This window comes from Belonocnema kinseyi, chromosome 1, assembly GCF_010883055.1.
Source record: "Belonocnema kinseyi isolate 2016_QV_RU_SX_M_011 chromosome 1, B_treatae_v1, whole genome shotgun sequence".
NCBI lineage: Eukaryota > Metazoa > Arthropoda > Insecta > Hymenoptera > Cynipidae > Belonocnema > Belonocnema kinseyi.
In genome coordinates this window covers 165813636-165871343 of record NC_046657.1, presented here as the reverse complement: position 1 = coordinate 165871343, position 57708 = coordinate 165813636, and the positions used below count along the sequence as shown (strand labels likewise).

At 31.9% G+C, this 57708-nt stretch overlaps 4 protein-coding genes across 11 annotated transcripts in view; 1 reads left to right on the top strand and 3 right to left on the bottom strand.

Annotated features, from left to right (window-relative positions):
- Positions 1 to 7190: 7190 nt before the first annotated feature.
- On the bottom strand, positions 7191 to 7787 carry LOC117180974 (zinc finger BED domain-containing protein 5-like). The gene has a single exon (XM_033373577.1). The coding sequence runs from the start codon at positions 7785 to 7787 to the stop codon at positions 7191 to 7193; it is 597 nt and encodes a 198-aa protein (XP_033229468.1).
- A 520-nt stretch (positions 7788 to 8307) lies between these two features.
- LOC117180957 (zinc finger MYM-type protein 6-like) lies at positions 8308 to 8877 on the bottom strand. Its single transcript, XM_033373576.1, has one exon. The coding sequence runs from the start codon at positions 8875 to 8877 to the stop codon at positions 8308 to 8310; it is 570 nt and encodes a 189-aa protein (XP_033229467.1).
- A 1903-nt stretch (positions 8878 to 10780) lies between these two features.
- On the top strand, positions 10781 to 25427 carry LOC117172479. Its single transcript, XM_033360461.1, has 2 exons — positions 10781 to 10999; positions 24954 to 25427. Exons 1-2 carry the CDS (start codon positions 10903 to 10905, stop codon positions 25307 to 25309), a joined length of 453 nt encoding a protein of 150 aa, XP_033216352.1. The 5' UTR covers positions 10781 to 10902; the 3' UTR covers positions 25310 to 25427.
- A 26379-nt stretch (positions 25428 to 51806) lies between these two features.
- LOC117172443 overlaps positions 51807 to 57708 on the bottom strand; it is a 157996-nt gene continuing 152094 nt past the window's right edge. For all 8 annotated transcript variants that reach the window (XM_033360423.1, XM_033360406.1, XM_033360388.1 and 5 more), the window contains 3 exons: positions 55426 to 55635; positions 52212 to 52328; positions 51807 to 51945 (listed from right to left, as the gene is read on the bottom strand). In XM_033360423.1, coding sequence (XP_033216314.1) covers positions 51830 to 51945; positions 52212 to 52328; positions 55426 to 55630 — 438 coding nt within the window. In that variant the 5' untranslated portion in view covers positions 55631 to 55635 and the 3' untranslated portion in view covers positions 51807 to 51829. The remainder of the gene's footprint in view (positions 51946 to 52211; positions 52329 to 55425; positions 55636 to 57708) is intronic.

The window sequence follows — 57708 nt, the reverse complement described above, 5'->3', positions numbered from 1 at the left end:
TTCAAATTCAGAAGAGGAGAAATGGGTTACGCGCGCAACTCAGTCATTTACAGCGTCTCCTACTATATTCACACGGACATAGCCCTGTCATAGTATTGGACCACGTCTCGTTTCAGATCTGGGATCACTGGATCCACAGGCCGCAAGTCATGGAGTGTTGCTGCCTACCTCCTTTTTTCAGTAGCGTGTACGGGGAGCAATACGAGGATTGGCTTATTGCTACAAGAAACCTATGAAATCTATTAAATAAATCAAACAATTTTTGGTTGTGCGAATTCTATATTCAAACGAAATGTCTCACCCTTTATAATCATTGACAACAATGTTTTGACTCCTGGTGGAAAAGTAAGGAAGTTTTTGGAATTTAGCCTTATAATTGCTTTCCAGTAAGTAAACAAATTTTCTAAAGACTGTTTAAAATGGTTCAATGTGACTATATATTGGAATATAAATAAGAATAAGAAGATATGGTTATATAAATATGAATCAAATAATATTAAAGTAACAATCATATAATAAAAACAATCATGAATGTTAAAATAGAGAGGTTACTGTACAAAGAAATAACACAGAAAAGAAAATAATAGAATGTTATTTTAAATTTTGTTAGGTTGCATTTCATGTGAATAAAATAATGAGTAAAATGTAATAAAAGTTGTTTCGTTAAGAAAAATCTTTTATAATATGGGAGAAGGTGTTACGGAATATAATTTTTCTTAAATATTATAGAATCGACGGCTGTGAAATTTTATAACAAATATGCTGAAATGGTAGGGAACAATATTATCAGAGAACTCTTGGAGAATTTTAAAAATCTTTCTAATTTCAATTTTAAAGACTGATACTTGTAGAGAATTTCAAGGCGCATCTTCTTTTTTTCCTCTTGCAAAAGTTTATAGGTTTTGTAGTTTTTGAGATAATTGGTAACAAGTGGATTTTTTGAAAACGAAAAATTCCAATCTTTTTTCACTTCAACTCGCGCTAATTTAGCCAATTTTCATAATTTCTCGATTTTACCAATACAAAGTACGTGTTTAAGTCTTCTGAAACTATCTAAGAAAGAAAAACGAGAATATTGTAATAAACAAAAAAGTTATTAATTTTTTTTTGAGGCAATGCAAAAATCATGAATTTTAACATTCAAGGGCCTCGATTTGCGAACGAATTTTAAGCTACGGAAAGCTTTCAGTGAGAAAGTTGTTCATTAAGGTTCAAAGAAGTTTTCTGGAAAGTTTTAGATCAGTTGGATTAATAGTTCAAAAATTATGAATTTTTAAAATCCAAGCGGTAATCTTGACGCTGCCCAAAAACGTGCCTGGCCGGCTACGTACGCGCTGCAGCGAACGACGTGAAGGTCAAGTCAATCTTACCAAAACAAATGCACAACAGTAACTCCAGATATTATCAATAAAATTATTTATTTATTGAACATTTAACATATAATATTATGCATATTATTGAACAAGAATAAATTAATCAAACAATATTTTATTAGAAACTACTTTTAGTCACTTTCGTCACTCTCTTCAGTTTTTTCGGCATCTGGATTCTGAGTTTGTACTTTTAAAAAATATGATTCGAAAAATTCTTTTCCTTTAGCGCTTAAATACTGGAAGAGACTTTTTACATCCTTTATTTTGACAGCTTTTAATCCAATTTGGGGCGGAGGACTTTTCGAAAGATTTTCTAGTTTAAGCGTAGGTTTAAAGAAAACAATGGTTGGATTTTGCAACTCATAGTTGTCAAAAACATCCAATTTTCCATCAGGAAAAACATGCAAAACGAACGCTTTGCTGATTTGGAAATTTTTTGGCTTTCGCATTTTGCCTTTGAAACATTTTTCAAAATCCTGCAGAAGATCTTCACACTTTTCGGCCATTGTGAATGAAGGTGAACGAGCATTGCGAATCATTTCTACATATTCAGCTTCAGTTTCAATTCGTTCTAATTTTTTCAGCTTTTGCGAATATGTGCCAAAATTCCTATCGCACCCTTCTTTATAATACCCCTCAAGAATAGGAAACATGTAACTCTGGTTCGTAGTATGTAAATGTACGTTAAATAGAAAAAGCCATGCTAAACGTAGGTAAAACTGCGCGGACACGGGTATTTTTGTTAGCGGCAAATTCTTTGCAAAATCAAATTCACAGCATAGACTATTATTTTCAGAGAGTATTTGCTTTTTTAACTTCAAATAAATTTCAGCATTGTTTTTGTGATTAATTACTTCTTCGTTTACCTCTCCATTTATCTCGTTTTTGCAGCAAGTATTGCACACGTCAGTTCTAGGTAATTTAAAACTGAAGCCAAAATTTTGGTTAAAATACTTAAAATAAACGGTTTGACTTATTGTTAATTTAGCCCCCGTTTTTCCTTTGTAATATTTTCAGAATAATTTGTAAAGTTCTACAAGATTTAATGAAGGATTATCAAAATATTTTAGATTGGTAGAATTTCGTTTGTAATGTGAACTGTAATGTGGAATTGATTCGCAATGCTCTTCAATCATTTTTTAAAATTTTCTGTTAATTTAAGACAACTTTCGCGTACTCCACCTGCCAAATTTTTTAAAGGCTGCTTATTTAAAATCTTTTTTTGAAAATTTTCAACTCTTCTTTTGCCCAAACATAGAAAAACACAAAAAAATTCCTTATAAATCGGAACATTTTCTTCGTCAGTAGGAAATAAATATATCCAATGAATTAACCGTCCTAGTTTTTCACCTGCATTCATTTGGATAGGAACCTTGCATTTTAACAACCCTCTGAGAAACAGATTTTGTTCATTATAGTTCCCGAGATTCCAAAAATTTGTATGTACTTTTTCTTTTTGCACATTTAAAAACTTTTGGTAATATTTTTCTCCACAGCAGGATTCAATAGGTTTGAATGATCTCTCTGGGATTAGAATATCTTTAGCAATACCGTCTTTTTTAGTTTTAGACTTTGTAATGTATTCTTTTCCCTAAAGAAATAACAAATAATGCTATTAACTTCGCCATTAAAAATTTTAAATAATTACTTTAGACTATCTACATATTATATATAGTTCAGTAAAAGAATTATTTAAAAAATCAAGAATAAAAGAAGTCATAAAATGTCAAATTTATGATTAAAATTTATTTAAAAATTGTATTGAGGGTTTCCAATCGTAACTGATTTCTGGAACATTTTTTCTTATTTTTAATCCACGAATCTTCATTTCTAGTTCTTTTTCTACCTTGTTTTATTTTAATATCTTTTTCTTTTTAATTAATATTCTGAAAAATATCTCAAAAATCTCAATAATCTCAAAAAAAAAAGCTTTTCCAACTATTATAAGAAACAATCACTTCGCTGATTCTATGCTTTATTTGTGGAATTTCATAGAAGATGACAAAAAAAGTTACTGTTGTGCATTTGTTTTGGTAAGATTGACTTGACCTTCACGTCGTTCGCTGCAGCGCGTACGTAGCCGGCCAGGCACGTTTTTGGGCAGCGTCAAGATTACCGCTTGGATTTTAAAAATTCATAATTTTTGAACTATTAATCCAATTGATCTAAAACTTTCCATAAAACTTTTTTGAACCTTAATGAACAACTTTCTCACTAAAAGCTTTTCGTAGCTTAAAATTCGTTCGCTAAACGAGGCGCTTGAAGGTTAAAATTAATGATTTTTGCATTGCCTCAAAAAAAAATTAATAACTTTTTTGTTTATTACAATATTCTCGTTTTTCTTTCTTAGATGTTTTCAGAAGACTTAAACGCGTACTTTATATTGGGAAAATCGAAAAATGGTGAAAATTGGCTAAATTAGCACGAATTGAAAAATTAGAAAGATTTTTAAAATTAACACTCAGGACAATACTTCTCAGGCTGAATCCGGCCGTGTCCCCTTTTGGTCGCCAGCGGTTCAATTTACTAGAATCTTTAAATTACAATGGATCAATGTCTTTAAAATAAATTATTTTTTAATCAAAATTTAAATATATTGATAAAATTTTTGTTCTTATAAATTAATTTTCAAACTGACAATTTAACTATTCCATTTTTGGTTGAAAAATTATATTTTTCAGTAAAACTTAAACGGTTGGCTTAAAAATGTATCTTTTTCAGCTGTAAATTAAGCGGTTTGATTGAAATTTTCGGAATTATGATGAAAATTTGTCTTTTTTTGTAGAATATTAACCTTCATCGTGACTAATATACCTTTTTGGTTCAAAATTTATTTCTTTGATTAAAAATTTAATTATTAGGTTGAAATTTCTTTTAAAAGTTCTAAATTTGGTAGAAAATTCACGTACTTCATTAAATATTTATCTTTTTTGACCAAAAATCAATTTAAATTTTTTATTGACTTTAAACCGCTGGGTCGAAAATTCATATTTTTGTATAAAAAGTTAACTTTCTTATAAAAATTCATCAATATCATTTTAATGTTTTTTCTTTTGGTAGAAAATTCTTCTTTTTTTTTACTGAAAACTCAACTCTTTTGTTAAAATTATTTTTTTTTACGATTCATTATGTTAATTAAAAATCAATTTCTTCGATTACTAATATAACTTTTTTGGCCAAAAGTAGATTAGAATCTTTTTTGGATAAAAATTTAACTATTAAAATTTTTTTAATTCATGTATTTTAGAAGAAGTGTCATCTATCTTAAATTAAAATGCAACTGTTCGTTCAAAAATTCAACTTCTTTTTTGAAAAGTTGTCTATTAAATTTTTTTAATCATCTGCTTTAGCAAAAATTATATCTTTCTTGCATAAAAATGGAACTATTAAATTGAAAATTCAACAATTTTGTTTAAGAGTCATCCTCTTTGATTAAAGTTCGTCTTTTTGGATTAAAAATTCAATTTTTTTGTAAAAGCTTATTTCTTTCTTATAAATTCAGATTTTGATCGTGATAAGTCAACTGAAATCTTTTTAACAAAAAATTCAACGATTTCTTCAAAATTGATGATGCTGAAAAATTCAGTCATTTTTGTACGAACATCTTTTTTTTGTTAATTAAAATGCAATTTTCTGCCAAAAAATTATTCATCTTTAAATGAGTTTGATTTATATATTCAGTTGAAAATTCACCTTTTTGATTGAAAGTTGAACAATTTTAATTATTAATTAAACTACAGTGAAACCCTTCAATAGCCCTCCCTTCTATAGCTCTTCCGAGAATTGACACCACGCCGCGGATAGTAGTAAAATGTACTGCGGTGGTCGTGCAGTGTAAATACGTCGCGACGTTCCGACCGTTCACTCGAAGCGGAAGACACACGCGAATTAGAACAAGAACTCAAGCAGATCAGCAATGGAGCTCTGATGCCATCCGATGCCTACTGAAACCGATGGGACTGATCAAATTATTTCGTGCCATTGTGAAATAAGCTTGTCATAAGGACACTCTAGGACAGCGATTCCCAAACTAGTGCCGCCGGCCGATGAGGCTGCCGCCGGCAGGGAGATGCCACCGCGGGCCGGGCAGCCAGGCAGGCTCGAAGGCAGGCGTCCTGCTGCGAACACTCGACTAGTTTTGTTTACCTATCATAAATGTCCCTTTCATTGTTCTGAGATGGAGACCTGTTACAATAACTGAAGTTACAAAGGTATGACACAATTAAATTTAAATTAGTTGAATGAATTTCGTGATATTTTTTGAAAGAAATTAAAGTTCATAAAAATCGGTTAATATCTTTAATGATAAAGCAAACATTCACAAATTGTGGAAACATATAATTATTAAATCTCTAAAATTGTGTAGGAAAATAAAATTCAAGAAGGTTAAACATTATTTTTCGAAAGCCAAATGACACGTTTATTATAAATGCGAGAATAATACACCTATTAATCAGTAATTCGTTATATTGTACATTTTTCTGTAAATGGGCGATTCTTAACCAAAGCTAATCCAGAATTACAGGAAATGTTCAAAAGTTTCTCGTTTTTCGAAATCCTGATAAAAAATGATCATGAATTCGTGCATTCATTCGTACGTATATAAGTATAATACACCTATTAATAAGTCACTCACTACATTGTACATTTTTCTGTACAAAGACGATTCTTGAAATAAGCGATAAACGCAGAAAAATCTATGAAAAACGTAGATTCACAAAAGAAGCACATTCGACATAAAAATATTCTTATCGCTATCAATGAAGACATCAAAATAAACGCAAATTGTATGGAAATGATAATGATCATCTGATATAAGCGCTTAAATTATTTATACATTTGTCATCATGGTTTTAAATACAGAAATATTGTCTAGAATTCAATATTCAAAATTTTATAACTTCAGGGGTGGCAGTTGAGAACTCAATAACCATGTTTTGTTGCCAAGAACTTATTCATTGAATAAAAACTGCTTAAGAAACCATATATATATATATATATATATATATATATATATTTCCAACCAATCTATTTTGGAGGTACTTTGTAATTCTAATTTTCAATTTTGAAAATTAATAAGAAAGTAGATTTCAATTGCAGCTACGTAGAAAAGAAATTTTCAATAAACAAATTAATTTTTCAGCCAAAACGACTCATTTCTAATAAAGATTAGAAATTATTAAGAAACAGTTCCATGCGCCACGAAAGTGGGACGCCCAACAGAAGTAGTAATATCATATAATGTAAATTAAAGTAGTTTTTCTTTGAACCATGTCATCATAAAATATTTATGAGAGGGAAAAGGGGAAAAGAAGAAAATAGTAAAGAAAAAAGAGAGAAAAAGGGAAAGGCTAACAGAAAAAGGAAATAGAGAAGAAGAAAAGGGCAGAAGAAAACGAGCAACCGGAAAGGGTGACAAAGGAAAGACAAAGGGGGAAATGAGAAAAGAGAAAAATAAAAAGGGAAAGGAAAGAGTAGGAAAAAGAATAAGGGCAAAGGGAACGGGGAAATGGAGATAGGCAAATAGATACGGGGGAAAAGGGAAAGGCTAAACAGTAAAGGGGAATGCGGAAAAGGGAAGAGGCGAATAACAATGGAGAAACGGTGAAAATGGAAAGAGGAAAAGATAAAGGGGGAAACGGGAAAAAGAGAAGAAGGTTGCAGGGAACGAAGGAAGAATGGAAAAGGAAAGGTTCAAAGAGGAAGGGAAAAGAGGAAAGCTAAACAGTAAAAGAAGGACCTAGGAAAAATAAAAAATAAAAGGGTAAACGCAAGTCACAGAGAAATCGCATATTCAACCTAATGTGCTGGATGAGCTTATTTCTCGTTAACAAGTCGTTCGATGTTGGGTTGAATATTCGAGTTGATTGCAAGCATGAGGTCACTTTCAATATTTTGCAATCTATTTCGGTATTCATTTTTCAAAAATTTTACGGTTGAAAATCCTAATTCACAGAGATAGGAAGTCGGAAAGGGCATTAAACTTCGCATAGCTTGAGATGAAAGTTGTGGATATTTATCTTTCAGAGATACCCAAAACTGAGAAACCGTACGAGTTGAGTATTCAGCTTTCATTCGCAGGTTTACACTCAAACCAAACAACTGATGTTGCAAATTTGTTTCCATTTGAGCGTTGTGAACAACAACTGCGTTGAAAGGGCTGATGACCCACTCATTTTCGTATTCCCGAAGAGGGGGGAAATATTCTCGGATTAACACTTTCATCTCACTCAAATGCGTGGTAAACAAATCCAGACTATATGCATCTGGTGGATAGCTGGCAAAATGAGCTTTTAGTAGAGGAAATGCATCAAATTGGTGCATTCTTAGCTGATGAACCCAATAATCAATTTTTAACAAGAAGCCTTCCATTTCGTACTGGAAAGTGATCATGTCACTATTACGGCCTTGCATTTGCGTATTTGGAAAGTGATCATGTCACTATTACGGCCTTGCATTTGCGTATTGAGTTCATTAACCAGAGCAAAAATGTCAGCCAAATAGCTCATTTTGCATACCCAAGTTTGGTCATCAAACTCATGCGCCAGAGGGCTGTTCTCGTTACATAAAAACAAATAAACTTCATCTTTTAATAACATTAATCTATTCAGAACTTTGCCCCGGGACAGCCACCTTACTTATGTATGGTACAATTAGTGTACGAAATCTGCTCCCAATTCGGAGCATAGTTCTTCGAATAAACGAGTCTTTAAAGATGAAGTTTTTATGTAATTAACGATACTGACACATACCTCCATCATAGAATTAAATCCATGGGTAGAGGTTTCACAGACAGTGCATATCTGTGAATCATGCAATGCGTCCATTTCGCATTTGACGCTATTTCTAAAATGCGTTTTACGAACCCTACATTTTTCCCAGTCATCGCAGCAGCTCCGTCTGTGCAAATGGCAACACATTTGTTCCAATCGAATTAAAAAAATTGAACTTTGTCCATCATCGCCTGGAAAAGACACTCTCCTGTGGTTCTTCCCGATAGCGCCAAACAGAACAGCATTCTCTCCTTGATTTCTTCCTCTCCCACGTACTTGACATAGCAGAGCAGCTGAGCAGCACCGGAGACATCAACTGATTCATCAAATTGCAGAGCGAAAAATGGACTTTCACCAACAGACAATTTCAATTGCTTCTTCACATCAGTTGACATCTCCTGAATTCTTCGGTGAACTGTATTGTTTGAATGAGGCATTTTTGATATCTTTAGAGCGGCATCTTCTCCCAAGATTTCGCGAACAGCGTCGATCATTATGGGCATGACTGTTGATTCCATGATCGTGTGTGGCTTGGAATTTCGGGCAATTGTTAATGCCGAATAAAATGAGGCAGTTAACAATTTAGTATTGTCGGAAGAATCGGTGTTATTCATGGGATCGTTCAATAATCCTTTGCCCTCCTCAAAGAGCAAAGCTTCCAATTTGTCTTGGAAATAGTGCACCGGCTTCCCTGCTCTTGCGGATGTAAGCTGTCCAAATGTCTTTTTCATTTTAAAGGTGCCTTTGAGACTGGAGAAAATTTCGCGAGACATAAAAAGCACTGAGGCTGGTTTTCCTCCAAACGGAAACCGTATGTCAGATAATCACTCATCTTTTATTTAAAATAGCACAGCACTCACAACACGTCTAATAATATGTTCGAAATTGTCACGTTTAATTTCGTAATTACTATCACTTATGTAATGTTTAGCACCGAATCTTATGTAGTTATTCCTCAGAAAACTTAAAGCAGAGAGGTAGATCCGTCTTCTTTAAATCTCAGAGGGAAACTGACAAATTTCCAGCCAAGTCAAATTAAACTTTTCATTTTTGCAAGGAATACCGGAAGATATAATTTATAATGCAGTGTTTTGTCAGGAAATTTGAATGCACTGGCAGCATAAATCTCACTTCGACGGGTCGTCAGATCATAAATTCTTCATGCTTCTTGAGGCCTGAAGCATCTTTCGAGTAACCCTGAGAAATTTGCATTTTGCCAACCTATGCACAGTGGTTTAAATGTGAAAGCAGCCATATTTGACAAGAAACTAAATTCGTATCGAATCAGGCGAATTTTACTCTTAAAGTTACAGAATCTGCCTGGAACAAAATACGCTGTTCTTAAGAATTACGAGGAGAGTAGAATAATTTTTTTGTTAACCTAATTTGCCCGCAAAAAAGAATGTTGTGCGAAGTTATGCTTATTTTCATTTTGGGATTTTTTTTCAACAAAAAAAAAAAAATTTTTTTTAAGCCTATAACTTTCGACCTATTTCCAATAATGATCTTTTTCTTTCAATAGCGTTGATTTTGTTATATCAAAAACCAGTAAAGTATATTAAAAAATGTTTTAAAATCGATAAATTGACTCCGTTTTTCATAAAAATCTGGAAAGTCTATTTTCTCGAAAACACTTTAATGTAATCCTTTCAATGTTTTTGTTCAATTAGTACTTTTAGAAGAAATTTCATAATAATTTTTTAAAAGATTATTAAAGAAGACGATGAACGCCATGAGAAACAAAAAGAAGTTTTTGATCTTTTAACAGAACCAGGCATTTTGTGTTAAATTTTATGTTATAAAACAATTCGAAATAATAGGATTTCACATGTATTATTTTTTTTATCTTTTTGTAAGCCAGTATATTAAACATAAAACAATAGAAATTGATGCACAGATACAAATATTTTAAAAATAAATTATTTAAGCAAAACTGTTACTGTTATAAACAAATTTTATAAGCAAAAATACATTTATGAAACTTTCGTAGGATTAAATATTTTCTCCTCATAAAAAATCAGCTTTAAAACCACTAAAATGTTCTTTCACATTAAAAATGTTGTAAAGAATAAGTATTAGATATTGTTATTGACAAATTATATAAACAATTGAATAATATTCGTTTGTTTCTACAGAAAAAATGATTTTTTCACGAAGAATAGTTGCTGGAAAAATAATTTCTTTCTCCAAAAACGTACCCATATAATGCAGTTGTTTATCTAACTTGTTAAGAACAGTGAGTCACACTATTGCCTAACAACATTTTTAATGTGAAACAAAATTGTGTTGTATTTAAAGATGATTTGTCTTGAAAAAAGATATTTGATCATATGAAAGTTCTATAAATGTATTTTTATTTATAAAATTTGTTTATAACAGTGACTTTCTTGTTGCAATAATTTATTATTACGATATTTGTGTCTTTGCATTAATTTCTACTGATTTCTGTTGTTCTTCTTTGGTTTAGATAAAGATAAATAATAATACATTGGAAAATCCTATTTTCTTAAATTGTTTAATAACATAACAATTAACACAAAATGCAAATGGAAATTCGGCCTAGAGGGATTGTTGTGGAATTTTATTCAGAGTATTTAATATCTATAAACGGAAGTTATTTTCTGTTGAATAACTTATTTCTACGACTGCTTGTGAAACTGCGCAATAGGCAAAAGTCTGTGCTTCTCCACTTGAAGTGTTGACGTGCAGTGTTTTGTTGAAAAGAGTCATTTGTTTTTGGTTATTGCTGTCTTCGAATGTTTCAATCAAGTGAGCGACCTGGTATCTTGACTGATTATTCAAGACAAAGCTCTCCTTCTAAACGAGATGCTCAACGGACCACAAACGTTTACAGTACGTAAGCAGGTGAAACATTTATTTAAAGCGTATCCATAACGTTTCTTCCTCATTTCCGTTAAATATTCAGTTGGTCCTTGTCTCCGTACCAAAAAAAAATATTTTTTACCGTGCAGTAAAATCTACCGGAAACGGTTTACACGTCCCTGAATGTTTACATCCGTAACTTTTCAATTCTTTTGAGATTGATCTTTTTTAGTGTAAAATGCTCCTTGTTTAGTAAAGTAATAATTTTCTTAGTTTAAAATTTCATTTTCGTTGATCAAAAATACATCAGTTTTGTGAAAAATTAATTTTTGCTGAAAAGTCATATTTCTTGTTCGTGAATTAAATTTTTGTAGGAAAAATTTTCTTTTGGCTTGAAGGTGCAACAATTTAGATAAACTTTTATTTATTTTTTAAGTGAAAAATCTTTATTTGTTGAAGTCGTCTGCTTGGTTTAGAAATTCTTCTTTGGTTTAAATTTAATCTTTTTTGAATAAAATATAAGCCATGACACTTTTTTGTTAAAAAGCCATCCTTCATAGCAGAGAAGACCTTTGTTTGTTTAAAATAAATGTTTAAAATTGAAAATTTTCAACTCGTGTCTGAAATACTGTTTTACTATGCTTATAAAAGATTCTATGTTAAATATATTAGAAGATTAAAATTTTATTTTCTGATCGATCCTATTCTACCTGCTACGTTTTTCTAGAAAAAAATTTATTTAGGAAGTTGCGAAGTTATTCTTAAATATTAATTTCCTAAATTATAATTTAATTTAATTCAAATTTCCTCAATAATATTAAATAAAAACGTGGCGAATCAAATATCAAGAAATAATTAAAGAATAAAATAACACGAAGCGTGAATCAAGCAAGGTAAATAGATTCAGTGTGACATGTCGTGATTTGAATGTCATCAATTTGAGTAAGAATAACTGGAAGAAAAAAGCCTTGCTGGAGGTTACGTTTTTTTTACAAGTATCGCAATTAGTAAATAATTGTTTGAATAAAACAGAAAATCTTACACCATTGCATTCTTTTTATTAAACTTTTCACTATTTACATTTTTGTACAAATTTTTGTATTTTGTTATTCTTGTATACACACACACACACGCATATATATAATATATATATATATACCTTTCGAAAATGCATTTATATATTTAAACATCTTTAAAATACTGTGAAATTGTTAAATAAAAAAATGTAATTTATGGACTTTCCAAAATTTTGTATCGTCTCAAAATTTGAATTTTTGTAAAAAGTGGTCACAAAAATATTCAAAATGCGCTCAATTTTTGAATTTTTATCGAAAATGGCTGGCTAACGAACTGGAACTTCAGTTTAGCACACTAAAAGAGTGTACCAGAGGCCAATCTAATAGCTTTTTTTAACTTTTCGTGCTCACAGACAGACTGTCATACAGACCGACAGACATACGTACAGACAGACACATTCGTAAAAATCTGTTTTTCGGATTCAAGTGGTCTTAAAACGTGGACATTTGACAAAAACTGTTGAGAAGGGGGGGGGGGGGGATTTTACACAAATCTAATACCTTCTCTGAGAAGAATGTAAAAATGATTTATTTTTCATGAATAATTTTTTGATAGTTCTGTTTTTGGTTTTAATTTAAAAAAAAACATTAAAAAAATGAAATTCGTTGAAATACCACACACGAAACTATCACAAAGTGATTAATAACAAATTTGTAGATCTTTTCCAAATGCCTAATTTTTGGCGTCTAATCTTTTATCTATTTTGCATAGTTTGGCTGAAAAATGTAATTCTTGGATTTTTAATTATTTTGTATGAAGTCAAAATTTAGATTTTTGATTTTTGAAGAAAATTCAAAAAGTTGTTATAACATTCTTGTATGGCATTCAAAAGGCAACATTTTTATTTTTTTTTTTTACTTTTTTCATATCGTGCGTTCTTTGGCTTTAAATAGTCATTTTCGTGTGTTTTTTTTTGTAAATGCTATAACGGTGGTAATTTTTGGTTTTATGAAACAACTCATAAGTACAAATTGTTCGACTTTTTGAATACTATAAATAACCGCGCAGAGAATTTTCGAATTTTGCAAAAAGTGTTCTCGAAAATATTTAAAATGTGCCCATTTTTTGCATTTTTAACTAAAATAACTATATAACGAATTTGACCTTTAGTTTAGGATAATAAATGAGTGTACCAAAGTCCAATCTAATAGATTTTTTTTAAAGTGATTGTGGAAACAGGCAGATATACAGAACAGACATTAATTTTAAAGAAAAAAATATTTAACATTTACTAAAAAAAGCGCTCGAGTTTGCCGAACTGTTAAAAGCTACATTTTCGTGGATATTAAAGATTGCTTCATTTCTAAAACTGATTAAATTTGCATTCAATCGACAAATATCACTAAGATCAGATTGCAAATCATGCCTGGTTTCAATTTTCGTCTAATTAAACAAGTTCATTAAATATATTTAAAAATATATTTAATATCCATTGAAAATTCTACAAGATATTAGGTTTATTAATATGTTAATATAATTAACTCGATAATTGGAAATTAGTTTAAGTTAAGCTCGCAATTTAAAAGCGTAAAATTTAAATGTTTAATTTAGAAAAACGTTTAGCTTTTCTCCTATAACCAATTATTGTTAAATAAATTTTAAGTAGCTGCGTTTTAAGACCTTTATTATAAAATTCGTTCATTTTCAAAGATTTAAAATTGAAAATTAATAAATTGGAAATTGTTCAATTTTAAATGATCAAATTATGAAAATGCTAATTTTTTATTATTAGATTTGAAGCATTTTTAAATTACATGTTTCGTTTGTACACATGTCTAATACAAACATTTTCAAAACTATATAAAAATATCCCGGTTATTTTTTGTACCTGTGTCTCTTCACATTTATCAAAATAAATTTTATTTTGATTTTATCACGTAAATTGAATTCAATTTTTAAGACTTTCGCTATTCGTAAACACGGTCTGAAAAACTTCTTTGGCTCAAAACTCAACTACTTGATTGAAGATGAATTTACTTTGTTGAAATTCATCTTTCTGGTTGACAATTCTTCACTATAGTTAAAAAACATTTTTTAACCTAAATTTGAACTATTTCATGTTGGGTTGAACATTTATCTTCTTCAGTTGGAAATTGAACTATTTGCTTGAAATTATTTGATTCAAAATTAATTTCTCCGGTTGATGATTTACAACTTTTGATATACATTTTTTCGTTAGATTACACAGCCACACAAAAAAAGTGTGCGGATCTGGTAACAAGACACACGTATTCCAATGGATTTTGGGGCGCTGAATTCAAATTCCCCAAAATCCATAGGAATACTTGTGTCTTGTTACCAGATCCGCAAACTTTTTTTTTGTGTGGCTTTGTTATTGATCTTTTTTAGTTGAATATTCACTTATTTTATCGATAACTCGTTTTTTTTGGGTTTCAAAATCTTTCTTGGTTGAAAATTTAACTCTTTTTTTTAAATTTTTCTTTTGGATTTGAAAGTTATCCTGTTTTGGTCGAGTATTCAACTAATTTGTTCAAAAGCTACAATTATCAACATTTTTAATTGTTAATACATGCTGTTGCTTAATTTTGTTGTTTAATTTTTTTTTCAAAGAATGAGAAGACAATGTTTTTATATTAGAGACATGCTACATCATGTTAACAATTTCATAGTATGACTTACTTATTCTTACAACAGTATTGATAATGCTACAAGATTGCGCTCTTTCATTAAACATTTCTATTTTTCAAATTACGGATTCTCTAAAACTTTTTGATGACATGGTGTCATACTTATTTAGAAGAATGTATTTAAGGCAAATAATGTTAAAAAATTTTTCTAGAAAATTGAAATTTTCTATGGTTAATGAGGAAATTATACAGCAGCAGCAAATTTTAAAAATTATGAAGCACTCCATATTGATCCCATACTGCTCCATTATATTTTTAAGATTGTAAAAAATTCTTATTTTTCTGAACCTTGCTCAAACAGCAGGGAAGACAGTGTTTTCAAATTGGGGACAGACTGTCAAGTTCGGAATTTCAGATTATCGCTTCCTTATTGTTTAAATAAACCTAAAAATGTGACACCATCCCATCGTTTTATTAAAATTTTCAAGTTTTCACGATTTCAATGTTTATTACTTTGTAAAATTATTATATGAGTTCTAAATATTTTTCTTTGCAATAAAAAATTATTTTTTTTTGACTATAGAATTATAAAATATCTCGAAAAATCGAATAAGTAATTTTCTACCAACCCTTAATTATTTTTGTATCAGAAAAATCTCGAAAGTGTTGTTTTCACTTTTTCTCAATGCTGATTGAGTAATTTGAAACACTCGCGGGAAAGAATTTGGTCAAATTTACACACATAATTAAGAATTTCACATTTATGGGTATAATAGAACTGGCAAAAATGTATGGTCTATTAAAATGAAACTTCATTATTACATTTTTAATTGAAATAAGGAATTTTTCAACAAAAAAAGTAATTTTTAACAAAAAAGTTAAATTTTCACCCAAGCTCATGAATCTTTAAAAAAAAAATATATATTCTCGACAAAAAGTATAATAGAATGAAATGTATAAATAAAACCGATAATATGCATTTTACACCCAAATAATTGAAATTTGGATTTAAAAAATCCCGAGTTTTAAACAAAATAAGTGAATTTTTCACCTAAAAAGATCCGTTTTCTTACTGAATAGTTAAATTTTCATGCCAGAAGATGAATTTTCTGCCAAAGAGACAAATTTTTAAAAACTTCTCAATTTTATTTTCTATCTATATTTTCCTATTCAGATAAATAAGTTTTCTCCCAAAAATCTACAAATTTCATAAAATTATTATTATAGAATTTTTTAATAAATTAAAATTGTAATAATCAGTAAGAAATTTTTTGATTGAAAATTCATTTTTTTTTTTTGTGAAAATGTATCTTCCATTTTTTGTTCAAAATTGATTTTTTATAGTTTAAAATCTTAACTATTGTTGGTTACAAATTCAAATAAAAAATTAGAGTTCAATCTAAGATTTTTTCGTTCTACAATGATTTCATAAGCATTCATATTTATCTTTTTTTCTTTCTTTAATAAACCTTATTTTTAATTATTTTTCCCGATATTCTTCACAGAAAAAAAATATCGCAAAATGCATCAATCTATTTGTACTTACATCAAAAATATTTTTGTATGTAAAAAGGTACAGTAGATGGCAATATAAAAATATCCTTATTTTTAACGTATATATTAACTTAAAAAGTTACGAAAGCGAACAATCCGTATTTTATTAAAAGAGTTTTTACACTTCTAATAACAGCCTTTTTCAAGGAACAAGTACCAAACTTCTGCAAAAAAAACCCTTATTCTCCAAATCAAAAGAATACAAAAAAATTCCAAAAAAGGCTACTCTTATTAGTCATGATGTAAGTCGAAGACAATATTTCTTAATCTGTTAAACGCCGCACGTTCTTTATCCGTAAAATCTTCGACTTCTCTGCTATATTCAAGAATGACTTGAGAGGTTTGTCGCACCACAATGTTCGATAAACTCGTTCCCTCTTATTCTTTGGGCTCCTCAGCTTTATTCTTGGACTCGTCTTTGCTTTCAGGATTCGTTATATTCAATCAGCGTTTGATATAGGGATTTTTTCCGCTGCTGGAACATTATAAAGCACATCCAAAATCGTGTCAAGACCGGTCGCATGTTGGACGAGTCTCTGATTGCTTGAATTCTTCTCAACTGGATTATGAAAAAAAATTATTCCAGGCATTTCTTAAAGTGCTTGAAGTAAGCGATTAACAAGCATGAGTGAAAATTTGCATCGTTCGAAGCACATCCCATTTTTTGACGAAATTTTCCACTTCGTTCTTGTCCTTGCACTCGAAGACCAACAATTCTTGAAGAAACATTGTCCTGTAACGCCTTTTCGTGACAGAAATAACTCCCATGTCCATCGTCTGGATGAGAATCGTACAGTTAGGTGGGAAAAACACGACAAAACATTCTTCGGCGATCTTATTTAGTTCCTCAGCAGAAAGATGAGTTCTCGAGTTGTCCAGAAACAGAAGGAACCTGTAATAGTGCAGATAATATTATAGAATTGAGAAAAATGGTTTTGATGGAAAGCCGTTAATTTAGTCTTAATTGCAAAATTGTTGTTATACCTCTCATTGGGCTTCCAGGCTTTAACCGCTTTCAAAACGATTTTTTGGTGACAGTTCAAAAAAACTTCCCTCGTCATCTAGGATTTTTTGGTTCCTCTGTATTCGGAAAGAAATTTGGTGTCAGCTTTAAAACATCAGGTCTTTTGAGCGGTACCAACATAAAATGGAGGCACGCAAAATGAGCCGGACGCGTTTGCACACAACATCACTGTTTTGCGTTCCTTCTTCTGTTTATGGCCAGGGACTTCAGTTTCGTTTCAAATAGAATGGCGTTTCTTGAATCTATCAAGCCAGCCTTGTCTAGCGTTGAACTTGACTTCCTTCAGGATTGAGCCACCATTTTGCAGAATTTCAAACATCATCAAAGCTTTTTTAGCTTATAATTTTCCTGACACGTGTTGACCAGCCATTCGTTTTTCGCACAGCCAAGCATAAACAGTGCGTTCTAAGAGGTCCAGATCATTGGTCTTCAATCGCTTTTGCTCCAGCGATCCTTCATTTAGCTCTATTTTCGAAGCTTTTCCCTTGATTTCGTTCATTCTTGTGCAAATCGAGGACATCATTAATGGCTTAACGTCATATTTTTGACACTAATTACAATTTGTTATGCCCATTTCGAGTGGATAACTTTCGCCCTCCATTGTATTTCAAATTTCTGCATGGTTTCTGTCCTGACATTTACGGCCCCATATAAGGACAAATTTAAGGGCGTTTAGTCAAGATTCGCTTTCTAGATGGTGTTGTACAGCGCAACATTTCGTGTGCTGTTAAAATAGTCTTGCATGCCTTGTGACTCACACGGTTTTTGTGACATCTATAACGCCCCTACCCTTGACATGTCGTGGTTAAACTGCCATGTCAATCGCTGAATTTTTGTGATGCAACTCGAACGTGTACGCCATCCACTTCTGCTCCTACTATCCCAGGAGGTAAGCAAGAGTGCAGTATCCAGCCGCGGATGGCCTTACACGGAAGACGGAACAGTTAGGGGTGAAAGTGTCACCTCTGGATACCTTTTTAGAGTTACAAACCTTTTTACAATATTAGGAAGAACAGTGTTTTCGGATCAGATGCAGTGATCCAATAAGAACAGTCTTTTGCATGTGACTTGCGATCGTCTAAGCCTGATGCTGGCAAGCCGGGGTTTTTTTTAATTAGCTAGGAACTGAACCTTTCATACCTCCAAGGTAGCCATATATGAGAAGCACAAGATGGACTTTTTAGTTTTGGTACAGCCTGCTTAGCTCAAAAAGAAGAGCCTGATATTTCGCCCGTTTCTCTTTCTCCTTTGCCGTGATATTATCAGCGGCTCGCGCCGAGAATTCCATCACCTATATGATCTTGGTCTTCAGATCTTGGAGGACAATATGAGGCTTTGTAGCACTGATACTTTGAGTGATGGAAAATGAGAAATTCCAGTAGATCTTACACTGATCATTCTCTACCACGGACTTCAGTGCCCCCTGGGCGTAAGGCAAAATAAGTATTATAACAACACGATAGAAATGTCGAAGATGGTAATATAATACTTTTAGTGCCGCTACAGGTACAGTCATTATGCGCTCACGGTGAACTAAGGTGTCTATAACGCTGGTCAGCATATTCATTTAGTTGAAGCGAATGTTCTATTTCCTGTTCACGACTTTTAAGCAACAAAGGTGTTAATGATACTCGGTCATGTGTAGTGCCGCCTGAATCGACGTTCTAATTTACTCCACCAAACATGTAAAGCAGTATAGGAACGGCCAAAATATTGGTTTTCTCGATCATATTCTTTTCAGATAATTCGAAAGCCCAAATTTTGCTGAGAATTTTGCGATTCGTTTTTTTAAGAGCTGTTTTTAACAGGCACACATCTTCGGTATCTGCTTGCGGTATTCCAAGATATGCATATATTTCGCTATTACGAAGATATTGCACGGTATTTCCACCAATGAGTTGAATATCATGATCATCAAGGGTTGATGTATTTTCTAGTCTTCTTTGGTGTAGATGGACGCAGGCACACTTGTCTAGTCCGAAGCTCATGTTAATAGCTTTAAAGTACCTATTTACATTACAGTAAAGTGGATTCCAACACGAACTCTATCTGTGAGTGATCTCAAAGAGTGGGTTTATCTGAGACTCTCCACTTCTTGATGTTATCTCTAAAACTAAGGGTACAGATAGTGATGTCAATGAGTTCCTCCCTGATCGGGTGTTCGTCGACTTAAGAATATCGAAATCAGTAGTGATTAGGTATTCCAGTAGATCATTACCTCTTGAGCTGATGCCCGCCCAGTCCCACAAAGTATGGTGGGAGTTAGCATCGCACCCCAGCAGAAGAGGAAGACCCCTTACCATGCAGTATTCCACCAGTGTACGTACCTCCACTGGTGAATCGGTATCGCTGTCATATGGAACGTAAGGTGATCCCATGACTAGCCTTCCTGGTTCTTTCAGATCCGTGACTCAACTTCAGGTCTCTAGAACATAGATCAAGCAGCGAGACGACGTTGACTGCCTTCGCCAATTTAGAAGCCCTTGGATTGGCCGCCTTGGGGTCCCTTTAACAAAAACAAAGCACCCTTAAATCCCTAATTGTATCTCGAATTAACGAGTATTCTTGGATTAGTGAGTTACCTGTATGCCTCGCAGCCATGCCCCTCTGCAAAATTTAAGAGGCGCCTTTGTTGTGTTGCAAGTTAATTTGGGTAATGATTAGACCGGGAGCAGTAATGTAGTTCTGATCACGATCTTCTTGTCTACCGACAGGCTCCTCCTGCCCCAGGCTGGCAACCTTAAAGTTGACCTGTCCAAAGTGGTAGAAGGACTTGTTTTTGAAACCCTCCCACCGACGAAGGACCACAGACGGGTCTTCCAGTTTACCTGGAAACCACGCCGTAGCCTTAAACATCTTTTGGAACAACTAAACTCCATCCACCTTAAGAGATGCGCCATTGATATGGGGACACTCTTTCGAGCGCCCTCCAGGTAGCCTTTCTGTTCGTCCCTATTCGCCGGATGCCGCCTTATGCCTCTTCACAGACTTAGCCCTCTTCTTCCCTTTAGGGTGCCCTTTCAGCCGCTTCCTTTCTTTTGTGTTTCAGTGCCAATTATCGGCGTTATAGTCGCCGACTTTCCAGCTACTGTTTGAGTTTGGCTTTCCGGAGAGGCAGATTGGGAGGAAAGGGTTATCTTAGATCCACTTGAATCTAACTTCTTTCACCTTCCGCCACCTCCCTGTCTCCTTCTTTTATCGAAATTTAAATTTACATGATCCATTTTGGTTCCCACAAGTAGCTAGGAAAATAAAAGGTTCGACTCTGCAGAATCCTGCATACAAGGGTAAGACTAATTACTCGGGGAGATTGTCCGGTGTTTCCGAGAGGCCGTTAGGACACCTTCGTAACCCCTAGGTGTCAAATTGCCACGGATACGATCACTCTACACTCATGTCTTAGGGGTTTGTCGCGGTAAACGAAAAACTCAACTAATACCCGTTTACAGGCCACCATACCAACGGGGGGCTGTTTCTTGGTCGCTGTGCCAACCTCAGATCATTTCTGTGCCGATTATAAAAACTAGAGATCGGTCCGGGAGAGATCTCGACTCAGGGATCCAGATGGCCCGTGTTAGCTAGTCCCTTTTCCCTTCTATCATACTACAATCGTGCTTACCAGGAGAGCCTGTTTATAGGGATCCTTTTAAAATCACCCAAGAGAGCCCGTTTATATGGGTCCTGTCATCTATATCCATACACTGTGTACACACATACTTCAGTGTATATGGTGCACTTGGATGCGAGCGACAACAGCGTCAATTAATGAGTGCACGCAAGATACCAAATCGGAGTAGCAGCTACTCTTTTTGCCTTTCGAAAAGAGCGACAGACACGCAGCTATAGGTTATACCGACTAACTAGCGTGCCGTCTACACTGTGCCGGTGTGTCTTTCGCTCTAATCGGAGTAGCTGCTACTCCAGTCAAAACTGTCGCGCTCGCTACCGTGATTCAGAGCTCACCCTATACTTGGAGTGTAGAAGCTACACCGAAGTTCTCTCAGTGTACGCATGCAGGCCGAGGTCCGTTTGACCCCTAGGCCCCACACGCTTAAGCCTCTCAACCAATTACAAGGTCTTACAGCCCCTACGGGAGGTTTTATTTAATTACTAGAATTAAATTATTCAAAACAAATAAACATTTATTCCAACGAAGTAATTATTTTTTTAAATCAAACATTTATTAATTTTGCGTAGTTTTTTTCTACGAAATACTTCTTTAGATTAAAAAAATATGTTGTTAAATTCAGTATCCATGTTTTCGATTTGAGGAAATATTTCTTTGGCTTTTATGATGAGGGTTAAATACGGTTTTCTGCCTTAAAATTTTCATGTTGCGACAGTGTCGTGGTTATCGCTGTGGACTTTACACTTGATGAAAACAAGTTCGATTTCTGCTAGAGGTCGATTTTTCAGAGAATTTTTCTGTTTCAGGTTCATACAGATTTTAAATTATCTGATTTGTTTAAATTACATATGCATATATGATAAAACCAATGTTAATTATAATTTAACCTGAAACAATGCAGTTGTGTATTGAAGCAACTATGTGCTGCAATTGATGTAGAAACTACTTAATTGAACTCGCGCATTGTTTAGGCCACAGAATTTTTTTTTAATCAGTGGGATATTTTTTGGCTTTACACAGTTGAAAATGGTATGCGGGGAAGTATATTTTTTTACTCATAAAATATTTGCATGGCTGTAAATTATATTTCTTTCCATGAATTCACATTTACTTATTTTAAAGAAATATTAATTCCCATTCATGGAACATTCATTTGGAACAATCAGTCATTCATTTGGGTTACAAAATCTTTTTCTTCTATGAATATTTCTTTCATTCAAAGACACTTGTGTGCAAAAGAAAATTGGAATTGAAAAATTCCAGCAAAAGTCATCGCATCGTCAAAGAACAGAGAGACAAGCCGACCAACAGACAGACATTTTGTCAAAACTATTTTTTCTGACTGAGTGGGTTTCAAAACGTCGAGAAATGACAAAAACTGGATAGGTGCAAAATCACACAAATTTATGTCATTCCATTTAAATGTAGAGAATGAAAAAATTCAGAATTTTCTGCTAGACTATGGGCGCTATGGAAAAATTGTCAAGACCAATTTTGTAGGTTTATTCGAGACAAGTAATTTTTCTGTTGACCATTTAACGTTTCTTTGCGGATTGTGACTGTAAATTTGAATTTTCGACTTTCCTATTGCATTTTCTACGTTTAAAACAAAAATGGTTATCGCTATTAAAAGATAGTTTAGAGCAATTTTGTAGAACTTTTGAAAGTAAATAATTTTAGTCTTTTGTATTTTTTTTCATCTTGCGCAGTTTTTTTGAAAACGTTGAATTATTACGTTTTTCTGTTCATTTTCTATTGCTAAACCCATAAATATTGGTGGTAGAAGGTTGATTCGCGAATTTGACCTGTATTTTTAGAGCATAGACTAGTGTAAAAAAAGGAAATTTGAATTGGAAAATTTATTCGCAAGTTGCCGCGTTGTCAGACGACAGACAAACAGACAGACCGACATACATTTTGTAAAAACTATTTTTTCTTTATCAGGGGGTCTCAAAACGTCGAGAAATGATGAAAACTGGACAAGTCCAAAATCACAAAAATCTAAGACATGTCATCTAAATGATGAAAATGTGAAAATTGCGTGGATTCAAGCGATATGATACGGAAAAGCTTCATTTTTGTCAACTAATAATTCATACAAGAGGTGTAATATAAAATCATTTGTGGTCTTTCCAGATCAAGAAGTGTGATGAAAAATAGAGATTTTAGTTGAAAAGAGTTTTATTTATGTGTATTTAATTTTCAGAATTCTTTCTAGAAAAATTCATTTTTTTAAGATTAATTATTTTAAGTTGAAAATTCAAGCATTTTTCTGAAAGTTAATTTTTTTAAAACTAACTTTCTCAGAAATTTGTATTGTAAACTGAAAAATTATCTTTTCTGGTTGCAAACGAATGTATCTAATTCAAAATTTGTTCTTTTTGGTAGAAAATGATTCTTCTTGTTTCCAAATTCATTCATTGATGATATTTTCGATTAACTAGATGACACAGCAATTATTGTCTATATCCGAGTTTCTTAACTCTGCAATATCTGAAACAAATACAGTTCATTATTTGCAAAACTCTACTTTCCTTATGCCTTCAAATGAGAAAAAGCAGATTAACGAAATACAAATATCTAAGAAAAATAACCTCCCCTACGAACCACGGTACCAATAGTCAAATAATTGTACACGTTTGTCCTACTTTTATAATTTCCTCATGACAAAAAAAAACAGATTAATGATGACTCTTATATAAACTGAAATATCTGGAAGAATATTTATTTCGAGTTTACACTTTCATAGTTAGAAAAAATGAGGTTCATCGTGACTTTTATCTTCGCTTTGGCATTTCTCGTTATTCCCATTGGTGAGTCTATGATATTATATATTAGTAAGAAGTTGTTCCTTTTTGGTTAAAAATTGAACTCTTAGGTTAAAATTGATCTATTTTAATCGAAAATTGAACTATTTTTTTAAAAGCTCATTTTTTGTCTGAATTCAGCTGTTTTTTAATCTAAAATAAAAAAATTTCATCCTTTAAATCAACTGTTATATTTTATATTTAGAATTACTCCAGCTTAATTGGAAATTTAACTGCTTTGTTAATTAATTACAATTTAATTTAACTGCCTTCTGTGTTATACTTTCAACAATTTGGTTGGAAATGCCCCTTTTTTCCTTCAAGTTCAATATTTTCTGTTTAAAAATTCAACTAGTTGGTTAAAAATTCCTCTTTGTATGTTGAACATTAAACAATTTGGTTAAAAATACATTTATATTGTTAAAAATTCTTAATTTTTGCCTAAAGGTTTAAATATTTGATTTTAAATTATAATTAATCTTTTCCTTGATGGAAATTCATATTTTTTGGAGAAAAAGTTCTTTATTGAAAATTTGATGAAAAACGAAAAAAATAAAAAATTCATCTGGTTTTTTAAGGATTCGACTATTCAACTAAAAAATGAAACTGTTTTGACTGATTGAAATTTAACATATTATTTCATAAAAATTCAATAAATTTTTACTTGAAATTTTAGGAGTTTTATGTCTAATTGAATATGACACCTATGCATTTAAATTATTTAAAAGCATTGATTCCCCTAACTTTTTTGAAAAATTCTTCTATTTTTCCTGTTATGATAGCTATCATTTTGGACAGTTTCCGGACTTACATGGCTGTATAAAAATAAAAAAATATAAAACGAAAATTCCTTTTCCAAAAAGCTGTGGAAATTAGATTTTTTAAGTTATACAATATTTAATCTGGACCAAGCAGGATAGCGGTATAAAAAGTCGGGCGCCCGAGAGCTTGAGTCCAATGTAGTGTAGTGACCACTGTTCTCCATTTGCTAACCTCACCACGGCGCTCTCCTTAATAAGTCTCCATTTGACTCCCACTTGCGTACGCAGGTATGTTTAAACCGCGCTCCTAATTGGTGCAGCCTAAATATTTTATAACTCAAAAACTAAAACCTCAACTTATTTTTGGGAAAGGAATTTTGGATTTCTTTTTCTTATTTATATACAGCTATATATGTCCGGACATTTGAGTCTAAGACACCCTGGATTGCACTTGATTCACCCGGAAGCACAGCCATAGTTACGGATTTGTGTTGAATCACTACCAGATTAATTTACATTAAAAACTTTCTCTCTATTTTTTTCAGTTTGGGGGAGGAAATTTTTGGAAGGAGAATGGACAATGGAAATTGTTGCAAAAGAAAGTGATGATATATGGTACAAGGATACAAGCCTACCAGTGGGCAGGCAAATGAAAAGAATTCTAACCCGAATAATACTTTTACATCGTAATTTGGACACCGTTGGATACGCACATGCTGTAAATCATCCTATTTTGGCAATGCGTGATTGTCGTAACAAACCTTTTATAATCCACAGTGATGCACAAGGTGTTAGTAAACGTTATGGCATAAGTGAGACACAGCTGGCGGCTTATGGTATACATGGAACAATGCCTGAGGTGGAGTCAGAAAAAGATAATTCGTCCTCTTCCTCTAAATGAGTAAGCAATAATGTTCCTGTACGGAGGAGAGGAACGAGGAACCTCCTTGAAGTTACTTTCCTAACCTCTGCTCATCAAATATTCAAACACTCGTTTGAAGATATAAGCAATGGAAATTAGAAAATAAAGTGAATCTATTATGTTTTTCAATGTAATAGTAATGTTTATAATGTTCAATTGCCTGATTTGAAGTTTTTGATTCAGCTTCAGATAAAAAATTATGGTTTTTAATAAGTAAAATATGTAATTAAATAAAATAAATATACAAAAAGCATTTTCTTTTGTTTCTTACTCTACATTGATTCTACTAGAGTTTTATTGGCGCATGCACTCCAAATTTGAATCATTCAGAAGTGACTGGTTCGAAGTAAAATTTTACTTATTATAATAATTGATAGCCGCTTTTTAAAATATTCGGCGCAAAAAATTTGAAGCTTGTAGTACGTAAACCCGTGGGTAGATGTCGCTACACGATAAGATCTAATAGAGCGCTGCAGCGAAAATCTGCATTACCGGCTACCTTACAGGTGATACGGTCGCGTGCTTCTTTGCCGACTGAGCAGATTTCAGAAAGCGTTAGGTGTTTGTTATCAGTTAAAAGCAGTTCTATCAGAAGCAATAGATTGAGCGCACTACCATTGTTTACGAATGGAGGCCTCCAAGCTTCCACAGAAACAGAGAATATTAGAGGGAGTGATCGTACACTGGACACTACCTTGCCGCTTTGGGAAGGAACCTTCGGTATTTTAACGGAAATTTTATTTTCCAAAATGCGTCTTCTCCAACAGTTAAAAATGTTATGTGTACAAGCTTTATCGTAATGGTTTTTGATAAAAATGCAAACTCACTGTAGTATTAGTCGTTGCAGCAACAGTATAATAAAAATAAACGATGTTCATTTTTTTCGACTTCCAGCGAACACCCCAGTGGGCACAAAATTTGGTGACGTCTTTACGACATCGTTACGACATCTTTACGACAACATTACGACATCCTATGTCCATGTCGTTAAGGTGTCTTTACGATATCGTAAATAATTCGGATGATCTGACTATGTCTTTACGATATCGCAAAGACACCGAAACGACATGGACATAGGATGTCGTAAAGATGTTGCAAAGATGTCGTAACGATGTCGTAAAGACGTCGCCAAATTTTGCGCCCACTGGGACGACAACGTAATTACAATAATAACTGGATTAATCATTTATGAACGTCGGAAATTATTTAATAAAAAGTACGAGTTTTATAAGAAAAAGTTTTAATAAATTAATGTCAACTACATTTTAAAATTACAGGTACTATTGAAGGTAAACGCACTCACAGCGAAAAGGACGAAAAGTTTCAAAGTGGTGAGAGTAAAATTTTAAAGGCTTAAGCGGGCGTTATAAATGTTTTATTATTTTAAATGTGTAACTTTATGCAATTTAGGGGATTAGTTCTTGACTTTGAATATCCAGCATGAGCCTAATTTACATAATTTTTCGACGAAAAATAAAAACATTATTTGATAATAAGCACACATAGAAAATTGACACTTGAAAATTATATTTCTTGTATTTGTATTAGTGTATTGTTGTTGTATTTGTATTGGATACCATTGATAAATCAAATATTTGTATACGCCCATTTTTTTTAAATCACCTCGTTTCCGCCTCACATTCGGCTTGGAAATACAAGTAACAGTGCTAGGAAAAAAATTCTGGGTGCCCTGAACTTAATACAAATTTTTTATAAATCAAGTATATTATTATACATTTTCAAGGCCAACCATTTATAAGAAAAAAGAGCTATAAATAAAATAATTCCTCATTTTTTGCGAACACAAGTCGTCTTTGAAATCCTTGAAATCTTTATGAAATCTTTGAAACCTTTTGAAATCTTTGTGAATTCGTTGAGGTCTCTTAAAGTACTTAAAATCTTTGTGAAATCTTGAAATTTCTGTGAATTCTTTTGGAGTCTATCTCAATTTTTGTAAAATGTTTGAAATCTCTACAATCTTTAAAGTACCCGAAACCTTTGTAAAATTTTTATGACGTATTTGTCAATGCTTCGTTTAAAATTCGTTTGTAAAACCTTTTGTGTTAGTTTGAAATAATTGAAAACTTTAAAATCTTCACAAATTTGTTAAAAGCTGATTGATTGTTTAACGTCTTTGAAATATTCATGAAATATTTGAAATTCTTTGAAAGCTTTACAATTTTTGGAAATGTTCTAAATCTTTGTGAAAATTTTGAAATCTGGTGTAAACGCCATTTTCAAATCTTCGAAATCCTTGCAATCTTTATGAAATGTTCAAAATCTTTGTGAAATTTTTTGAAATATTTGTGAATTTTTTTATTCGTTGAACTCATCGAAGTCTTTAAAATCTCTGTGAAATATTTTCAAATCTTCCAAATGTTTAACAATCTTTGAAATATGGTGTACTGTGCCCTTTTTAAACTGTTTAAAATCCTTTAAATCTTAAGAAATATTTAATAGCCTTGTAAAATTGTTGTGAAATATTTTTAAACTAGTGATGTACACTAGGGAGGTCCAAACAACCGACTTTCGAATAGAGGACATGCCCCCTCCCCCATTTACTGAGGTTGTCGGAAAAAAAATTCCCTCCAAGTTTCAGCCAAATCGGTTAATATTAAGACGTGCTGCAAAGGCCCTAAAATCCCACAAGATTAACATGGGGAAATTTTGGTTTCGGAGAAATGGGTTTCAGGTTTCTGGATTTAAACTTAGCTTGCGGGAGATATTAAGAATTTGTTGGGGAGTCTCTGATCAATCATTTCCATGAAATTACTTTAAATTTTGATGCCCCCCCCCCCTTGTGGAGCCCCAAAAATGCCCCAAAAAAGCCCCAAAAAACTGAAATTGACATTTTTGCCAAAAATTTACACATAATTGCTCCGTTTTTCCCTTTTTTGCCATAAATTATTTTTGTTTGTCAAGTGGAATGTATATAAGTATTTTTGAACTAATTAACAATTGCTTAAACAATTTATTTTTGTTTCAATAGCTTTTTTTACTTATTGAAAAGTAGATTTTTTATGTTTGATTGGACAATTTATCATTTTTAGGAATAATGATATTTGTTTCAAGCATTTAGCATTTATTTAAATAAATTTTGTTTGTTTAAACAATTTTTTTCTAAAATAAATGTTTTAAATTTCTGTTTTTTTGCAATTATTGTGGTAATTTGTCATTGTAAAGAGCAAAATTTTTTGTCTAAACCATTATCGTATTGTTTCATAAATATACTCAATATTATTGTAATATTTTATTGGAAATTGTGATTTAAAAATCTGATGTTTGTCTCAATCCAATCAAGTATATCGCTTACTGATAAATATTTAAACGTTAAGCAAATGCTTTATATAACTAATTTTTTGTTCATAAAATGTTTTACATTGGTCTTGAAAAGTTTATTTTTTTTTTTAGTAGGACTTCATTCTATAAAAATTACATTCAATTTTGTCGTTCTGAAATTATTTTTATAATTTTTTTCTTAAAATGACCCCTATAGACATACTCGTTTGTCCTATGAAAGCTCAAAGTAGGTTTTTTTTGTTTATGTTGATCCCGCAGAATAGCTCTTAGTATTCTCAAAGGAATTAGAAATCTTTGTATTTTTTTAACGTCACTGGAAATTAAAACACAACATTTTGCTCTCAAAAATAAAAAATTACCAGATTATTTGGAAAAAACAGAATTATCCAGAATTTATTTTCGAAGAAAATTGTATAAACGAACAAAATTTGTTTAAACAAATAAGAATTTATTACAAAATAAGGTACTAGTATCATTAATCCTAAAAATGTCCAATTGTTCAATCAAACATATAAAATCTACCTTTTAATAAGTGATAGAAGAAAAAATTATTTAAACAAAAATAAATTGTTTAAACCATTGTTAATTAGTTGAAAAATACTTAAAAACATTCCACTTGACACAAAAAATAATTTAGGGCAAAAAAGGGGAAAACAGAGCAATTATATGTAAATTTTTGGCAAAAATGTCAATTTCAGTTTTCTGGGGCATTTTTGGGGCTTCAGAAGGAGGGGGGGGGGGCTGAAAATTTTAAGTAATTTAATGGAAATGATTTATTAGAGACTCCTCAAAGAATTCTTAATATCTTCCACATGCTAAGTTTAAATCCAGAAACCTGAATCTCATTGTTCCGAAAACCAAAATTTCCCCATGTTAATCTTATCGGATTTTCAGGGCCTTTGCGGCACGTCTTAATATTAACCGATTTGGCTAAAACTTGGAGGGAATTTTTTTTCCAGCAACCACATGAAATGGGGGGTGGGTGGCATGCCCTCTAATCCAAAAAAAATTTCAACAGGAATGATTTTGGATCACCCTAATGTACACGCCTCTTTTCAATCGTTCAAATCCATAAAATCTTCATAAAACGTTGATAATTCTTTGTAAAACGTTCAAAAATCCTTTTAAATACTTTTAAATCTTTAGAATATATTGAAATCTTCTAGAATCTTTAGTAATACTTTGTAATCTGATGCTCAAAATCTGCTTGGCAAAATCCTTGAAATTTTCAACTAATAACTTTTATATTTTGTAAGTTGAGTATCATAAAAAAATGTTTACTTTAGATAATTATTACCACTCTTGCCTTAAAAACCAAAAACTGGAAATCACGTATGCATACATGAATCTTGACCGGTTTAGCGGGGAACACGAACAATAAAAAAACAATAAAAAACAATAAAGAGTTTTAATTAACTGAATATGAAAATTCAGAGGGCAAATAAATGAACTACATCTTTCCGATATCATTACGACGTGGGCAAGACGTCCTTTTTCCGTGCTGTTAAGACATATTAGCGAGACAATTTTTTATATTATTGAATTATTTCTACACATTCAAAATAATTTGGCTATAGTCTAAGCTGTAAAAAAAAATAAATAAAAATTAAATTAAAAAATAAATTAAAGTATTAAGAAATAATGGAGTTTTGACGAAACGCAATTTTGACATCTTGCCTCCAATATTTTTCTATAATTTTCCACTGATTTCATTAAATAATAACATAAATGACAATTTATTTTAAAATAACCATAAAATATCACAAAAATGTTAATATTCTTTGAAGTCTTAATCAACATTTTAAGTGAAAACTTATTCAAATTTTGATATTGTGCATTATTTACTATTATGTATCAAATTAAACAAATAATTATTCTATCCTAGCTTTAATAAAAAAGGTCGTATATTTATGTTTCTAGCACTTATGATGGTATAAATGATATATTATGATTCATGGGTAAAAGATTTGACACAAAAAGATTGGATTTATTATTTGATGATTTAAATCTTTCCGCCTTGGACCGTGGTTCGGCCGTAGTGCGCCAGGAAGAGCAGGGATTTGCCTTTCTCGCAATTGAAATGAAGGCTACGATAATTTCAGTAGCATTCATAATTAGTTAGTTGATTTAATATTTTTGTTAAACAAATTTAATTAAAAAATGCATTATTCGGACATTTGTCGACGTAAGAACTCGTTTTTTTAAAAGTCAGTCTATTTAATTTAAGGAAAAAGTTCTTTTTTCATTTAGTACATACAGTTGGCCAACACTAGTTGGTGTGAATACAAGGAATGATTGAACAATTCATTTAATAATTGTTATAAATAAATTCTATAACATATGAAATGTCGGGTGACTCACGAGTCTGAAGAAAGTTTCTCTCTCAGAGTTAATAAGCTAATTCGCATATCGTACATAGAATTTTTAAATCTTGAGAAAATGTGGTTTCAAAAATTTTGAAAATGCGCTCACTTTTTGAATTTTCATCAAAAAAAGCTGGTTCACCAACTCGTTCTTTCTCTTTAGGCCTTAAAACAGTGTGCCAAATCTGATCAGTTTTTCGAAAGTTATCGTGCCTACAGAATACAGACTTTCGTAAAAATCATTTTTTCAGACTTAAGGGGTCTCAAAGCGTGGAGATTTGATGAAAACCGACAAAGTAAAATTTTACATCAAACCAATACCTTCACATTAGGATGAGAATGTAACAAACGGAAATTCATGCAAATGAATATTAGGTTATGTGGAAATTCGGAAAAATCGACAGTTATGTTAAATACAAATTCGGAAAAAAGAGAACACTCGGTATAATAGAAATTATATCTGGTAGTTAGGACAAATAGAGGTTATGTCACCTGAAAAATCGAAATTATTAGATATTTATGCGCCTTGCAAAAGGCTCCGCTTCAGGGATCACTGAATCTGGTCTGTCGGTACTGTGTCCTATAACATCCTACAAATATTGATCGTTGTAGATAAGTATCTAGAGGTAAAATCTTTATGTCCAAGTGTTATACGAAGTCCCTTGCGTGAATTTCCTGCTCTTGCTTACCTTCTGGGACAAAAGGAACAGGAGTGGGTGACGTACATTATTCGGTTGCCTTAAAATTGATTTCTTTAACGAACCATGATCTTAGCTTCCGGAGCTTACAGCATCTCATAATCCGGCAAAACAATCGTGGACCCTGAGGACACGGAGCAAACCAATGGCGACCGCCATCTGCATTTTACCCGCAAGAGTCTTTGCATCTTCTTGACACGCAGGGATTCTTTACAGTCTATTAACCAGTGAAGGCTTGGTACTTCCAAAAGCAACTATTGTGAGGACGATTAGCTTAACAGAATATTTCATTCTCCTTGGTTATTATGTTTTTGTCAGCTGGTGCGGAAAACTCGATAACAAACATGGTTCATTTCTGGAATTCGTGGAGAACTATGTGAGGCTTTGAGTTCGCAACAGTAATAATTGTTGAGAATATAAAGTTCCAGTATATGCAGCACTTCTCATTCTCGATCATTGACTTTATTTTCCTAGGAGCGTTTAGCAGGACGGTATTAATACTAATAGTTTAAGAGTAAGAAAGATGTAATAAAGCACATTTAGTGCCGCAGTGTGCTTTTTGATTTAAGTCGTTCCCGCATGAGTTGGATAACTAGATAATATGTGTCCTAGACGCTTGCGATGTGCATGACACGCTCTGTAGCTGTCATTGAGAATGTCTTGAATCAAAATATAGCTACGGCATGCTTTAGTTGAAATGATACCATCTTGACATGTCAAGATGCCGTGCATCCTCTTGTCCAGGAGCTGTTTACGGAATTTTTTCTTCCGTGCTGATATTTTCGCTGATCAGCCGTCTAGACCTTGTTTGAGTTTATACGACCCTGGAATGACATTTAGGGTCATCGGGTCACATGATCTTAATACATATCTGAACGTAAAATTTTGCGTTCTTTCGATTGGCGGTGTGCCTGATTGGTGTGCCTGATAGAGAAATGTAAGTCCGTCGTTCAATTCTTTCTACCTCTAGCACGCATACCGAATTTTTTGGTCGAAAATCAGCGAAAAATAATAAGAAAAAAAAATCAAATCTTCAAAGAAAACCCAAATCTCACGATTTTACAGCCTGTCGTCGACAGTCGTTTAATCTGAAATACAACAAAAATGTCGGCCACGTGTTTACTTTTTAGATTAGGAAAAAATACCCATTTAATTCCCGAGACATTGAGCTCCTTCACTCAAAAGACATCGGCGAAAGTTTTACTCGAAATTCCCGGTACATTCTTCCGAATTCACACTCCGCAAACATTTCACACCGCACACACATATAACTTATGGGGCAAATCATTTCAGCGAGATTTAAAATTTTAAACCAACTAAATTCTACGTCGAAATTTCGTCCAACTGATCGAACAAATTAAAAGATTTGCATACCCTTGACCTTGGCACATCTTGTGGCTCGATAAAGTTCATTTTTCCTCTGCCTGTAATTATTTCGAATTCGTGATTAAAACTTTTCTTCGTCAATAGGTACAAAACTTTTCCGAATACTATGGAGTACGCTGTAGGTTGTAAACGCCAAGGAGTCTTATTCAAATATTTCATAGCACATCTGCTTGGTCGAAGGTGAAGAACAGTGTCTCCAGAACGTGGGATTTTTCGGCCCCCACCACTCTCCCATCTGGGAGCGACACATTCAAACGTAGCGTGTCGGTGAGTCGGCTCTGCTACATGTTGCGTAGGCCAGCCTTCTGTAGAGCCGAAAATGCACGAGCACGAGCCCGAGTACCCCCGACTTCACGATTCGTTTTCGGTGGCTAACTGGCTATTTGGAGGAGTTTTTAAGTAAACTGAATTTCGCAGGGTGTCAAGAGAATGGAAGTTCAGGCAATTTATTGCGCAATTTTGTTGCACATTTTTTAAAACTTTATTTTGGTTAAAAAAATGACCATTCAAATTTGCCTAAGTTTAAGAGATATTCAGGAATTTTGTAACGATTAGAAAATAGTTAAAATTTGTAAGGATATTGTCAAAGAATTTTGTAAGGTTTCAAGAAAATGAAGAAAATTCTTTGAGGTTTCTACGAATAATTACTTTAATTTTTTATATTGAAAAAATAATTTTTAAAAATTCCAATACGTTTTAAACTATGTTTAAAATTCTCAACAGAGAATCTGAGGATTTTAAGGCAATCTTTTTCATTTTGCCGAATTTCAAAGAAAACAAGGACAAATTTAAATAGTTTTTAATGATTAGGAGGCTTAAAAGGTCCGACAAAATTAGAAACACAACTTTTTCACGATTGGTAGGAAAATTTGTAATGACTTTTTATTTTAAAAAACGTACTTAATGAGAATATTAAAAAAGGTTTTTAAATGCGTGAAAGGATTTCCTAAAATTAAAAAGAAGACTGTAGAAGATTTTGAAGCAAAATCAGAAACTTATATTTTCAAAGAATTCAAACATAAACTTAAGAAACTTTAAAGGAATTCCGAAAGATTTCAAGGAGGTAAAACTGTTTTTCTTCAAATTCCTGGGAAAAATTGAGAAGATTATGAGTCAATTTTTTCATATCTTGAATTAAGGAACATAATTCTTATTAGGCCTTCTCGTGAAATGTTGTTACAGAATTTTTTAATTTATATGTTGCTTTAAAAATCTACTTTCAAATTTCAGTAAGTTTAAGAGATATTCAGAAATTTTGAAAGGATACAAAAATAATAAAAACTTATAAAGTTTTTTCAAGAATTTGGTAAGTTTTCATGAATGTGAAAAAAAATATTTTAGGTTCCCAGAAATAATTAAAATAATTTTTTATTTCGAAAAATTAATTTTATAGGAGTTTATTTTAAAGCATTTCAAAACATTCAAAAAGAAGTCAAGAATTGTCGAAGTATCTGAAAAAGTTTAGAGGCCATTTTTTTTTTAATTTTGAAGAATAAAAAAAAATCAGGAAAAATTAAAATAATTTTTAAAGATTATAAAACCTGAGAAGATTTGGAAAAAAGAATTATTTTCCTAATTATGGTATGAACATTTTGAATGATTTTTTATTTTGAAAAATGTGCTTTAAAAGAAAATTAAAGAAGATTTTTAAACACATCAAACAATTTCCTAAAATTTCGAAAAAGAGTGTAGAAAGTTTTAAAATCAACATTTTTTAATTCGATAACATTACAAATTTTTAAAAAATGTAAATAATCTAATAAATTCAATAAATATTGAGTAGAATTAATGAGATTAAAAAAGAATTTAAGCTTCAGAAGAGTTTTAGAAACGTTGGATTAACTGATTTAAAAAACTTAAAAACTTAAAAAATCTTGTAGAAGAATAAGAAAGATGCGCCTAGAAATTGTGTACAATTATCTTTTTTTTTTTTAATTGTATTTAAATACACTTAACACTTAAGATTTTTATATTAAATTTTGATAAGATATAATAGATACGTATTTAAAATGAAAAAATAATATTAAAAAATCGATAAACGAAGGACTTTCAGATAATGAAAGATAATGAAAAAAACTCCTTGGGAAAAAATGTAAATAATTGTTTTGGAATGAATTCTAACAGAAAATTGAAAAAAGATTACAAAAAATTTTTATTAATTCATAAAATGTTTAAAAAGTACGTAAAATATTTTGAAACAAAAAGGCGTAATTTTTCCATATCACTTGACTTTAGAAAAATTAAGGAACATAATTCTTTAAAATTTGAGTAAGTTTAAGAGATATTCAAAAATGTTGAAACGATTCGAAAATAATTAAAACTTGTACAGATTTTTAAAGGTATAATTAGCATAATTTTTTTTTTCAAACAATTAATTTAAAAATATTATTTTTAAACATTTAAAAACATTGCAAAAGATTTCAAATATTCTTAAAGCATCTGAAACACTTTAAAGGCATTTTTTAATTTTGCAGAATTAAAAAAAAATTAGGAAAAATTAGAATAATGTTTAAAGATTAGAGATTGGAAGTTCTGACAAAATTAGAAAAACATAATAATCAAGTGAATTCAGGAATTATTTGGTAGACTTGATGAGATTCAAACAAAATTTAAACCTAAGAAGTGTTTTAGAAACGCAAGATAAACTTTAGGAACTTTAAAAGATTCTCGAAAGGTTTCAGGAGAATAAACAAAGTTTATTCAAATACTTGGGAAAATTTAGAAGATTATAAGGAAATTTTTTTCTACATTTGAATGATTTTTTTTATTTTTGCGATAAAAACTCAAGAGAGTTACCAATATCTTGTAGAATTTAAAAGGCTTTAAATAGATAATAAATTTTCCTAATATTTTTTAAAAACCTATAAATTAAAATCAAAGTCTTTAAAATCTCCTAGAATCTTTCCTGACACATGTGATATATTCTAAAATCTTATTTTTTAATTTTTTTACGAATCTTATAATAATTATTTACATATAAATTTTTTAACAAACTGATAATACTTATTTTCTTGTATATGAAATCTTTACAAAATCTTTAATGCCTTAAAATACTTATCTCAACATTATAAAATTTAGCTTTTAAAATTTTATTTTAATTGGAAAACAATTGTGATTGGAAATTGATTGTAAATAATTGTAAAATAAATCCAAAAAACATTATTTTATGAAGAAATATCTCATGATTATAAAAAGAGAAAAAAATTTTAAAGGTAAGTCTTTGTAACATTTTAATAACTAATTAACATATTTTTTAATTCTTTTTCCTTGATTCTGGCCGAGGGTCATACATGGCACAAAAAGCTGTCGTGAAATTTCAAATAAAAACTTTACTCTCTATACATTAATTTTTTTAATTAAAAATAATAATACTTTTATAAATATTGCCAAAATTTATTTGAATATGATACACATTGATTTTTATTTTAAAAATTCCTGTAAACAGCTGGTGTTTTAGAAATTTTACGATATTTGTGTACCATGTTTGACCTTAGGGAATATATTTCAGGAATAAAATTATAAAAATATATCCATAAGTTAGTAAAAGACTTATGAAGAATCGCCTTTCAAATTATAGTTGAAGTTGAAGAAATAGATATTTCTCTTGTCGTTTTTCATCATATGATTTTTCACTAAACGTAAAGCAGATTGAAATACATTTGAAAAATAAAAATAAGTAAGTTCAGAAATTCATGACGTTTTCTGTTTAGAAAATTCCACACATTTTTTAATAAAATTCCTTTCCGCGCCACATTCAAAGGAAAATTTTACAACATTTTTGTCAAATGATTAGTCTTTTGAATGAGGGCAAGTTAATAAATTTTTGGCTTTTTCTCTTTAAATCCTCAAAATTGTCATTATAGTCTAAAATAGCATGAAAAGAGATGTATTAAAAAAGAACATAGAGGACTTTAAATGATTTTATTTTATTGGATTTAAAAAAATATTAGAAAAATTCGAGTCTTTTTAAAAGATGTTCAGGACATTTAGAAGTTTGGAAGATATCAATGAATATTTTATACATTTTGCGAAATATTTTCAATTTTTTAAATATTTCTAATACGTTTAAAACAAAATAAATTCCTAAAAAATATTTTTAACTTGCTACATTTTTCTTCAATTTAAGAAAAGCATTCAAGATGAAAAAGCTTGACTTATATAATCTTCTAAATTTTTTACAGAATTTAAAGAAAAATAATTTTATCTCCTTGAAATCTTTCGGAATTCCCTTAAAGCTTCTTAAGTTTATTTTTTTGAAATCTTTAAAAATCTACATTTCTAAAAAATTTAAGTTTAAAATTAGATTTGAATCTCTTCCATTCTTCTAAATATTCCTTGAATTTACTGGATTCTTTACGTTTTTTAAAATCTTTAATCTTATCAAATTGGAACATGTTGCTTTAAAATCTTCTACACTCTTCTTTTAAATTTTAGGAAATCGTTTGATGTTTGATGTTTCAAAATCTTTTTGAATTTTTTTTAAAGTACATTTTTTAAAATAAAAATTATAAAAAATTTTCCAACGATTATTAGAAAAATAATTCTTTTTTTTTTATTTTCAGACTCAAATTTGAAAGCAAATTTTACAAACCAACATAAACATAACAAAAAATGGTACAGCAAAATTACGCAAGAAGGCTTAATAAGAATTAAATTCCTTATTTTTTTAAAATTATATAATACGGCAAAATTACGAAATAATGTTAAAAAATTGTGATCTTTTTTTTTTAATTTTCTCTCAGAATTCATTCCATTCCATTTTTAGTTGAAAAATAATGTTTTAATTGAAAATCCAATTATATGTTTAAAAATTGAATTATTCGGTTGTAAATTCGATTGTGTGTGTGTATGTTTTAAAACATTTTTCAGTTGAAAATTCATTTCTCCTATCGAAAGTTAAACTATTTTAAAATTAAAATTTTTTAAAATAACTGTTTTGGTTGATAATTTAACTGTTTTGTTGAAAAATCAATTTTTTTATTGTTGAAAAAACATTTTCTAATACGAAAAGTGTAACTGTATCATTTTTAGTTGAATTTTTCTAGTAGGAAATTGAACTTTCTCAGTCAAAAATTCTTCTTTTTTGGTAGGAAATTATTCTCCTTGTTTAAAAATTAATCTATTTTAATCAAAAATTCATTTTTTGGATGAAAATCCATTTTTTTGGTGAAATTTCTTTTATTTTTGTATAAAATCGTTAAAAGTTCATCTATTTTTTTGGAAATTTATCTATTTTGTTAACCAAAATTTTTGTTGTTATAAAATTGATTTCAAAAATTGTGAATTTCTGTTTTCGGTAGAAAGTTATTGGGTTGAAAATTAAATTATTTGTTTGCAAATTTAATTTTTTGCTTGGAAATTTAAACATTTTGTTGAAACTTTGATTTTTTGGAGTTGATAATTATTTTTCAACTGAAAAATTATCTGTTCAATTTTTCGTTGAAACATTATAATTTTAGTTGAAAATTAATTTCTTTCGTTGAAAATTTTATTTTTTATCTGAAAATTTAACTAGCCCATTTTTGATCGAATACTTATGGTTTTAGTTTAAAATTCGTTTCTATAGATGAAAATTGAGCAATTTTGTTGACATTTTTTTTCTTGAAAAATTTTCTTTTTAGTTATAAATTTATCTTCTTTGTTTATGAATTATTCTTCTTTAAAAATTTATTTGTTTAAGATAAAAAATTCATTTGTTTAAATAAAAAATTGATTTCTTGTGTTGAAAATTCGCATTTATTTGGGTTTAAAATTTAATTTTTTCAACTGCAAGCTTCAGTATAAACTACAATGTTTAAGTTAAAAAATGTATTTTTTAAATTAATTTCTTAGGTTGAAAATTTAACTATTTTGTCGAAATTTTGTTTTTTATTTGTGAAAAATCAATTGTTTACTAAAATTATGACTAAGACATGCAGAGCAAAATTTGAAACATTTTAGACACAGAAGTCTTGTCTCCTATATCTATTTACATAAAGTCCATTATATTTACCTCATCGCATTAAGCATAATGGTTCTAAGGTAACTCAGGATTTCAAAACCTGAATAGATTTGAGGAGCAGCTAGATCGTCATTCGTGAAGTCGGGAGAGCTCGGGTTCCTGCTCGTGCATTTTCGGCTTTACACGAGGCTGGGCTTCGCAGCATTTAAGAGTCGACTCACCAACACGCTACGTTTGAATGTGTCGCTCCCAGATGGGAGAGTGGTGGGGGCCGAAAAATCCCACGTTCTGGAGACACTGGTGAAGAAACGAGAGTGACAGGTCGCCACGCAACATCGATCATGCCGAGAGATGTGTCTAGTCCTTTACGATCAGTCGTGATGGTAAAGTTTTCTCGCAGTACTTAAACAAACTCCGAGAGGGGGCTTTTCCATTTCAGTCCAATTCCGATGCATAAGTACTTGCTGACAACGCTGGTCTGCCAGCGCTGCTCGTTGTGCCGTGTGTGAGGGCGCAGTCCCATAGAGTTAGATTAATAGAATAGTCGAACAGTTTTGACCAATGAGGTGACTGCTAGATCCTGGGTAGGCACCTTATTGTTCAAAACTGTTTCACTATTCTACTAATCTACCTCCATGTGATTGCGCCCTGACTGGCCGTATCATGCAGGCTTGGTTTTCGGAGTGTCCATGATCAGTGATGTTCCCGCTAGGCTAAAAGGAGATAGAACTATCATGGACCCTCTTCTCTCGCTTTTCTCTTTATCTCTCTTTCTATAAGAATCATGGCCACTGTCTCGGCGTGCCATAAAGAAGAAGCGTCGTTTTTTGGGTGTCCTCCTGTCACTCTGTGTTGCCGTTGGTGGACTATCTAGCGTTGGTCCCCGTCACTAAAAGTAAATGAACCTACAGATCCCTAACAGAAATGGTTTCCAAAATCTGCTTCCTCAAAATTCTCGTAAATATTAAATTTTGCTTAATTTTTTCTAAATTAACTTTACTAATAATGAAAAATGTATGCATAAAAAGGTTTTTTATACGTAAAATATTCTTTTAAATAATAGAAGTCCAATGTTTTGCAATTGAAAGAAACGATATCAATTATTACAGTGAAGCGGTAATAGTTTATAATTGTAAAAATATGAACTTCATACTATATTTCATTATTATTTCCACAACAAGAATAATACTGCAAATACTGTGCATTTAATAAATTATTATGCGGAGAAATACTTGTTAATTTTGATACAAATTAAAATAAACCACATAAAGTGGATTTTTTAAAATTTAGAGTAATAATATAATAATAATAATTAATATATATAAAATTTAATTAATAAATTAATTAATTTAATTTATATAAAATAATAATAATTGCCCATACGTAAACTACCTAGAATTATTTAATCACAAAGTTTTGCAATGTACAATGTTTTGATTTTTTAGGCTACAGCTTGAAAAATGAAGAGACTCGATGCACTGAAAATTCAAAGACTTTTCAATTGTGTACTGGCAGTTGTATGCGTATATATATATATATATATATATATATATATATATATATTTAAACGTACATACACAGAGATGATATAAATTGTGAATAGGAAATTGCTTCTTAATATTTAAAAACGATTTATATTTATATCCGTATTTATATCACCTGTAAGTTATTTTTTACTGATTAGAAATATAAAAACAAAAACCTAAATTCTAATACAGCAAATAGTATTAACTCCTTTTATTCAATACTTACTAATCAGCGCATTTTTTCAAATCCGCATGTGATAGTAAACACAGTACGTATAACAATATACACAATACAATTTTCAGACAGTGTTATATAATAACAATGTCAATAATGCCAAAATAAGAATTTGACACTTCGACTTATGTTTATTTTCCAGATGTCAAACTAATTGAAAATATTGTGGTTGCACATGCGCAGTGAATTTTACTGACTCTCAGCGCCATTTAGCGTTAGCCCCCAACACTATGATAGCGGCCTCCCGGGGTCTCGCCTTAGCAACCCTCGTATAGTGATTTCATGAAGCAAGGGTCCCTTCTCCAAGTGGTCTATTATTGGGATTATGGTTGTTAAGTATTTTTGGTGCATGCAGGAACAAATAAAAAAATAGAAACCCAAAAAAGACGAGTGAACCAACAAACAAATTTTTAAAAATTGTTCTACAGTGAGTTTCCCAGCATGTAGCAAATTAAAATGTTTAAAAAAAGAAGTGAAGTCATAAGTCTTTTCTTCGTTAATCCGATCGATTTTTAAAGAAACAATAAGTCTAATTATTGGAAAAACAGAAAGAAAATTTAAATTGCAGGGGGCCCTCTTTTTTGGAAAATCGTGGATGACTTCTCCATGCGAACAAAGCTAGAAAGTTATCGATACTCTTATTCTAAGAGGGGTGAGATGTTCAACAACGACAGTGTTTAATATGAAATTCTCTTTTAATCCAATTCTGTCGCAAACTTATATTTACTTAGTCATGGGTACTTTAACAAGGCGCAGCTACTCTATTATGAAATCTATTGTAATCCATCATATAAAAACACCGTTTTGTAACAAAGGGAAAGATACCCATTAGGTTTTTAGTTTCACTACACTCGATAATTTGCTTGTACGACAACACTTTTTACTTAAGATCCCTATATTCTTTTCGGGAGAAAAAAATATTATCGACTTAGCATGGTTCTTGCCGCCCCTATCTTAATCATAGATTAGCCGAAGATCCACCTGATTGTGCCCTGCGGTTACGGAAGATGTTTCTTGGGTGGGCCTGTTCTGCAGCGCCCCCTGATGCTTGGGCTGATGTTGAGGTTCCTTTATTGAGCTGCATTGGTAGGCGATCCCACTATAATTATAAGCACGAATTTCCTCTATATACTAGTGTGTGTACGTCCGGGGAGAGACGGCGCTTAATCTCGGACGGGCCCTTAAACTTGCGAAACAACTTTCCTGCAACCTTGTCAACCTTTATCTGCAATTTTCTATTGGACCTGAGGACCAAGTCTACGGATAGCTGAGCTTCATCATCCTCAGTCACTCTTGTCAACGCATCTGGAACGTGGTATGTTACGGTGTATGTTATCGAAATCATAACTTTGCAGCTCTAAACCCTATCTCGCGAGTCGACCAGTCGGGTTCCTTCTAAGATTATTTAACGAGCGAAGACTACTGTGGTCAGTGATTACTTTGAAGTAAAAGCTTTCTAGATACTCGCGAAATTTTCGAATAACTTAGACCACTGCTAAGCATTCGTGCTCAGTTACGGTGTAGTTTTGCTGTGCAGTTAAGAGGGTCCTGCTTGCAAAAGCAATTACTCTGTCTTCTCAATTATTTTTTTGAGTCAAAATCACCCTTAGATCATTAGCGCTAGCATCCGTCTGTAGGTTGCACGGGTTATCAACAACGCTTTTAAATCGTAGGTAGGCTAGTGTAGATTCACAAGTCCGGGCCCTTTATAAATTATTAATAAAGGCCTCCTGTTGTCTCACGCACTAATGCCATCTTACGTTGGTTTGAAATAGTCGCGTCAATGGTTCCGCGACCGTCGTGAATTTCGAATCGCCCTCCCATAACAGGAGAACATTCCCATAAATTGGCGTAACTGTTTCACTGTTTTAAGGTCCGGTAGGAGGTTATGGTTTTCTACTTGGCCAGTGTCAACCTTTTGGGACCAGCTTTGTTCAAAACAAATCCAGGTTTATCGTCAAACCGGCTTCCGAAAATCGGTCTACAACCTTACCTAGTCCAGATGAGTTTTCATCGAATGTCTCGGCGAAGACGATGATTTCCTCGAGGTAACTAAACACGTTAGGTCTTCTTTCCGGTGTTATTGCCGGATCGATAAGCCTTTGGAAAGTTGCTGAAAACCCTGTGAGCCCAAAAGGCACTCTTTCAAACTGAAACAACCCTCTTTCAGGTGAAGTGAATGCTGTATAAGGTTGACTGTCCTTTTCTAATGGTATCTGATTGTAGGCTACACACAAGTCTAATTTCAAGGTGCACTTTGTGCCTTCGCCTGTTGATTTAATATCAGTCATGTAAGGTGGAGGGTACGCATCTTGCCTGGATATAGCGTTGAGCTTCCGAATATCTAAGGACAAACGATACTTACTTTCAGGTTTACGGGCTATCACATTTGGTGCGGACCATTCGCTGAAAGAGTCCGAGATAATACCCTCAACCAACAACGTGTCCACCTCCTCGTACTTTGTTCCCTGTAATTTAGGAGACCCCATTCGATATCTCCCTTTAATGGGAGCAAGATCTCCTACGACAATTATGTGGTTGGTGAGGTGACTTACGCCTAGTGGATCTTGCGATATAGAAGGGAGCTTAATTCTTTTAAAAACTTTTTTAAAGCTTCCTCCTCAATCGCTATCCTATCCTTTACGAACTCGTGAATGAGAAAGGGGGAAGAATCATTATCTATCAATGTGTCTAGTAAGACTCAGTGTACAGTTGACGTTACGTGTATCACATTTGCAACTTTAGTATTCTCTCCTGTTCTGCGGATCAATTCCGCTTCCGAGGAACCGGCCGTAAACGTTCTAATCACCCCCAAATCATTTGGAAGGGGGCGGGATCTACTTTGACTTTGATCGACAAATTCGTCTACTCGGTGAGGAGCTTGCTTTCAGGGTGTTCGTGGATCTGATCCTCTATTACCATTTCCGTATGTTTTTAAGTAAGATAGTCATCAATGTACTAGTCTTTCCCTTAAGTGCTAGCCTGTATATACTCTTTCAATCTTCTTTCAAAGTCGTCGTCGCCGATGTAGGACCTAAATTCCTTTAGAAATTTTCTCCGGCTGTAAAATTTCTTTTCATGGTTTTCGAACAATTTATATTGAATCCTCTCCAATAATACCGGCATCGCCATCAACAATTTCTCTTCTGATGCCCGCGTGAGCTTCCTAGGATCGTTGATTTTTGTTAAAAAGCTATCAGCGCTCAGGTCGCTCCTACGTTTAAACGTTATGTTTCAGCCTAGGACGATCTTTCCCTAATACCTATTTCAGAGTTGGTTTCTATTAGCTATATACGTTTGCTATTTACTGTATCCCTATCTGAGAACTGGTCGCGAGAGCGTTGGTCTTAAATCCTATGTTATTTCTACGCGGTCTTTCACAGTTTCTACTTCTATCAAAGTTTGAGTAAATTTGTGAAATTTTCTCTATCAATTCCGCGAATTGACTCTCATTAAAAGACGTTCAGCTATATATTTTTAATTGACAGATTTTACCATAATTTTCTCTTTGTGAGAAGCCCTGATTAAAGTTTCTAAAGGAGTTAGGGTTCGAGAGAATTGTTTTGAATCTATAAGTTATTTGATAATCTACGATCGATTTTATATTTTGAGTATTGGGGTTATTAAGAATGACGCAATTCGGAGGTCTCGACTGACACTCAATTGATTTGTTTGTATCACATAAGACTCCCGGATCCGGTATATTAAATGGGTTAGATATTCCAAAAAGGAATAGCAAAGGTTTAGCACGAGGTTTCGAAATTTTGGGCCAGGACCCCGCAGCTGTGGTATTAGTAACGTTTGTGACATTTTTATTTCGTGGCATGTATGTTGTTTTTATTTAACGTTCAATCCGTTATCAATTTCAATTACAGTCGCTGAAAATGACCAAATTATAACAGAACTTTCTGAAAGATGTGAGAAACAGAAACAGAAATGTCTAACAATAATATATTTCAAACTATTTGAAATCGACTTAAAATCTCTCAAAAAAAATCCCTTAATGAAATCCTTTAAGATCCTGGGAGATTTATTTTATTATTGAAATCCTCAGAAATCTTATGATTTCCTTCGAAATTCCTTAAAAATGATTAAAAGTACTTTTTTGGAAATTCTAAAAATTTTCTAAAATCCCTTTCACTTTTGAAATAGCCTGAAATTCTATATAAAATCTGCCTTGAAATATTGAAAATAATATTAAATTCCAGTCTGTTTCTGTAAATGATGTATACAAACGAAAAAATCAACAAAATAAACATTTTATTGAGATAATTATGTGTTCAGTTGACTAAATTATAAATAAAAAGAAAGGCATTTTAATTTCTATATTATATAATGTTTTTTTAATTAATTAAAGAACTTATTCTACACTTATTATTTGAAACAAGCCACCGATGGTAATTGCTACATACATTTTTTTCGGAGACAATAATATATTTTATGACGAACAATTCGAAAATATAAGTACATAAGTTGTTTTCTCCTCAAAGTTATTTGAATTCATTTTCCCTAAATTAAAAATTATAATAATTCCGAAAACACTCTTAAACATATTCCGTAATTAAAATTATATGTAAACAAATAAATTAAAGAAGAACAAAAAATATAAGGAATGTTAAGCGTAACAAGAATAATTAGGAATTGACGATCCAAATCCAAGATTCCTGTTACCGGTATTTACCGATATTTAACATTTTTCCTGGAATTAAAATTCTACGACATTGTTCGTATGAGACATATTATTTTGTGCCTCTTGTTGATTATTTGTTTCTGTAAGAAGAAATATAAAGATTGATTATTCTAACCATTATAAAGTATGTAATTAAAACCAAAATCATAAGCTAGTGTAAACCAGTGGTGGGAATAAATAGTACTATACACTTCTGTTGGATTTACTGAGTGCTCAAATATGCATGGGGTACTTGTGGATAGTGAGCGTTTATTGAAATTTTATTTCTATAGCGCCCGCGCAAGAATATAGTTAGTCTTGCTGCAGCTAGAAATTGATAGAAAGTAGCGCTTTCAATCTAATAGCGATTTGCCTTTCATTCCTATATATTTCTAGGTATAACACAGGTGCACAGAAAAAAAGAATTCCGAACTTTTGATTTGAGAATCCGGCAGCCGTTTGGCCCCATAAGGTCAGGATTTTTTTCTAACTTCTAGAAACACCCAAAAATAGTCCTTTTTGTTCATGAAAAGTGTAACCCGATCATATTTATGCAGGTTTTTTGGTCACTGGATTTGAGTTTAATCTTGATTAATCCCTGTTCAGATGCATTCTGCTCCTAACCTCAAAACCGTTAAACATAACCTTAAAACTGTCTCCAATCAGCCAGAATAAACAATCTTCCAGTTGCAAGCAACAAATAAACCGAAGCAAATTTATCTTATGGTTTATTGGATCGCTGAGTTTGAATTCGGGGCCTTTTTTATTTGGAATGGTCCAACTCCATTCCTAGTCTAAAAATATACCCTCCCAAAATTGCCAAAGCAGTCCGTTCTGTTATTTTAATATGACCAATGGCCAATTTTTCAGGTCACTTTGATTGATCCAATCCTTCCTTGTATCCCGTCGTCTTACAAATCATGGCTAATCCGAAAAAAGTCGAACTTAACATCAAAAGACACCTTATCCGTAAGCCTAGCCGAACCGTTAATTCGAAAAGGAGAAACAGCTTCAATGTTTGAACGCATACTAAACTAGACATTTTATTTGAAAAGCGTTAAAATAGAAAGCATTTTTTAGAAGAAAAATGTCATTTTTCATAGGTCAGGCGTGAGTGTTGCCCTAAACATTTACAAAAATGGTATCTTCCAGTTATTTGAGCTCAAATATGGATGGAAAACGTAGACAAGATTCATTTTCAGCGAAAAACGGGCTACTTGGATTATTCCGAAATTTCGTTATGCGATTAGGATGAAACCCTGACTCGGAGAGCACAAATGGACCCCGAATTCGGATTTAGCAACGTCATAAACTTACTAGTGTCTAATGCGTCCAAACATCGAAGGCGTTTCTTGTTTTTGAATGAACGGATCGGCTAAGCTCGCGGATTGAGCTAACTTTTGAGGTTATGTTCGACTGCTTAGGTTATCCGTGAATTGTGACTCAAAGAAATACGTGGAAAGACAGGATCAATCAAGGTGACCTGAGAAAAAATGAAAATTTAGCCATTGGTTATATGAGAATAACAAGACGGACTACTTTGGCAATTTTGGGAGGGTATTTTTGAGTTTAGGGTTCGACTTGTACTTTTCCAAAAAAAAGCTCCAGATCCACACTCAGCGACCCAAAAAACATAAGATAACTTCGTTTGGGCTTATTTTCCCGCTACAACTGGAAGATCAATTATTCCGGCTTATTGAAGGCTGCTTTGAAGATAGGTTTGCTGGTTTTAAGGTTAGTAGCAGAAAGGCTCTAAACGGGGATTTATCAGCATTATCCTCAAATCCAGGGAGCCGAAAAATCAGCAAAAATGTTATCTGCTTACATTTCCTATGAAAAAGGACTAGTCTTTTATCATATTTTAACCACATAATCTAAATGGCTAAATACAATCACTGAAGGGGGGGGGGGGGTCGAAACATGAATAGTTTCACTTTTAACTAAATAGTTGAATTTCCTACCAAAATAGTTAAATTATCAAACAAATGTATGAATTTTCAACAAAAAGTTAATTTTCTACCAAATATTTTTATTTTCTACAATTTTATATATCTTCGAGCTAAAAAGATTACATCTCAACAAAAAGTGGATGGTTGATATTGTGATAAACAAAATTTTAATTTGAAAAAAAAACAGTTAAATTCAACCAAAATGGCGAATCTTCAAAGGACGGATTTATTTTAACAAGCGTTCAACATTTAACAAAATAAATGAATTATCAAACAAGAAAATTAATATTTTTAACCACAAAGAATTGGTGTACCAAAATTTGAGTTAAAAATTAGTTTTCAACCAGAAATAAAACGAATTTTCAACAAAATAAAAATCTTTAACAAATTAAATTAAAATGTAACTAAAATGATGAATTTTCTACCAAAAAATTATTTCTAAACCAAATAGTTCAATTTTTAACCGAAAAGATAAATTAATCGTCAAAAAGATTCATTTTCAACAAAGTAAACTGAAAAAAATCATTCTTAGCAACAACTAAATTTATTCACTTGAATCCTACTTCTTAGCATGAAGAAAATATTCTTTAACAGATGTAATTTTTATTTAAACCAGGCATATATCTTTTGTTGATCTAAAAAAAAATTAATTTTTGGCTGTGTTTTCTTCATTGAAATATAAATTTCTTACATTCAAGAAAATGATTTCCTTAATACGAAAGGTCTCGATTCGTTGAAATATGATTAGTCGTTCAAAGAATTATATATTTGATTAAATTCTTATTTCTTCGGTAGAAGAAAATATTTCATATAATTACTAGAATTAAATTATTCATAACAAATAAACATTTATTTCAGCCAAGTAATCATTTTTTAAACTAAGAATTTAATAACTTGGCGTCATTTGTTTCAACTGAATACTTCTTTATATTGAAAAAATATATTCTTAAATTAAATATCCTTGCTTTTGATTTAAAGAAATCTTCATTTGGTATGTATGGTGAGGTTCAAATATGGTTTTCCGCCTTAAAATTTCCACGTTACGTTAGCATCGTGGTCAACGCTGTGGACTTTACATTCGATGGATCCAAGTTCAATTACTGCTAGGGGTGGATTTTTCATCGCACTTGTCTGTTTCCGGTTCACTAAAATTTTGAATTATGTGATTTGTTTAAATTAAATATGTATATTAATATCAATGGTAATTATAATTTAGACTAAAAGAATCCAGTTGCTTATTTAGGAAAATATGTACTACAATTGAAATACTAACTACCCATTGGGCACAAAATTTGGCGACGTCTTTACGACATCGTTACGAGATCTTTACGACAACCTTACGACATCATATGTCCATGTCGTTTCGGTGTCCTTGCGATATCTTAAAGACATCGTCAGATCATACGACTCATTTACGATATCGTAAAGACACCTTAACGACATGGAAATAGGATGTCGTAAAGTTGTCGCAAAGATGTCCCAACGATGTCGTAAAGACGTCGACAAATTTTGTGCTCGAAGGGTAGTTTATTGCACTCGCGCATGGTCTAGGCCAAAAAAATATTTTTTTGAATCAGAGATATATTTTTGTGCTTCAAATATTCAGAAATTTGCCGTGAGGAAATAGTTCTTTGAGTCTATAAAATAGTTGCTTGACTTTAAAATATCTTTCTTTCCTTTAATTCATATTTCCCCGCCTCAAAGAAATATTCATTCCAATTCATGGAACATTTATTTGGAACAATGAGTCATTCATTTGGTGTAAAATGTATATTTTTTATCTTGAATTAATATTTCTTTGATTCGAAGAAATATTTCGCTTCAACCAACGGGTCGTATTTATTTGCTTCAAATAAAGTTTTCTTTGAAAATAAACAGGAATTTCACTTACTTCAGCCAAGTAAAATTCATTTAGTACCAGTAATCCTTTTTTTCAACTTACATAACCCTTCAACTAAAAAATATAAAATGTCAATCAAAATGTATAATAAATCAGTTTTCAGTTAGAAAAATGAATTTTTAACTAAATAGATGGATTTTCACGGAAAAGGTTGAATTTCTATATAAAATTTACAATTTTTACAAAAAGTGGATGAATTGAAATCTCAATTAAATATGTGAATTTTTAAATAAAATGATCAATCTAAATGGATTTATAAATGTACTGATAGAAATGCATGAAATTTCAACAGTAAACGATGAATTTGTAAACAAAGATAGAATAGTTAAAATTTATGTTAAATAAATGAATTTTCAAATACAGGAAAAACAAATTTTCAAGAACAGTATTAAGTTTTTAACCAAATAAATGAATTTGCAACCAAATAGTTAAATTTAAAATACAAAAATAACAAATTTTCATTGAAATACATGAGTTTTCAACTGAAAAAGCTGAATCTATAACCAATAATGGAAGTCAGATTTTGTGCATGCATGAAATTTCAACAGTAAACGATGAATTTGTAAACAAAGATAGAATAGTTAAACTTTATGTTAAATAAATGAATTTTCAAATACAGGAAAAACAAATTTTCAAGAACAGTATTAAGTTTTTAACCAAATAAATGAATTTGCAACCAAATAGTTAAATTTAAAATACAAAAATAACAAATTTTCATTGAAATACATGAGTTTTCAACTGAAAAAGCTGAATCTGTAACCAATAATGGAAGTCAGATTTTGTGTGAACTAAATAAATTTTAAACAACAAAAGTAAATGTCCAACCAAATAGTTAAATTTTCAACCAAATAAATTAATATTTTACTAAAAAGGTGAAGTGTCAACCAATGAGATTATTTTTCTATAAAAAAGACGAATTTTCAATAACATGATCGAATTTTCAACTTAAACACATAAGGTTTTAACTTAAAATAAAATAGTTAAAATTTCCAGTTAAAGAATTCATATTGAAAAAAGTTGCAACGAAATAGTCAATGTTTCAATCAAACTGATAAAATTTCAGCAAAAAAGGTTGAGATATAAAAAAATAAAATTTTTCGACAAATAATAAAATAGTTAAATGTTCAGTTTAAAATATAATAATAATAAATAATAATTTAAGTCTTTGTGAAATGTTTTAAATTTATTCGAATTCTTTGTGAAGTCTTTGCGACAAAAGTTGACAAAAGTTTGATTTCGTCATTCTCTCCAACATTAAAAAAATTCACCGTTTAAAATTCTTTTATATGGTAGAAAATATAGACTTTCAAACTCAAATTGATCTCCAGAAACGTTCAAAATACAAATATAAAAAGTGTAGTACGTAAGTAAGGAATGAAGTTAATTTCAGTGAACAGAATATTATAGGTTATTATTTTAAGAGCTCAAGCTTAAAGCTTCCAAAGTGTGTTGATATCATTGGCATGGCAACGGCCAGTGCGCATGTGCATGGGGCTGCTCGAGGGTATCCATTGGTGGCAAGCATGAAATAAATTAATGAAACACATTGAAGAAATTCCCTTCTCATTTTTAATCAGTTGACATTAACCTTCACCCCTAGGCTTTTAAAATGAACATGGGGTTCTAAATGGGAAAATCTCGGTTTTCGAAACAAAACAAAAATAGAAAAAGCAAGTTTTCTTGATTAACTGCTCGTGAATTAAAATTAAGTCGTCTCTTAAATAATGTTCAAGCAATAATTTTTTAAAAATAACTTTTGATTCTCTTACCGCCAACCCTCCCTAAATCTACCTGCACTGTGTCCAGAATTGAACATGAATGATTTTTATTCGACAAGTTACAACATTTTAAATATTTCATAACCAGATTTAAATTGTCAAAAAAATTAGTTTGTGTATAATTTCTGTTACATTTCTGTTTTGTTCTATAAATGATAAAAAATCAAAATAAATGATACAGTTAACGAATTTTTATAGTAATTCATTTTATAAAGGACATTAGGCAATTTCGCAAGCACTTACTTAAGTCATTCTGTTTTACTTCCTCTACTCATTGAAATCGTTTAACACAAAAAGCTAGGACACTTTAATTTGGGAAACCACCATAAATTATAACAAAACAAAATTTTTTATTTATTATATACAGTCAAACCTGGATTTAATGCCAATTTCGGAGCTGACCGTGACATTAAATCCAGTCTCGGAAGTATTCTGTCTCTCCTGTTTTTTCTTTCTCTCTGTTTTGTGACCCACACATCCCTCCGCAGTTCTTCTCACCCATTCCCGCCGCCCAGCGTCAATTTTGGTAAACGCTACATCCAGATCCGACTGTAGTTTAAAAAAACGATCTTCTCATTTTTCGAAGCAAACTATTTTGATCAGGTATTTTTCTTGAATCTAGGGAATTTCCGAGCCAATAAAAACTGCTCTGTAAAAGATGTCCTTTAGGCTGTTGTGATCTGACACCCTTTATTGGTTTAAGATTGTATTTTAGTTTTTGAATTACGTACCTACTCGACGAGAAACTGCCTTCTTATCCCTGAGGATGTGGACGCCACTCCCGAAACATATTATTCTCGAATTTTGCAACAGGCGCTCCACTGCGTAACAATAAATCACCAGTTATAGGAGTGATCGGCACTGGATGATCTAATCGTGTAAAAAATATAGTCATTCATTAATTAAAAGATCATAAAAAATTATCACTTTAACGCTGCTAGCTCATATCTAATAAAATTCAAGTCTACTAATAATTGTACAATAAATTAAATTCTTTCTTTTGATTTCTAACAATTTCTAATTAGTTCAAAGACATTATACATGCTAAAGTTTTGACAAAGATTAGTGAATATTAACAAATTACTGCAGATACATTACTTGGTTAGTTTTAAATTTTATATACGTTTTTAAATTACCGGGGTTGGCCGGACGTGTTTCATAAATAATCTCGGCTGTGACTCTTCCAATAGGATATATACTACGGAACAGTAAATCATTATCCTCAAGACGGATTTCTGATGGTTGGTTAGAATCTATAAAAAAAATTTAGTTACTAAATTGTTTTGAATTAAAAAAGTCCTTAACATAAAACTACTAAATCTCGCGTAATTGTATTATTGAATGTCCAAGAAATAAATTTTGTTTTCTTCTGAATTATAATTATAGTACTATATAAGATAAGTAGTAGGCCTATCGGATTTCAGGGAATTCAGAAAATTTCGAGATTTAGAGAATCCAGATAATTTAGAGATTCAGTCACTGCTTCAATATAACAATGGGTTGCCATCGTGTGACCCGTGCTGAGTCTCAGTTGCCAGGTCAAAGTGGTGGCTTACCTTTGAACTTTTCGCAACTATCGAGTTAATGGACGAATTTTTCATAGAAATGAAGATTGTGAAATTTCAATCATTATGCAACACGGTTTCCATCGCTCCGTTGGTGCAAAAAAGTTGTTGCTCGCTTTAAAAAATTTCACGCGGCACAGCAAAACGACGACACGATCGTTTTCAACTAGATTCGGATGGACATTTTCATGATAATAGCGTCAGTATAGTTTAGTGCAAATAATCCCTATAATGAAGACGTGTTTTTTGTGCGAAAAAAGGGATGATGGCGTCACAGAGTTTGATGACGACTCTTTTACAAAATGTTGCCAAAGGTTGGCTTTCCGTTATCACAAAAACCACGCAAATAGAGAAGTAGAATTGTATCGTGAGAATCTAAATGAAACCAGCAAATCCAATTAGGTTTAATAAAGATGTCATGGATATTCCAAATAAACGTTTCTTTTTTCTGCATAATTTTCCAACCGAATCGTCATCAAACTCTGTGACCCCATCATCCCTTTTTTCGCACAAAAAACACTTCTTCATTGCAGGGATTACTTGCACTAAATTATACTAACGCAATTGTCATGAAAATGTTCATCCGAATCTAGTCGAAAACGATCGTGTCATCGTCATGCTGCGCCACGCGACTTTTTTTTTAAAGCGAGCAACAATTCGTTTGCACCATCGAAGCCATGGCAACCATGTTGCATAATGATTGAAATTTTACGCTCTTCATTTCTATGAAAAATTCGCCCATGAACTCGATAGTTGCAAAAAGTTCAAAGGTAAGCCACCACTTTGACCTGGCAACTGAGATTCAACACGGGAGTTTTTCATAAAAAAAATTATTCTTTAACAATATGTTTGCAAATTTAAAAAAAAAATGACATAAATAATTGCTGTTTTGACATTGTTTTTTTTTAACTTTGTACTGAAATGACCATGTCAACCGTGTACAGTAGTGGCCAATTAATAACTATACAATTTAAAAAATTAGATTAAGCGAATTATAAAAATAAATTAAATGGTAGTAATTCATGGATCTTAGAGAACGTATGGAATTCAGATAATTCAGGGTATTTAGAGAATTCAAGGAATTCATAGAATTCAGGGGCTTTAGAGAATGTAGAGGTCGGGGAATTTAATGAATTTAAAGAATGCATGCAAATCACAGAATTCATGAAGTTTAGAACATTTTTAAATTTAAAAGAATATAGGAAGTTAAGAAAATTCAATGAGTTCAAGGAATTAAGGAAATTCGTGAAATTCAGAGAAATGAGGAAATTCACAAAGTTGAGGAAATTGAAAAAATTTAGGAAATTATGGGAATTTAGAGAATTCCAGGAATTTATATGATTTAGGGGCTTTAGAGAATGTAGAGAATTCGGGGAATTTAAGCAATGTAAGGAACTAAAGCAATTCAGAGATTTCATGAAGTTAAGGATATACATAAATCTAAAAGAATTCATGAAATTAAGAGAATTTAGTGAGTTCAAAGAATGCAGAAAATTAATAGAGTTCAGGGAGTTCTCTAAAATTCATGAAATTTAGGGAATTCAGAGAGATGAATTTAAGGAATTCAGAGAATTCAAAGAATTCGTGAAGTTTAGGAAATTCAGAAGTTTAAAAGAATTCAGAAATTTAAGAGAATTCAGTGAGTGTCAGAAATTTTAGGAAATTCATAGGGTTTAGGGAATTCTGGAAATTCGTGAAATTTAGAGAAACGAGAAAAATCCGAGAAATGAAGAAATTCACGAAATTGAGGAAATTCAGAAAATTCATGAAATTATGGGAATTTGGAGAATTACAGGAATTCAAATAAGACGAGAATACAAAAGATTTATAGAATTCATGAAATTCAGGTAATTACGCGGAATGCAGAAGATTCTTTAAATGAAACAAGTTCAGGGAATTTTGCGATTTAAGAGAATTATACAAATAAATTAAGTCGAGTAATGCATGTAACACAGAGAAATCAAAGAATTCAGATAATTCTGGCATTTAAATAAACTAAACAAATTAGGGCAATTCAAATAATTTAGGAAATTCTTTAATTTAAAAAAAATTAACAAAAAAAAGAGAATTTAATGAATAATGAGAATTTAGTCAATCGTAATTCGAGAAATTCAAGGAATTAAAAAAATTCATAAAATTCACAGGATCAAAGTAATTCAGAGGGTTGAGGGAGTTCAGATGATTGAGGAAATTTAGAAGATTAAGGAAATTTAAATGATTTAGAAAATTAAGGGAATTTGAGAAATTCAAAAATTTAGAACTCTAAAGTTTTGGACATTCATAGAGTTCAGTTAATCCATAGAATTCAGTACATTTGAGAAATTCAGGGGATCAAAAGAACCCAGGAAGTTATGAGAATACAGGGAATTTAGAAGATTTGGGTAATTATTAAATTTCAGGGAAAGCAAGGAAATTCATAGAGTTCAGATGATTTAGTAAATTTTGGAAATTCAGAGGCTTAAAAGAGTTGTAGGAATTGAGCGATTTTAAGAAATTCGGAGAATTTAATGAATTCAATTGCTTCATAGAATACATGTGATTCAGGTAATGTATGGAATTCATGGAATTCGTAAAATTTCTGGAATTCCGAGATTTCATAGAATTCAGGGAATCCAGAAAATGCACGGTATTTAGAAAATTCAGGGAATCAAGGGAATTCATGGTAAACATTTTTCAATGTACCAACCAAGGTGTGGGTTCAGAAAAAGATTTAGGGGGCTGGGCACATGGAGGTTACGTTCACCCTTCCACGTGAGCAGCTATGATTTATTATTTGGATTTGGACCTTGGGAGGCGGGTGCATTCCTCAAGCCCATCACGTACTCCCGGGCCGCCTGTGGACTTAACATCCGAACCACCCCATCTTGTCCCTTTCGGTAAAACTGTCCATCAAGGAATAGTATTTGGCCCACAGGATATTGCGTTAGCGTCTGCGTTGCTCGTTCCATTGTAGTAGTTGTATTACGTCGATGCATCGCAATACCATTCATTGATTCTGTAAGATAAATAAGGGAATTAAGCGTTTTTCGCTGTACAGATCCAAGTCCTGTGTATCAATATAGGACTTGGAGCAATACAGAGACTAAGCGTGACGGAGATCTATAAACAGGAAAAAAACTTTCTTGCGCGTTTTACCGCCTACATGCGATGTGGAGCAGCATGGGTTGGAGGCGTTGATTGTTAATCCAAGAGTTAACTAATATTAACATTGATGGAAGCGCTCTAGTAGTTTGATGCAAATAAAAATTTCATTTCAAAGAAATACAGTGGACCCCGGATTCAGGCCTCTCGGATTCAGACATTCGGAGAACTGACGCCATACCGCAGGTATGTGTGTGAGGAGCTACGAGGGGTGCGCGGTAGGACCATTTCGCTGGTCCCATCACCCACGCAAATTCAACTTTTTTTGGGCCAAATATTTAGTGCAAAATTTGTTCAAATTTTTACAACCAAAATTAGAATTTTTGCATCACCGGAAGTACCTGATTTCTCAGAAAAACACTGGCGGGGCCAGCGAAAAGTTTCGCTGGCCCCGACATTATTCAAAATCAACTTTTTATGGGTGAATTATTTTCGTCTTAATTTTTTTAAATTTGTGCAACCAACTTCAACCCCTACAAACTACCCTCAGTACGAAAAACACCCTGGCGGGGCCAGAGACACATTTCGCTGGTCCCGACATTATCCAAATTTAAATTCATATAGATGTATTATTTTCATCTTAATTTGTTGAAATTTGTGCAAACAATTTCAATCCCTAAAAACTACCCCCTGTGCGGAAAACACCATGACGGGGCCAGCGAAACGTGTAGCTTGCCCCGACATAATCCGAAATTTACTTTATATGGGTGCATTATTTTCAATTTAATTGGTTCAAATTTGTGCAACTAACTTTAACCCCTAAAAACTATCCTTTGTGCGGAAGACAACATGACGGAGCCAGCGAAACGTACCGCTGGTCCTGAAATTGTCCAAAATCTACTTTATATGGGTGGATTATTTTCATCCTAATTTGTTCAAATTTGTGCCGCCAACTTCAAAGCCTAAAAATCACCCCTGTTATGCAAACACCATAATGGGGCCAGCGTAACGTACCGCTGTTCTTGACATCCAAAATCAACTTTATATAGGCGCATTAATTTTCTCCTATTTTGTTCGAATTTGTGCAGCCAACTTTAACCCCTAAAAACCACCCCCTGTTAGGCAAACACCATGGCGGGGTCAGCGAAACGTTTCGCTGTCCTCGCCATGGTGTTTCCCACACAGAGGGTAGTTTTTAGGGATTGAATTTGGTTGCACAAACTTCAACAAATAAAAACGAAAATAATACACCCATATAAAGTTGATTTTGGATAATGTCGGGGCCAGCGAAACGTTTCTCTAGCGTCGCCATGGTGTTTTCCGCACAGGGGATAGTTTTTGGGGGTTGAAGTTGGTTGAACAAATTTGAACCCTCGCCTATTTGTTCGAGACGTGACACTACTAACAATAATAAGTCGATGGCTGCGGGAAAGTAAGATAGTGACAGTTGTCGGTTCAAAGTGACGATTTTTTCACGAAAAAATAAATTGGGCCAAAAACCGCCTAAATCAACCCTCCCTCTTTGTTGTGGATCACTTTTCAATAGGATGAATAATCTTCGTCATAATCGCAAAAATATTACTAAAAATAAAAAATAAAATTTTTTGGATAAACGACACAAGGTGTGAAAAAAGTTAAGACTCTTCTTCTTGTTTGATTTTATCCTTGGTTTGTTTAACTGGTATTTTTACTTTTCTGTTCTTGTCCCCAGAAACTTTTTTTTTAATTATATGTTTTTAGTGAAACTGAGGATGAACATTGATGCAAAATAAGGAATAAATATTAAAGTAAATATGAAAAATGAAATTTTCACTTTATTTCACCGTGTTATAATAAGCAGTCACAGGCCGAGATTCAGAAACAATTATGAACTACATTTGATATGTACACTGAGAAAAAGGTTTATTCGCAGTTAGCAAAATTTGTTAACTGTTAACAAATCTCTTATTTGGATACGATCAAATAAATCTTTGTTTCTATCAAATAA

Coding starts and splice junctions, on each gene's coding strand:
- LOC117180974 (XM_033373577.1), bottom strand. CDS start 7,787: ATGCAAGGCCGTAATAGTGACATGATCACTTTCCAGTACGAAATGGAA.
- LOC117180957 (XM_033373576.1), bottom strand. CDS start 8,877: ATGAAAAAGACATTTGGACAGCTTACATCCGCAAGAGCAGGGAAGCCG.
- LOC117172479 (XM_033360461.1), top strand. CDS start 10,903: ATGTTTCAATCAAGTGAGCGACCTGGTATCTTGACTGATTATTCAAGA. Junction 11,000..24,953: donor ACGGACCACAAACGTTTACA/GTACGTAAGCAG, acceptor TATTTTTTTCAG/TTTGGGGGAGGAAATTTTTG.